At 46.3% G+C, this 72,089-nt stretch overlaps 2 pseudogenes; both read left to right on the top strand.

The window, feature by feature from the left end:
• The window catches only part of LOC119279937, a 23,385-nt pseudogene extending 18,282 nt beyond the window's left edge, over positions 1 to 5,103 (top strand).
• A 50,377-nt stretch (positions 5,104 to 55,480) lies between these two features.
• On the top strand, positions 55,481 to 66,788 carry LOC119279936 (annotated as a pseudogene).
• The last annotated feature ends 5,301 nt before the right edge of the window (positions 66,789 to 72,089 follow it).

Below are 72,089 nucleotides of genomic sequence, written 5' to 3'. Positions count from 1 at the left end.
GAAGCGAGCGGCCCGCCTATCTGTGGCGAGTGTGGCGCCTAAGACCAAGGCGTAGGAGCCTAGACTCGGCATCACTTCTGGGTGATCAGCTCTGCTCCAACTGATAGGCTTCTCGGACCAATGCATGAACTCTGGAGTACTTGATGCAACTGCATTCACTTCTTGCTGATGTTGGCGCCTGCTGCGCCGGTCATCCGCTACACTGGTGAACACCACATAGGCTCCATGCTCATCTAGAAACTCATCTTGTATCGCACCGACTGGCCTGACGGCCGGCTGCTGGGGCGGTGGTGGAGGAGGCGGCCCAGCAGGAGCGGGAGGGAGCAGGCCGTCCCCCTTGGCGATTCTGGTCAGCCAGTGGCATTTCCTGGTGGTGTGGTTTGACGGCTTCGCACCGCTGTGAAACTTGCAGGGACCATCTAGAGTCTGCTCATAGGAGAAAGCCGGCAGCCAGTTGGACTTGCCGCCCTTCTGCCGCTTCGCCGGAGGCGGTCCCTCCAGCTGTTGGTCCTCTGCCGTTGCCACTTGCCGACTGCTGGAAGTCGGCTGCGGGGCTTTGCGCTTCTGGTCATTCTGCTGTTGCTGCCGACTGGTGTCTCCAGCCGGAGTTCTTGGAGCCTGAGGGGCAACTTTGCCAGTTGTGCTGACCCGAATCTCCGCCTTCATGGAGGAGTCGGCCGTGGTGTACTTTTCCGCTGTGATCAGCAGCTCATCGAGGGTCTCCGGCTCGTCGCAGAGGAGCTTGTGCTTGAGGAGGGTGCCTTCTCTGCACCCGGCAGTAAAGTACTCGATGGCCTGCACCTCGTGCACGCCCTCGCAGGAGTTCCGGAGTTCACCCCATCGCGTGAGGTAGTCGCGAGTAGACTCGTCAGGGCCTTGCACGCACAAGGAGAGCTGGCGTGGTTTGGGAGGTCGCTTGTACGTGCTCGTGAAGTTGCGGACGAAAGCCTCGGTGAAGTCGACCCAGCTATTGATGCTGCGAGGCTTCAGACGTTTTAACCACGTCCGGGCCGAGCCCTGGAGCATGAGCGGGACGTATCTTACGGCAACACGCTTGTTGCCGTTCGCTATGTTGACGGCTGTGGAGTAGTTGATCAGCCAATCTTCCGGCTTCACGGTGCCGGTATATTTGGGCGTGTCTCGGGGGAGCGTGAACCCTTTGGGAAAGGGCTCGTCCCGGATGCGGGGTCCAAAGCAGGGGGGACCCAACTCGTCTTCTTCTTCCAGCGCCAGGGATCGGTGGAGTCGGTCGATCCTGTGGCGGGCGTCGTTCTCTCCAACTCCCTCTCGGCGGCCAAGGCGGTCGCAGAGAGTCGGATGTTCCACGGGCGGCGGGGAGACTTGTCTTTCTCTGCGAGGAGGGGAGGCAAGTAGTCGTCCCGCCGTTCCACCGCTCTAGGGCGGCCGTCTTGGTCGCGCTCGATGGTGATGTGAGTCCAACTGCGGCTGGCAGCCGGCTCCTTGTCCTTCTTCCCACGGGCCCCGCCAGTCGGCGTTCGAGACGTCGCACCTTGGTCTCAGCGAGGCGGTGGGTCGTCGTTTTGGCGCTGCGGCACCTCGGTGCGGCAGCCGACATCATTCTACGCGGCAGCCGCGTCGAGGAGCTGTTGAACTCGCTCCGTCATTATGCGGCGCTCTTCGCCTTCGAAGTTGTCGAGCTCATCTGCTGCCGCCTGGGCGGCACGGATATTCTCTGCGGGCATGGCATACACAGGGCGATCAGCCCCGAACAGGTTGGCGATTGCCGCGCCGCGCTGTCAGACCGAGCCTAGGCGGCTAGGCCCAGTTGGAGCCGACGAGCCGCCTACGGCGTGGTCCATCTCTCGTTGGTAAGCTTCTGACAAGCGCCTCATGCTTGCCAGCTTCTTCGCGCCCTCGATGAGCTGAAGGCAGAGCGCCTCCAGCGCCCCGGTGTCGGCGTCTTCCGGAATCGGTGCTGCAAGGTCTCGCAGGGCCGCGTCAAACGGGTCATGCGCTCCTTCGCCGGAGCGCTCGCTGTGCTCGAGGACAAGGACCTCAGTGACGGTGCTTCCGCCGCTCCCCGCGTACGAGAGCGGCTCGTCGTAGACCACCACATTGGTGGGGAACGCGTCGAGCGACGCAGTGTCGGAGTCGACCAGCATCGGGTCGATGGATCCTATGGACTCTAGGTCCGTGGCAGGCTCGCCGGCGATGTGGAGTTGGTCGAGGAGGCCCGCGAGGAGGCTCTTGGTGCCACTCGTGCCTGCGTCGGGCGCAGGCTCGTCGAAGAGGCAAACCTCGTCGACAAGATCGGCGAGGTAGCTGGCTGTACAGGCGATCTCAGCGCCGCGTAGCGCGTCGGCACAGACGCCGTCCGGCGTGCCGGGCTGGCTGTGCTCGCCGGGGAGGAACAGGGTTCCCGTCCAGAGCAGATCTCCGGACGACGGTGCACCTCGCCCCACGGTGGGCGCCAAATGTCGGGGGTTGGATACGACATATGCCAAAGGATGGCTTATCATGGTGGGAACGAGTAGAACGTCGCCGGTGGCTAGAAGCAGGATGAGGCGAAGACATGCACGCCGGCGGAACTTACCCAGCTTCAGGGCTCTCCTAGGAGATAACACCCCTACTGCTGCTCTGCGGGGTCTCCACATGATCACTAAAGCAAAGTGACTACAATGGTGCTCCTGGAGCTGTTTCGGGAGGTAGGAGAGGGCAAGGCTAGCTCTCTCCTTCCTGGGCTATCTGGTCTATCTCTCTCTCTAGGTCCGAACCCTTTGCATGGGTGCCCCGGGGTACAATAGTAATCCGGCTGGACGCGGGTCCCAGCCGTCTGTCTCTCAGGCCGCCGTCCTTCCCGCCGGCTTCTGGGGCCCGCCGACTGGCGGGTCCCGCTGACAGGCTTGATACTGTAGCGGCACTCCTGATGACGCAGGCTCGGTCATCGGATCATGGCAACAGTGCCGCCGTCTATCGGGCGATCACTGTCGCCATTCCCCATCTTATCTGATTAATGGCTCGTGGGGCCCCAGGAGGAGTCGGCCGACTCTAGGGAGGCCGACTCCCATAGGTCCGTCTTCGGGTTGCCCAGGCCGCCTTCGGCCCACCCACTGACAGGCGGGCCCACCGCCTTCGGGTCGTACAGGCCGGCGTCGTGGGCACAGTGTACTGCGTACTATGGCTGAGATCAGGGCAGGCATGGCAACAGTGCCGCATCTCGCTGGAGATCTTCCAGCGATACGGCTCACTGTAGCCATGCCGACCCTTCGTAAGCAGGGGGGAAACGGCCATGCCGTGACCGTACCCCGCGTCGTACTTCGGGATAAGGGAGGAGTCTTGGGCCGACTCTCCATAGTCGGCCTATCTGGAAGTCGCCAGCTTGGAGTCGGCTTATCTGGGAGTCGCCGTCTGGGACTCAGCATATTTTGGAGTCGCTCTTGGGACTCGGCCTTGGGGGCACGGCCTGCCCCGATGTCTTGAAATGTCCTGGGGCTCGGGTTAGCCTACCCGTGGCCCATCACTCCGACATTTTTCTTGCTTGTGCATAAGGAGACAACATAATAATATTACCAAAGTTGCTTTGCATAGATTGAACTGTTCATATAATGTGCCAAAGAAAACTGTGCTGATCCTTCTGTTTGAACCATGTCATCCAGATTAAACACTTGCCTGTTGGAGATGCTCTTTGGATTGCTCGCCATAAAGAACTTGACACGGAGTATTTTCTTGATTTCATTGTTGAAAGGAAAAATGTGGATGATTTTCTTGGCTCAATTAAAGACAACAGATACAAAGATCAAAAACTAAGACTGAAGGTACCATCTGAAAATAGCTTTGATTTTTGTCATTAATATTATAAACCCTCCATCTTAACTTTCCCAGTTCTTTATGCTTTCAATTTCTCACTGATGGTAAAAAGGGCAGCCCACATGCTATCCCCTGTGATTTGATGTTGCTTGAGTCTAATCTTAGCCGAGGAGATTTTTTTCCTTATTCTTTGTTATCATTAGTTGAAAAGCATAGCCCATATTTGGGTATGAGATGATGAAGGACGATGTTATTAGCAGACATAAGCTTGAGCCTGTAGATTGTCCATCTCTTCCCAACGAAACTGTATTTCTTGTCCATATATATGGGTTTGTTGTGGTTATTTTAGCAACAATACGACGTGATACCTCCATTTGTTGTATCCTTTGCAGAAATGTGGGCTAACGAAGCTAATATATCTAGTTGAAGGGGATGTAAACACTGTAGATGGATCAGAGAGCGTTAAAACAGCATATGTACTCTTCTCATGAAGCCTGGACGATCATGTTGACCCCTGAATGGCAGTAATTCTTTCTTGTTGTTTAACATTATTAAATATTGTTCCCAATGCTTTGACTGTCAGCCGTATGCCCTATTAACTCTCCTCCACATGCCTTTTATTTCAGCTGCTTCACTACTGAGGTTCTTGAAGGATTTGATGTCCAGAGAACCACTGGGTATGCTGACACTGAAAAGAAATACGGCCACGTCACGGGCTCTATAGTGATTACTACAACACAAACTTCTCTGCTGGTGCTGATACCTCTCGACTTTGCCTGGCCTACGAAGAGTTTGTGAAGAGGTGTTCTGACCTTGAGAAAGGTCACTATGAGCGATATATTCGCCCTTCAGCTTATGTAGGTAACTAGGAGAATACGGCCACCTCCACCAAAGTTTGCGTGGTAGTCCATTTCATGCAGTAGTTTTCTCATTTATTGTGCATGTAAATCAGGTGCCACAAGTGACAGAAGAAGCTGCTCTTGCTGTCACGAGTCTCTACCCCACTCTTCTCCCGCTTCCTAAGGCGTACACCATGCTTGTGAGTCTTCTTTTCCTTTCAACTTATACAATGCTCTTTACACATACAACTTATACAATCTTACTTACTCATTGGAACAGTTGTGACCAGTGTATGTACACACACATCCTTAGCTGGCTCCTCACGCTATTGATGTACAGAACAAATCAACATGTCTATAGAACTAAAAGTTTATCCTTGTAACTTTGAAGGATGGCGATAGGCGTGCCCAGGAGGAGATGCTGAAGAACAAGAGCGACATGGTCAATGCGGGGGCTAGCAAGAACATCTTCAAGCTCATCTGGGCGGGAGGATGAACACCCCATACTTAGCCGTGTTGATTTCGGACCGCCTACGCAAGTTCCCAAGGTGAAGACAGGAGGGACCCTTTTTGTGTTGTGCCTGGTGCCTTGGAGAACTGAAAGTCACTGAACATGTAACAACCACCTAAAAGAACACCTTAGTGTAGCCTCACTCCCCGTATAAATTACTACTCGTATGTCGTAGAATTGCATGCCGCACATTATGGAGTCGTCGTGTTAATGTAGTGCATTAGCACTTTGTGTGTGTATATATGTATATACTATTAGCTCTTGACTCGGTTGCTTTGATCCATGTGCAAGAACGACATGTTGAGCAGATTCTGTTCTGTGAAGATTGTGGTGTTGAGGAGATAACTGAACATGCACTTTTCTCTTGCACCTGGGCCAAGCTGTTCTGGTCTAAACTTCGTTGCTTCCTTCCCGTCAAAATCCTTTCTCTTGATCCGGATTCGGCTGTAGATATTGTTGATGGCAAAAAGTTTTAGAACTGCATGCTGCTATCATTTTGTGTGGGTGCTGGACGATTTGGACTGAAAGAAGCTATAGGAGACATGGAGAACTTCAGTTGGGCCATTGATACCATCCACAATCTAGCTGCGCTAGTGGGCTCGGCATGAGAGCCAAGAGAGAAATCGGTCTGGATACCCCCTGAGATCACTTACATCAAGGTGAATGTTCAAGCGAGCTATTACGAGCAAGATGGCTATGGTAGTACAGGAGTTGTTCTTCGGGACCATATCGAAAAGCTGGTTCAGCTGGCACAAGCAATTTGGTATTGATTTTCACAAAATGCAAGCACTATTGTCGGCGTTCTGGATACGGGGGTATCTAGACTTGCCTGATACGGCCCACTGCGTGGCTCCATTGATGGCCTGGTACGGCCCAGCTTCAGCATCAACAGCTCAAGACCCTCGCGAGGGGCCAAGCCTCGCGAGGCGGACGACGCCAAGACCCCCGAGGGATCGGCCTCCTCAGGTGGCTCCCGAGGGGCGGAGAGTTCTATGCAAGGTGCACCTCACGAGGCTCAGCTGACGTGAGCCATGACGACCAAGGCCAGGCGGGCGCCAGCGGGCGCAGAGCGCCAGTTTCCCCTTTGGTGCAAAGGAGGCAAGCGACAGGTGCGGAGTCCCGAGGAATCAGCCAAAGGTTTCCATTCTGGTGCAACAAGACCAAGATCGCCAGGGCGGCAGGACGGAGGTCATCACTGAGCCCACCGCAACGTCACGACAAGAGGCTTTTCACAGGCAAAAACCACTTTAGTCACGATAGGATGTATTACTTGTCCCCCTTGAAATCTGGTCGTTGTGGGATTCCTTCCCGCCAACATTTGGGAAGACGACCAAGGCCACTATAAATAGGACTTATCCACCACCAAAGGAGAGGGACAGATCGGATCCCTTCTCATCCAACCACCTCACCAGCTCTCTCGAGCTCAAGAACACCTGACCTCCTGAGGCAAGTTCATCCAATGTACTAGTTTATCCTCGGCCCTTCGAGACAATCCACCAAAACGCTGGAGTAGGGTACTACACTGCAAGGTCGCCCGAACCAGGATAAATTGTTGTGTCTCTCTGTCCCTTTGAGCTCGACGCGCCAGGCTTAGGAAGATCGCGAGTAGGCAGGCTAGGTAGGTTGAGATCTCCGCAAGAACCCCAGAGTTCGAACCTATCAAGGGTTTGTGGAACCCGAAATCCGACATTTGACGCGCCAGGTAGGGGTTCGTCGGATCCCATCTTCCGTCGATCAATCCACCGCTACTCTGACACTTCCATGGCTAAGGCACGTCGGGCATGCGCTGAGCGCCGGGCCGCGCTTGCCGCCCGCGTCGCTAAGACAGCTCCGGCGGGCGACGGCTGTCCTCGTCGTCCCCCGTCACCGGCAGCCAACGATGCCATGGGCCCTGCTGGACACGAGCAGCAAGCTTCATCGCTGCACCCCTCGATGCGCCGTGACGGTCGTACCGCCACTCCATCACTGACCCCGGCTGCTTCATCCTCTCACATGCGTCGTGGCCCAATGAACGCGCAAGCTACTCTGCTCATGGCGCGGGAGATCCTTCGCTACCGCCCAGTCGGCGACCTCTACGAGGAAAGGCTCGAGCGCATCGCCGAGCTCGTCAGTGCCGCCGGAGACTCCACTGCACCGGCCCGCTTGCTGCATCAGTAACCGCCTGCAGCGGGCGACGTGGCTCATGGGGCACCTCCACCACCTCCAACCCAAGGCACCATCGTCGACCCAAGGCGGGTGGCACCACGGTGCGACCCGCCGCACCAGGCGCCTGCGCGTGAAGAGGCGAGCTGCCAAGTGGTGGAGCGGACCCAAGAAGATGCACACGTGCTTCCAGCGCCCCCATGCCAAGACCGTGTGCCGCCAGTGATGATGGTGGTGTGTGGGCTCCAAGACCAGGCTCCACCTCCTCGACAGGCTCCCGTGACCACAAAAGGGTGCCGCGCGTTCACCCCGGAGCTTCACAACGTCATCTGGCCGGGCAAGTTCAAGCCTGACCTACCCCCACGCTACGACGGCACCGCCGATCCCGCCAAGTTCCTGCAGCTCTACAAGCTGAGCATCGAGGCGCCCAGTGGTCACGAGAAGACCATGGCGAACTGGTTTCCCATGGCCCTCAAGGATGGCGTGCACTCCTCGCTCCCGAATCTCCCTGTGGGATCTGTCTCCTCCTAGGATGAGATGTGCGACCACTTCATCGATAACTTCCAGGGCACTCAGGACGGCCCGCCGGCTGCGGGTGACCTACGATGCATCAAGCAACAGTCATGGGAGACCCTACAGAAGTACATCCAGCGCTTCAACAACGTTCGCCTCAAGATCCCCAAGGTGTCGGACGAGGCCATCATCTCGGCGTTCAGTGATGGCGTCCGCGACGTCAAGATGAAGGAGGAGCTCGCCATTCACGAGGACCTCTACACAGCCCTGGAGATGTTCAACATGGCGAGCAAGTGCGCGAGGGCTGAGGAGGGACGCCTCTCCCTCCTCGAGCTCCCCGATACTGACCCACAAGACAAGAAAGCCAAGGCCAAGGACGTGAAGCACAAGGGACCAATTGTGCTTGCGGCCGAGCCAGAGATGAAGCGCGGCTGCGACCACCCCGAGTCATCCAAGAGCACCGACCATTCTGCATCTTCCACAACGTCCACAACCACAACACCAGTGACTGCCAAGAGCTCAGGGCCCTCCGTGACGGGCGCTTCGGTCGACGCCCCGAGCGCGATCGAGGCTACGGTCGCGGAGGGGGCCGAGGTGGAGTATGCTGGGACGGTCGCGACCATTGCCAGGAGTGGTGCGACCAGCCTCGGGAGGACCGCTGGCAGGGCCAGCCCCGCGAGGGTGCCTGGAGGGACTAGCATCGCGAGGACCGGCCTCAGGGCAACGCTGCCCTTCCTCCACTGCCTCCACCACCAAGAAGGAACGAAGATCATCACCAGGACGAGGGGGCTGGGGGCTTCCAGGATCCTCGGGCCTTCGCCTGCATCCTGGGTGGCTCACATGCCCTGGCCTCTCACCGCATCTTCAAGCAGTTCGCGCGCGAGGTGAACACAGTGCTCCCCAAGCCCGAGGCAACTCACCCGCTCAGGTGGTCCAAATACGCCATCACCTTCAACTCCTCTAATCAGCTCAAGTGTGCGGCCACTATTGGGGCGCTCCCAATGCTCTGCTCGCCTGTCATCGGCAACATGGTCATCACCAAGACCCTCATCGATGGTGGAGCAGGGCTCAATGTTCTCTCTATCCAGACATTCAACAGACTCTAAGTGCCATATCACCAGCTTCAGCCTACCAAGCCGTTCTCAGGAGTGACCGACGGCCCCACGCATCCGATAGGGCAGATCCGCCTCCCTGTCATCTTCGGCGAACGCGATAACTACCACACTGAGCTCATCGACTTCGACGTTGCCTACATTCGTCTGCCATACAACGCCATCCTCGGGTACCAAGCACTGGTCAAGTTCATGGCAGCAACACAGCATGGCTACAACGTCCTCAAGATGCCAGGGAGCGGCGGCATCATCACGATCGCCTGCAAGGAGAAGGATGTGGTGTGCTCCCTCGAGCGCGCCTACCAGGCTGCGGCGGTCGAGAACCCTGAAGACGAGGGCAGTGTCCTCCCTCTTGAGGTCGCCCCCAAGATGAAAAAGCTGCATCTGGGTCACAGATCTCATAATAAGGCATCACCCAATAGCTCCGCGCTGAGCCTTGCGTCCCTGGATGGAGCGCCTTCACCTATCGCATAGGAAGGCACGCCTGGCGCCCCTCTCAGGCTAGGCTCAAGGGCTCTCCTTTGGAGGGCCTCAGACCTAGCCAACATCGCGAGGGAGGCGCTCGGGCACCACGTGGAGGCATGCTTCAGCGCATGCTTCCCAGGAGAAGGCGCATGGCATAAGGCGTCGGGCACATAGGAGTTCATCAGCAAGGCAGTCGAGGAGATTCAAGAGGCAAGGGTTCTGCAGGGCGATCGCTGCCCACCACATGGCGCGGCTCATTGCCCTAGAGAGGGTAAGGAGTTCCATGTCTGTATCGACATCCCAGGGCTCAGCAGGGCCGCATCTCAGTAGCTCTTTTGGCCGTCCCGTGTCGGCCGATGCGAGGGTCCACCTCATAGCTACGTTCGCATGCCCTTCGACCTGCCGAGCGTGGCTGTGGCGTTCCAGCACTGCATGTGGGACGTCCTGGCGGCTCGGGAGGCTAGGCACCAAGCAATCCTGGCGGATATGGAGACGCACCTTCAGGAGCCCCCAGGCCCCCGAAGCCTCCCGAGGCTCAGGGCCAAGGCGGCTCATGAGGTACGACCTCAGCGGGCGCGTCTTTTGCTACCCCAACATCTCTTCAGCAATGGTGCCACGTGACATCTTTTTGGTTCGTTCAGTTTGGGGGCGCCCCTCGGGCTGCATTATCCCCAAGTCGCGTGGGTCCGTCCCTGTGGCATGTATCCTTTTGCATTTTGTCGGAGTTGCCTAACCATCTCTCATGAACTTATCTATGATCGTCACTTGCTCGCTTTGAATCTTAACCGCCTCGCGGTCTCCTTACGTTTGCTGGCTTGTCCTTTGTGTTGGGGAACGTAGTAATTTCAAAAAAATTCCTATGCACACGCAAGATCATGGTGATGCATAGCAACGAGAGGGGAGAGTGTGTCCACGTACCCTCGTAGACCGAAAGCGGAAGCGTTAGCACAACGCGGTTGATGTAGTCGTACGTCTTCACGGCCCGACCGATCAAGCACCGAAAACACGACAGCTCTGAGTTCTTGCACACATACAGCTCGATGACGTCCCTCGAACTCCGATCCAGCCGAGTGCCGAGGGAGGGTTCGGTCAGCACGATGGCGTGGTGACGATGATGATGTTCTACTGACGCAGGGCTTCGCCTAAGCACCGCTACAATATTATCGAGGTGGATTATGGTGGAGGGGGGCACCGCACACGGCTAAGAGATCAACGATCAATTGTTGTGTCTACAGGTGCCCCCTTCCCCCGTATATAAAGGTTCAAGGGGGAGGGGGCGGCCGGCCAGGAGGAGGGCGCGCCAAGGGGAGTCCTACTCCAACCGGGAGTAGGACTCCCTCCTTTCCTAGTCCAAGTAGGAGAGGGGGAGGAAGGGAGAGAGGGGAAGAAGGAAAGGGGGCGCCACCCCCTCCTTGTCCAATTCGGACTAGAGGGGGAGGGGGCGCGTGGCCTGCCCTGGCCTCCCCTCCTCTTTTCCACTTTGGGCCCAAGTGGCCCATTAACCCCCCGGGGGGTTCCGGTAACCTCCCGGTACTCCGGTATATATCCGATAACCCCCGAAACTATTCCGGTGTCCGAATATAGTCGTCCAATATACCAATCTTCATGTCTCGACCATTTCAAGACTCCTCGTTATGTCCGTGATCACATCCGGGACTCCGAACTACCTTCGGTACATCAAAATACATAAACTCATAATATAACTATCATCTAACTTTAAGTGTGCGGACCCTACGGGTTCGGGAACAATGTAGACATGACCGAAACACGTTTCCGGTTAATAACCAATAGCGGAACCTGGATGCTCATATTGGCTCCCACATATTCTATGAAGATCTTTATCGGTCAAACCGCATAACAACATACGTTGTTCCCTTTGTCATCGGTATGTTACTTGCCCGAGATTCAATCGTCGGTATCTCAATACCTAGTTCAATCTCGTTACCGGCAAGTCTCTTTACTCGTTATGCAATGCATCATCTCGTAATGAACTCATTAGTCACATTGCTTGCAAGGCTTATAGTGATGTGCATTACCGAGAGGGCCCAGAGATACCTCTCTGAAAATCGGAGTGACAAATCCTAATCTTGAAATACGCTAACCCAACTAGTACCTTCTGAGACACCTGTAGAGCACCTTTATAATCACCCAGTTACGTTGTGACATTTGGTAGCACACAAAGTGTTCCTCCGGTAAATGGGAGTTGCATAATCTCATAGTCATAGGAACATGTATAAGTCATGAAGAAAGTAGAAGCAACATACTAAACGATCAAGTGCTAAGCTAACGGAATGGGTCAAGTCAATCACATCATTGTCTCAATGATGTCATCCCGTTAATCAAATGACATCTCTTTTGTCCATGGTTAGGAAACCTAACCATCTTTGATAAACGAGCTAGTCAAGTAGAGGCATACTAGTGACACTCAGTTTGTCTATGTATTCACACATGTATCATGTTTCCGGTTAATACAATTCTAGCATGAATAATAAACATTTATCATGATATGAGGAAATAAATAATAACTTTATTATTGCCTCTAGGGAATATTTCCTTCAGTCTCCCACTTGCACTAGAGTCAATAATCTAGATTACACAGTAATGATTCTAACACCCATGGAGCCTTGGTGCTGATCATGTTTTGCTCGTGGAAGAGGCTTAGTCAATGGGTCTGCAACATTCAGATCCGTATGTATCTTGCAAATCTCTATGTCTCCCACCTGGACTTGGTCCTTGATGGAATTGAAGCGTCTCTTTATGTGCTTGGTCTTCTTGTGATATTTGGATTCCTTTGCCATGGCAATTGCACTAGTATTGTCACAAAAGATTTTCATTGGACCCGATGCACTAGGTATGACACCTAGATCGGATATGAACTCCTTCATCCAGACTCCTTCATTTGCTGCTTCTGAAGCAGCTATGTACTCCGCTTCACATGTAGATCCCGCCACGACGCTTGGTTTAGAAGTGCACCAACTGACAGCTCCGCCGTTCAATATAAGTACGTATCCGGTTTGCGATTTAGAATCGTCCGGATCAGTGTCAAAGCTTGCATCGATGTAACCATTTACGGCTAGCTCCTTGTCACCTCCATAAACGAGAAACATGTCCTTAGTCCTTTTCAGGTATTTCAGGATATTCTTGTCCGTTGTCCAGTGATCCACTCCTGGATTACTTTGGTACCTCCCTGCTAAACTTATTGCTAAGCATACATTAGGTCTGGTACACAACATTGCATACATGATAGAGCCTATGGCTGAAGCATATGGAACTTCTTTCATTTTTTCTCTATCTTCTGCTATGGTCGGGCATTGAGTCTGACTCAATTTCACACCTTGTATTACAGGCAAGAACCCTTTCTTTGCTTGATCCATTTTGAACTTTTTCAAAACTTTATCAAGGTATGTACTCTATGAAAGTCCAATTAAGCGTCTTGATCTATCTCTATAGATCTTGATGCCCAATATGTAAGCAGCTTCACCGAGGTCTTTCATTGAAAAACTTTTATTCAAGTATCCTTTTATGCTATCCAGAAATTCTATATCATTTCCAATTAATAATATGTCGTCCACATATAATATTAGAAATGCTACAGAGCTCCCACTCACTTTCTTGTAAATACAGGCTTCTCCAAAAGTCAGTATAAAACCATATGCTTTGATTAAACTATCAAAGCGTTTATTCCAACTCCGAGAGGCTTGCACCATTCCATAAATGGATCGATTGAGCTTGCACACTTTGTTAGTATCCTTTGGATCGACAAAACCTTCTGGTTGCATCATATACAACTCTTCTTCCAGAAATCCAGTCAGGAATGCAGTTTTGACATCCATTTGCCAAATTTCATAATCATAAAATGTGGCAACTGCTAACATGATTCGGACAGACTTAAGCATCGCTATGGGTGAGAAAGTCTCATCGTAGTCAACCCCTTGAACTTGTCGAAAACCTTTCGCAACAAGTCGAGCTTTGTAGACAGTAACATTACCATCAGCGTCAATCTTCTTCTTGAAGATCCATTTATTCTCAATGGCCTGCTGATCATCGGGCAGGTCAACCAAAGTCCACACTTTGTTCTCATACATGGATCCCATCTCAGATTTCATGGCCTCAAGCCATTTTGCGGAATCTGGGCTCATCATCGCTTCTTCATAGTTCGTAGGCTCGCCATGGTCAAGTAACATGACTTCCAGAATAGGATTGCCGTACCACTCTGGTGCAGATCTTACTCTAGTTGACCTACGAGGTTTGGTAGTAAATTGATCTAAAGTTTCATGATCAATATCATTAGCTTCCTCACTAATTGGTGTAGTCGTCACGGGAACTGGTTTCTTTGATGAACTATTTTCCAATAAGGGAGCAGGTACAGTTACCTCATCAAGTTCTACTTTCCTCCCACTCACTTCTTTTGAGAGAAACTCTTTCTCTAGAAAGGATCCATTCTTAGCAACGAATGTCTTGCCTTCGGATCTGTGATAGAAGGTGTACCCAACAGTCTCCTTTGGGTATCCTATGAAGACACATTTCTCCAATTTGGGTTTGAGCTTATCAGGTTGAAGTTTTTTTCACATAAGCATCGCAGCCCCAAACTTTAAGAAACGACAACTTTGGTTTCTTGCCAAACCATAGTTCATAAGGCGTCGTCTCAGCGGATTTTCATGGTGCCCTATTTAATGTGAATGCGGCCGTCTCTAAAGCGTAACCCCAAAAGGATAGCGGTAAATCAGTAAGAGACATCATAGATCGCACCATATCTAGTAAAGTGCGATTACGACATTCGGACACACCATTACGTTGTGGTGTTCCGGGTGGCGTGAGTTGCGAAACTATTCCGCACTGTTTCAAATGTAAACCAAACTCGTAACTCAAATATTCTCCTCCACGATCGGATCGTAGAAACTTTATTTTCTTGCTACGATGATTTTCAACTTCACTCTAAAATTCTTTGAACTTTTCAAATCTTTCAGACTTATGTTTCATTAAGTAGATATACCCATATCTGCTTAAATCATTTGTGAAGGTGAGAAAATAACGATACCTGCCGCGAGCTTCAATATTCATTGGACCACATACATCAGTATGTATGATTTCCAACAAATCAGTTGCTCGCTCCATAGTTCTGGAGAACGGCGTTTTAGTCATCTTGCCCATGAGGCATGGTCCGCAAGTACCAAGTGATTCATAATCAAGTGATTCCAAAAGTCCATCAGTATGGAGTTTCTTCATGCGCTTTATACCAATATGACCTAAACGGCAGTGCCACAAATAAGTTGCACTATAATTATCAACTCTGCATCTTTTGGTTTCAAAATTATGAATATGTGTATCACTACTATCGAGATTCATCAAAAATAGACCACTCTTTAAGGGTGCATGACCATAAAAGACATTACTCATATAAATAGAACAACCATTATTCTCAGATTTAAATGAATAACCGTCTCGCATCAAACAAGATCCAGATATAATGTTCATGCTCAACGCTGGCACCAAATAACAATTATTTAGGTCTAAAACTAATCCCGAAGGTAGATGTAGAGGTAGCATGCCGACGGTGATCACATCGACTTTGGAACCATTTCCCACGCGCATCGTCACCTCGTCCTTAGCCAGTGTCCGCTTAATCCGTAGTACCTGTTTTGAGATGCAAATATTAGCAACAGAACCAGTATCAAATACCCAGGTGCTACTGCGAGCTCTGGTAAGGTACACATCAATAACATGTATATCACGTATACCTTTTTTCACCTTGCCATCCTTCTTATCCGCCAAATACTTGGGGCAGTTCCGCTTCTAGTGACCAGTCTGTTTGTAGTAGAAGCACTCAGTCTCAGGCTTAGGTCCAGACTTGGGTTTCTTCTCTTGAGAAGCAACTTGTTTGCCGTTCTTCTTGAAGTTCCCCTTCTTCTTCCCTTTACCCTTTTTCTTGAAACTGGTGTCTTGTTGACCATCAACACTTGATGCTCCTTTTTGATTTCTACCTCCGTAGCCTTTAGCATAGCGAAGAGCTCGGGAATAGTCTTGTTCATCCCTTGCATATTATAGTTCATCACAAAGCTCTTGTAGCTTGGTGGCAGTGATTGGAGAATTCTGTCAATGACGCAATCATCCGGAAGATTAACTCCCAGCTGAATCAAGTGATTGTTATACCCAGACATTCTGAGTATATGCTCACTGACAGAACTATTCTCCTCCATCTTGCAGTTGTAGAACTTATTGGAGACTTCATATCTCTCAATCCGGGCATTTGCTTGAAATATTAACTTCAACTCCTGGAACATCTCATATGCTCCATGATGTTCAAAACGTCGTTGAAGTCCCGGTTCTAAGCCCTAAAGCATGGCACACTGAACTATCGAGTAGTCATCAGCTTTGCTCTGCCAAACGTTCACAATGTCTGTAGTTGCATATGCAGCAGGCCTGGCACCCAGCGGTGCTTCCAGGACGTAATTCTTCTGTGCAGCAATGAGGATAATCCTCAAGTTACGGACCCAGTCCATGTAATTGCTACCATCATCTTTCAACTTTGCTTTCTCTAGAAACGCATTAAAATTCAACGGAACAACAACACGAGCCATCTATCTACAATCAACATAGACATGCAAAATACTATCAGGTACTAAGTTCATGATAAATTTAAGTTCAATTAATCATATTACTTAAGAACTCCCACTTAGATAGATATCCCTCTAATTATCACGTGAAATGGAGTAGTTTTCAATGGTGAACATCATTATGTTGATCATATCTACTATATGATTCACGCTCGACCTTTCGGTCTCAGTGTTCCGAGGCCATATCTGCATATGCTAGGCTCGTCAAGTTTAACCTGAGTATTCTGCGTGTGCAAAATTGGCTTGCACCCGTTGTAGATGGACGTAGAGCTTATCACACCCGATCATCACGTGGTGTCTGGGCACGACGAACTTTGGCAACGGTGCATACTCAGGGAGAACACTTTTATCTTGAAATTTAGTGAGAGATCATCTTATAATGCTACCATCAATCAAAGCAAGATAAGATGCATAAAGGATAAACATCACATGCAATCAATATAAGCGATATGATATGGCCATCATCATCTTGTGCTCGTGATCTCCATCTTCGAAGCATCATCATGATCACCATCGTCACCAGCGCAACGCCTTGATCTCCATCGTAGCATCGTTGTCGTCTCGCCAACTATTGCTTCTACGACTATCACTACCGCTTAGTGATAACGTAAAGCAATAAAGCGACAACCATATGTCTCCTGCGAGTTGCCGATAACTCGGTTAAAAAACATGATCATCTCATACAATAAAATATAGCATCACGTCTTGACCATATCACATCACAACATGCCCTGCAAAAACAAGTTAGACATCCTCTACTTTGTTGTTGCAAGTTTTACGTGGCTGCTACAGCTGAGCAAGAACCGTTCTTACCTATGCATCAAAACCACAACGATTGTTTGTCAAGTTAGTGATGTTTTAACCTTCTCAAGGACCGGGCGTAGCCACACTCGGTTCAACTAAAGTTGGAGAAACTGACACCCGCCAGCCACCTATGTGCAAAGCACGTCGGTAGAACTAGTCTCGCATAAGCGTACGCGTACTGTCGGTCCGGGCCCCTTCATCCAACAATACCGACGAACCAAAGTATGACATGCTGGTAAGTAGTATGGCTTGTATCGCCCACAACTCACTTGTGTTCTACTCGTGCATATAACATCAACGCATAAAACCTAGGCTCGGATGCCACTGTTGGGGAACGTAGTAATTTCAAAAAATTTCCTACGCACACGCAAGGCGAGAGTGTGTCCATGTACCCTCGTAAACTAAAAGCGGAAGCGTTAACACAACGCGGTTGATGTAGTCGTATGTCTTCACGGCCCGACCGATAAAGCACCGAAAACACGGCACCTCCAAGTTCTTGCACATGTACAACTCGATGACGTCCCTCGAACTCCGATCTAGCCGATTGTCGAGGGAGAGTTCCATCAGCACGACGGCATGGTGATGATGATGATGTTCCACTAACACAGGGCTTCACCTAAGCACCGCTACGATATTATCAAGGTGGATTATGGTTGAGGGGGGCACCGCACACGTCTAAGAGATCAATTATCAATTGTTGTGTCTAGAGGTGCCCCCCTGCCCCCGTATATAAAGGTTCAAGGGGGAGGGGGCGGCCGGCCAGGAGGAGGGCGCGCCAAGGGGAGTCCTACTCCAACCGGGAGTAGGACTCCCTCCTTTCCTTGTCCAAGTAGGAGATGGGGAAGGAAGGAAGAGAGGGGAAGAAGGAAAGGGGGGCGCGGCCCCCCCTCCTTGTCTAATTCGGACTAGAGGGGGAGGGGGCGCGCGGCCTACCCTGGCCGCCCCTCCTCTTCTCCACTTTGGGCCCAAGTGGCCCATTAACCCCCCAGGGGGTTCCGGTAACCTTCCGGTACTCCGGTATATATCCGATAACCCCTAAAACTATTCCGGTGTCCGAATATAGTCGTCCAATATACCAATCTTCATGTCTCAACCATTTCGAGACTCCTCGTTATGTCCGTGATCACATCCGGACTCCGAACTACCTTCGGTACATCAAAATACATAAACTCATAATATAACTGTCATCTAACCTTCGAGAACAATGTAGACATGACCGAAACACATTTCTGGTTAATAACCAATAGCGGAACCTGGATGCTCATATTGGCTCCCACATATTCTACAAAGATCTTTGTCGGTCAAACCACATAAAACATACCTTGTTCCCTTTGTCATCGGTATGTTACTTGCCCGAGATTCGATCGTCGGTATCTCAATACCTAGTTCAATCTCGTTACCGGCAAGTCCCTTTACTCGTTATGCAATGCATCATCTCGTAACTAACTCATTAGTCACATTGCTTGCAAGGCTTATAGTGATGTGCATTACCGAGAGGGCCCAGAGATACCTCTCTGACAATCGGAGTGACAAATCCTAATCTCGAAATACGCCAACCGAACAAGTACCTTCGGAGACACCTATAGAGCACCTTTATAATCATCCAGTTACGTTGTGACGTTTGGTAGCACACAAAGTGTTCCTCCGGTAAACGGGAGTTGCATAATCTCATAGTCATAGGAACATGTATAAGTCATGAAGAAAGCAGTAGCAACATACTAAACGATCAAGTGCTAAGCTAACGGAATGAGTCAAGTCAATCACATCATTCTCTCAATGATGTGATCCCGTTAATCAAATGACAACTCTTTTGTCCATGGTTAGGAAACATAACCATCTTTGATAAATGAGCTAGTCAAGTAGAGGCATACTAGTGACACTCAGTTTGTCTATGTATTCACACATGTATCATGTTTCCAGTTAATACAATTCTAGCATGAATAATAAACATTTATCATGATATGAGGAAATAAATAATAACTTTATTATTGCCTCTAGGGCATATTTCCTTCACTTTGCCCGTCCCGCAACGGGGGCTACCCACGTCGGCACGACGCTTGTGCTCGGGTCCGTCCCTGCAACGCTGACAAATCCAAGGACCAAGCTCTGGCTCGCGGCCCGCCTCACGCACACCACCTCACCAGGTCATCGGTGCCTTCGTCCTCCTACGAAGGGTCTAGGGACGAGCAGTATGCTCCATAAGGAATTGCAATCTCTCCTGCCAGCTAACCTGCGGGTTCACCCGAGGCTAATCTACGGGCACACCCCGGCGATCACCACCTTACCCGCGAGTCATTTGTGCGTTAAAGGGGGGCTCTTGAGCATCGTGCCTTAGGAGCTCCTACTGGCTCTCCAGCCCTCACCCCCTGGCCTTAACCACGGCATCGCGACCTGGCATACCAGCGGGGCTGAGCCTACTCGAGGGTCGGGTGTAGGATCAAAAGTATGTCTAGAGGAAGGGTGATTACACTACTTGACCAAATAAAAATCTAGCCTTTTCCTAATTTTAGTTCTTGGCAGATTTTAACAACTTAACACAAGTCAAGCAATCTTAACACAATTCAAGCAAGCATGCAATGAGTATATATATAAGCAGCGGAAATTAGAGCATGCAACTTGCAAGAATGTAAAGGGAGGGGTTTGGAGAGTACAAAAGCAATTGGAGACACGGATGTTTTTGTCGTGGTTCCGAGAGGTGGTGCTATCGTACATCCACATTGATGGAGACTTCAACCCACGAAGGGTAACGGCTGTGCGAGTCCACGGAGGGCTCCACCCACGAAGGGTCCAGAAAGAAGCAACCTTGTCTATCCCACCATGGCCGTCGCCCATGAAGGACTTGCCTCACTAGGGTAGATCTTCACGAAGTAGGCGATCTCCTTGCCCTTACAAACTCCTTGGTTCAACTCCACAATCTTGACGGAGGCTCCCAAGTGACCTAACCAATCTAGGAGACACCACTCTCCAAAAGGTAATAGATGGTGTGTTGATGATGAACCCTTGCTCTTGTGCTTCAAATGATAGTCTCCCCAACACTCAACTCTCTCTCACAGGATATGGATTTGGTGGAAATAAGATTTGAGTGGAAAGCAACTTAGGGAAGGCTAGAGATTAAGATTTATGTGGTAGGAATGGAATATCTTGATCTCAACACAAGTGTAGGTGGTTCTCTCTTAGAAAATGTATGTTGGAAGTGTAGGCATGTTCTGATGGCTCTCTCCACGAATGAAGAGTGGGTGGAGGGGTATATATAGCCTCCACACAAAATCTAACTATTACACACAACTTACCAAACTCGATGGGACCGAATCGTGAAACTCGGTCAGACCGATTTAGTTCATAATGTGACCGTTAGGTATTTCGGTGGGACCGACATGTCAACTTGGTGGGACCGATATCATTATGGTTAGGGCACCGATATCATTAGGGTTAGGGCATAATGTAATCTCGGTGAGACCGATTACACAAACTCGGTGAGACCGATTTTGGTAATAAGCTAACCAGAGAGTTGGTCAGGAAAACTTGGTGGGACCGATTCGCTCATCTCGGTTGGACCAAAACATTACGAAAGGGAAACAAAGAGTTTGCATTGCAATCTCAGTGGGACCGATCGCTCATCTCGGTTGGACCGAAACGTTACAAAGGGAAACAGAGAGATTACAATCCCATCTCGGTGTGACCGAGATCCCTATCGGTCAGACCGAAAAGACTAGGGTTTCTGGCAGTGGCTATGTCAACTGAACTCGGTGGCGCCGGATAGAAAGTTTCGGTGGGGCTGAGTTTGCATTTTGGTTTGGGACATATGTGGATGTGATAAAGTAGTTGAGGGCTTTGGAGCATATCACTAAGCACTTTGAGCAAGTAAGCCATTAAGCAACACCTCATCCCCTCTTAATAGTATTGGCTTTCCTATGGACTCAATGTGATCTTGGATCACTAAAAGTAAAATGTAGAGTCTTGTGCTTTGAGCTTGAGCCAATCCTTTTGTCCTTAGCATTTTGAGGAGTCCACGTTTCTCATCCATGCCATGCCAAACATTGAGCTTTCCTGAAATATTTATATTGAAATAGCATTAGCTCAATGAGATATATGTTGTTAGGAATTACCAAAACCACCCAGGGATAGTTGCACTTTCAATCTCCCCCTTTTTGGTAATTGATGACAACATATAGATCAAAGCTTTGACAAATGATAATAAGATTGAAAAACATTGTCGCTTTGAGAAGTATGTGATAAGCAAGAGCTCCCCCTAAATTTGTGCATTATTTAAAATTTGCTTTGGACTGCAAATGCACAATGTGTTAGGATCATGGCTTACTCTTTCATGTCACATACATCTTGGTGGAGCTCTCAAAATGATAGAATGGTAAAAGCATGCACTCTTCACCAAGCAAGTGAATGATCATATAAGGATATAAGAGATAATGTCATCCAACAAACATTAAGTGTAGCATATGATCAAACACATGATCAAACAAGTAAACAAGTAGCTCACAAGCACACAAACAAGAAGTTCAACCAAAAGCAAGACAGATAAAAAGCAACACTCTCTCTCGAAGCCTATGATCTATACATTTTCTCCCCCTTTGGCAATAAGTTACCAAAAAGTTCATAAAAATGCATAGTGCTAAACGACTCTCAGGCTTGGTCTTTACGTGGTGGCGTAGAGATGACTCCAAGGACAAAAAGCTTCTGTAGATGTAGCTGGAGCTGGTGGAGTAGCTGCTGGAGCTGGAGGAACTGATGCTATGGCTGCTGGTGCAGATGTAGTAGCTCTTGTCTCTGGAAAAGGCACTACAGCAGATCTCTGGCTCCTGGGCACTCTATGGAAAGCATCTGTAGTATACTTGCCCTTCTTCTCATCCACTTCCTCCTGAAGTTGCTCAACTACTGACTAGATCTCAGTTACCTTGACATCAAGATTATAGTATTTCTGCTCAATGATCCTCTCCAAACTCTCCTGGTTTTGAGTCAGGGTGGCCAAGCCCTTCTCAATCCTCAAGGCGGAGGCAATCAGATATCCAAGCTGGTCTTGCTTGCTCTTCAAAAATATCTGAGATGCTTCTTCAGCTGTTGGCATCTTTGCAGCTTTCTCTGCCCTTGCCTTCTCTCTCTTCTCATGTGCTTGAGCAGATGATGGATCATTCTCATTCATGACAACTGTGTTGTCCTCAAAGTCAGGGTAGATAGGCAGGTGCTCCTTATCCAATAGATATTTGCCTTTGCCCATCTTGGAGTTAATGGGCTCCTGAATTTGTGGGGCATACCCACAAGATCTTTTCTGATCAGCTGCAGTCCTCTTGATTGTTTCCACAATCCGACTCATGACTTTAAAATTTTGAGGCACATCTGAAAGGATCGAGATGGACCTAGAGGGGGGGGGTGAATAGGTACAATTACAAATTTTAGTTATTACTTAGCAATTTTAGGCAATAATGCGGAATATGAAGGTGAGCCTAACAATTGCAAGTGAGTACTAAGTACTAAGCAAGTAACACAAGCACATAAGTAAGCAAGCACAATATGATGTACGTAAGTGCAAAGAGACAAGTAACCACAAGTAGAGAGTTAGGGTTAGGAATAACCGCAACTCCGGGAGACGAGGATGTATGCCGATGTTCACTTCCTTGGAGGGAAGCTAGTCACCGTTAGAGAGGTGGATGTTACCACGAAGGCACACCAACGCCACGAAGGCTCACCCTGTTCTCCCTTTGAGACAACACCACGGAGGCGTTTCTCAACCACTAGTGGTAGACCTTGGGGTGATCTCCAAACCCTCACAAACTTTCCGGGGGTAATCACAAAGGTTGATTCCTCTCCGAAAGACTCCTACCGTCTAGGAGTCTCCAACCTCCAAGAGTAATAAGAACGTTGGGGAAAAGCTCAAGACTTTTTCAAATCACAATTTCCTTTGGTGCAAAGAAGGGGAAGGAGTGGATCTATCACTTGATCGGAGAACTTCTCTCAAATGCTCCTAGATCACTTGGGGATCTAGGATTTGATGTAGGTGATTGAGAGAGAGAGAGTGAAGAGTGTTCTTGGCAAGATCAAAATGAATGGTCAACCTTATCCCATGGAAGTGAAAGGTATATATATATAGTGGGCGGGGAAAAGTGACCGTTTGGGACACTTAAGTGCACATGATTGGTCGGACGTCCGGACAACACCGGATGTCCGGTGGCACAAATAAGTCCGGACGTCCGACAATCATCGGTCGTCCGGCCACTTGCAATATATGAGCCACGAATTAATACACATGATACGGACGTCCGAGACGTGTCGGACATCCGGAGCCCGGACAACCGGAGAAGCCCGGAAATCCGTAAATATGGTTCTGTGATGAAAGTACCGGACGTCCGAGACCTATCGGTCGTCCAGAGGTCGGACGTTCGGAGAGTTCCGGAAATCCGTAAATATCATTCTGTAAAGGGAACACCGGACAACTGGAGGGAGCCGGACGTCCGGACAGCTAAGAGGGACCGGACGTCCGTAGAGTGCCGGACGACCGGAGAGAAAAAGCAGGAGTTGTGGGTTTTGAGCAAGTCTTTCACTAGATCCAATGATCCCTGATACGTCTCCAACGTATCTATAATTTATGAAGCATTCATGCTATTTTGTTATCTGTTTTGGACAATTACGAGCTTTATTATGCACTTTTATATTACTTTTGGGACTAACCTATTAACCGGAGGCCCAGCCCATATTGTTGTTTTCTTGCCTATTTCAGTGTTTCGAAGAAAAGGAATATCAAACGGAGTCCAAATGGAATGAAACCTTTGGGAGTGTGATTTTTGGGAAGAATATGATCCGGGAGACTTGGAGTTCACGTCAGAAGAGCCTCGAGGAGGCCAGGAGATAGGAGGGCGCCCCCCCCTACTGGGCGCGCCCCTCTGTCTCCTGGGCCCCTCGAGCACCCCCCGACCGACTTCTTCCACCTATATAATCCCATATACCCTAAAAACATCGACAACGAAGATAGATCGGGAGTTCCGCCGCCGCAAGCCTCTGTAGCCACTAAAAGTCAATGGCGACCCTGTTCCGACACCCTGCCAGAGGGGGGATCCCTCACCGGTGGCCATCTTCATCATCATCCCGGCGATCTCCATGACGAGGAGGGAGTAGTTCACCCTTGGGACTGAGGGTATGTACCAGTAGCTATGTGTTTGATCTCTCTCTCTCTCTCTCTCTCTCTCTCTCTCTCTCTCTCTCGTGTTCTCTCTATGGCAAGATCTTGATGTATCGCGAGCTTTGCTATTATAGTTGGATCTTATGATGTTTCTCCCCCTCTACTCTATTGTAATGGATTGAGTTTTACCTTTGAAGTTATCTTATTGGATTGAGTCTTTAATGATTTGAGAACACTTGATGTATGTCTTGCCTGGGATACCCGTGGTGACAATGGGGTATTCTATTGATCCACTTGATGTATGTTTTGGTGATCAACTTGTGTGTTCCGCCCATGAACCTATGCATAGGGGTTGGCACACGTTTTCGTCTTGACTCTCTGGTAGAAACTTTGGGGCACTCTTTGAAGTACTTTGTGTTGGTTGAATAGATGAATCTGAGATTGTGTGATGCATATCGTATAATCATGCCCACGGATACTTGAGGTGACAATGGAGTATCTAGGTGACATTAGGGTTTTGGTTGATTTGTGTCTTAAGGTGTTATTCTAGCTAGTACGGACTCTTGAATAGATTGATCCGAAAGAATAACTTTGAGGTGGTTTCGTACCCTACCATAATCTCTTCGTTTGTTCTCCGCTATTAGTGGCTTTCGAGTGACTCTTTGTTGCATGTTGATGGATTGTTATATGATCTATCTATGTTATTATTGTTGAGAGAACTTGCACTTGTGAAAGTATGAACCTTAGGCCTTGTTTCCTACCATTGCAATACCGTTTACGCTCACTTTTATCATTAGTTACCTTGCTGTTTTTATAATTTCAGATTACAAAAACCTTTATCTACCATCCATATTGCACTTGTATCACCATCTCTTCGCCGAACTAGTGCACATATACAATTTACCATTGTATTGGGTGTGTTGGGGACACAAGAGACTCTTTGTTATTTGGTTGCAGGGTTGTTTGAGAGAGACCATCTTCATCCTACGCCTCCCACGGATTGATAAACCTTAGGTCATCCACTTGAGGGAAATTTGCTACTGTCCTACAAACCTGTGCACTTGCAGGCCCAACAATGTCTACAAGAAGAAGGTTGTGTAGTAGACATCAAGCTCTTTTCTGGCGCTGTTGCCGGGGAGGTCTTCGCTCAAGTCAAGACATACCAAGTACCCATCACAAACTCATCTCCCTCGCATTTACATTATTTGCCATTTGCCTCTCGTTTTCCTCTCCCCCACTTCACCCTTGCCATTTTATTCACCCTCTCTTTCCCAATCTCCTCTCTTTTCCGCTTGCCCTCTTCTTCTTCCTCGCTTTTGTTTGCCATTATGTCTGAAATTGGGGAGATTCTCGTCAATATGGACAATAATGATATGGAGAATTCTGATGTTCCTTTTGAAGAACCCCCTATCTTGCATATTAAAAAGTTTTTAATCAGTAGTGGTGATATTATTGGAAAAGGGGTTATTCAAGACTTCTTTACTTGTGCCAGTGCTTTACCTTCTATGGGCGGTTCTGTTCTTCATCAAACTAGTAGTCTTGCGGATGATATTGCCATGCTTGTAGTTGAGCTTGAAAGACAATTTATGCATATGCATCCTTGCATACAAAGAATTTTCCTTGAATTTTCTAATATTGAGCATTCTTCTGTTAAGCGCGCCACTACTATCTTTTTGGCACATGAGTTTAGATTTATAATAAAAGAGGCCAATGAAATCTTTGCGCACTATAGGGTGGACGCCTGTCGTCCTCCCATAGAAGCGGTCCTCTTTGATCAAGAGGAAATTAGGCGTTTTCAATCTTTGGACTATGTGGCTTTTAACGAAAACCTTAGAAAAAAGGTTCCTACAAATGTCCTAGTTGATAGAATTTCCGAACTTAATAATGATTTTGCTCTTTGAAACAATGGGCTAGGTTACTCCCTTGAGTATAGGCTCACAAAGTTTTGCCAAAAGAATGCTTATAATGATGAATTAGTTGTGCAATATGAAGGGCCAAAGGAGGAACCCATACCTCCTGAGATTGATCTTGGGGACTTTTGTCCCATTAAATTTAGCCCTTTTGATTACTTTTGCTTGCCTCAAAGAAAACTTTCTGCTGAATGTAGAGAATATGAGATGAGTTTTCGTGATCTATCTTATTATTATGGCACTACTTAGATCTATCTTCGCTTTTGTGCCTAGCTAGGGGCGTTAAACGATAGCGGTAGTTGGGAGGCAACCCAATTTTCTTTGTGTTTTTTGTTTTTGTTCCTGTTTAGTAATAAATTATGCATATACCTTCTGTTTAGATGTGTTTTCATGTTTTAATTAGTGTTTGTGCCAAGTAGAACCTATAGGATAACCTATGATGATAGTTGATTTGATTCTGCTGAAAAACAGAAACTTTAGTGCTCGCGAGAATAGCTGCCATTGTTTACAGGAGAGTGCTTTTAGGTTGATTCTTTTTGAAGATGATTAATAGACAAATTCCTCAGGTCCAATAATTTATTTTAGAATTTTTTGAGTTCCATAAGTATACGTTTGATACAGATTACTACAGACTGTTCTGTTTTTGACAGATTCTGTTTTCTATGTGTTGTTTGCTTATTTTGATGAATCTATGAGTAGTATCGGAGGGTATGAACCATAGAGATGTTGGAATAAAGTAGATATTACACCATTATGAATTAATAATGAGTCCATTACAGTACCAAAAGTGGTGATTTATTTTCTTATACTAACGGAGCTAACGAGTTTTGTTTTGAGTTTCGTGTTGTGAAGTTTTCAAGTTTTGGGTAAAGATTTGATGGACTGTGGAATAAGGAGTGGTAAGAGCCTAAGATTGGGGATTCCCAAGGCACCCCAAGGTAATATCCAAGGACAACCAAGAGCCTAAGCTTGGGGATGCCCCGGATGGCATCCCCTCTTTCGTCTTCGTTCATCAGTAACTTTACTTGGAGCAATATTTTTATTCACCACATGATATGTGTTTTCTTGGAGCGTCATTTTTCTTTTGCTAGTATTTGCTTGCTGTTATTTAGAATAATATTTTGCATCTATATTTTCAATAAAAATGTCAAGGATAGCCTTTACCATGCTTATTTTGCTAGTATACATGTTGCTGTTTGAAAACAGAAAGTTTACCGCTGTTGCAAAAATTCCCTAGAAAAGTCAGAGAGTGATATAATGTTGAATCTTTTGGCATAATGAGCTATGATAAATATTCTACAGCTTAGTATTTTTCTTATAATTTTTGGAGTTAGGGAAGTATCATGAATCTTGCATTCTTTACATACTATACTGTTTTGGCAGATTGCTGTTATGTTTGCATTGTTTGCATATGCTTGCTTGTTTAATGATTATATTTGAGGATAGGAGTATTAAATATGCAGAGACATTTAGTATTCAATGTTCAATAATAATGTTGGTAATTTGTTACAGTAGAAAATGATAAGGTTTTGCATTGTTTTATACTAACTTATCTCACGAGTTCTTGTTGAGTTTGGTGTGGATGAAGCTTTTGAGAAATAGAGAAACCATGATATGAGAGGAATTAAGGAGACACAAAAGCTCGAGCTTGGGGATACCCAAGGCACCCCAAGATAATATTTCAAGAAGTCTCAAGCATCCAAGCTTGGGGATGCCCCGGTAGGCATCCCACCTTTCTTCTTCAACAACTATCGGTTAGTATCGGTTGAACCTAAGTTTTTGCTTCTTCACATGAGTTGTGCTATCCTTGTAATGTCATTTTGTTTTGTTTTGCTTGCTGTTTGAATAAAATACCAAGATCTAAAATTCTTAAATGAGAGATATTCCTCACATAGCTACATAATTATTTAACTACTCATTGATCTTCACTTATATCTTGTTGGAGTAGTTTGTCATTTACTCGTGTGCTTCACTTATATCCTATGAGTAAATGGTTTGATGAGTTGAATGTCACAAATCTGAAATTATATATGTCTCATTTGCTTATCCCATGGGGAGTAATGACTTCACATCTAAGAAGTAGAGGTTGTAAATTTATTGAAGGTTAGCAAGCATTGTATTGGTCATTTGAACAATTCATGAAAGAATATTGAAGGAAGAGAGATTTCACATATAAATATACTATCTTAGACATCTTTTATTATTGTGAGCACTCATTAAGTATGACATGCTGAAGAGTTGATGTTGGACAAGGAAGGCAACGTAATGGGTTATGTTTTCTCACATCTCAGTTAAAGTATATTGTCATGGATCATTCAAACATGTTGATTTTTCCTTTTCCCCCTCATGCTAGCCAAAATTCCTTGCACCAAGTAGAGATACTACCTGTGCTTCCAAATATCCTTAAACCCAGTTTTGCCATGAGAGTCCACCATATCTACCTATGGATTGAGTAAGATCCTTCAAGTAAGTTGTCATTGGTGCAAGCAATAAAAATTGCTCTCTAAATATGCATGACTTATTAGTGCGGAGAAAATAAGCTTTGTACGATATTGTTATGGAAGCAATAAAAGCGACGGACTGCATAATGAAGGTCCATATACAAGGGGCAATATAAAGTGACGTTCTTTCGCATTAAGATTTTGTGTATCCAACCCTAAAAGCGCATGACAACCTCTGCTTCCCTCTGCAAAGGGCCTATCTTTTTTTATGTCTTTTACTTTATGCAAGAGTCAAGGTGATCTTCACCTTTCCCTTTTTCATTTTATCCTTTGGCAAGCACTTTGTGTTGGGGTGATCCTGATATATATACATATATATATATATATATCCAATTGAATGTAAGTTAGCATGAACTATTATTGTTGACATCACCCAAAGGTGAATACGTTTGGAGGCAACACTATAAGCCCCTATCTTTCTCAGTGTCCGATTAAAACTCCATAACCACAAGTATTGCGTGAGTGTTAGCAATTGTAGAAGACTATATGATAGTTGAGTATGTGAAGTTTGCTAAATTAAAGCTCTGACATAGACCCTTCCTGAAAATAAGAGGAATTGTAATTGTTTGATGACTAAGGATGAAGTTTGCTAGTTTTTAAGAAAGTTTATGGTCTATGCTTTAACATGTGAATGGCTTGTTACTTGAATGTAGAGAAGTTTTATGAGATGAACTACTATTATGACATATAATCATGCTAGAAAAGGTGATTGAAACTATCATTGATCAAAATTGTGCACCTGCTAGCATTCACACTTCATAAATTCTTTCTTTTATCATTTACCTACTCGAGGACGAGAAGGAATTAAGCTTGGGGATGCTGATACGTCTCCAACGTATCTATAATTTATGAAGCATTCATGCTATTTTATTATCTGTTTTGGACGATTACGGGCTTTATTATACACTTTTATATTACTTTTGGGACTAACCTATTAACCGGAGGCCCAGACAATATTGCTGTTTTCTTGCCTATTTCAGTGTTTTGAAGAAAAGGAATATCAAACGGAGTCCAAACGGAATGAAACCTTCGGGAGCGTGATTTTTGGGAAGAATATGATCCGGGAGACTTGGAGTTCACGTCAGAAGAGCCTCGAGGAGGCCAGGAGATAGGAGGGTGCCCCCCTACTGGGCGCGCCCCCTATCTCCTGGGCCCCTCGAGCACCCCCTGACCGACTTCTTTCACCTATATAATCCCATATACCCTAAAAACATTGACAACGAAGATAGATCGGGAGTTCCGCCGCCGCAAGCCTCTGTAGCCACCAAAAGTCAATCGCGACCCTGTTTCGGCACCCTGCCGGAGGGGGGATCCCTCACCGGTGGCCATTTTCATCATCATCCCGGCGATCTCCATGACGAGGAGGGAGTAGTTCACCCTCGAGGCTGAGGGTATGTACCAGTAGTTATGTGTTTGATCTCTCTCTCTCTCTCGTGTTCTCTCTATGGCACGATCTTGATGTATGAGCTTTGCTATTATAGTTGGATCTTATGATGTTTCTCCCCCTCTACTCTCTTGTAATGGATTGAGTTTTCCCTTTGAAGTTATCTTATCGGATTGAGTCTTTAATGATTTGAGAACACTTGATGTATGTCTTGCGTTGGATACCCGTGGTGACAATGGAGTATTCTATTGATCCACTTGATGTATGTTTTGGTGATCAACTTGCGGGTTCCGCCCATGAACCTATGCATAGGGGTTGGCACAGGTTTTCGTCTTGACTCTCCGGTAGACACTTTGGGGCAATCTTTGAAGTACTTTGTGTTGGTTGATAGATGAATCTGAGATTGTGTGATGCATATTGTATAATCATGCCCATGGATACTTGAGGTGACAATGGAGTATCTAGGTGACATTAGGGTTTTGGTTGATTTGTGTCTTGAGGTGTTATTCTAGTATGAACTCTTGAATAGATTGATCCGAAAGAATAACTTTGGGGTGGTTTCGTACCCTACCATAATCTCTTCGTTTGTTCTCCGCTATTAGTGGCTTTGGAGTGACTCTTTGTTGCATGTTGAGGGATTGTTATATGATCTATCTATGTTATTATTGTTGAGAGAACTTGCACTAGTGAAAGTATGAACCTTAGGCCTTGTTTCCTACCAATGCAATACCGTTTACGCTCACTTTAATCATTAGTTACCTTGCTGTTTTTATAATTTCAGATCATAAAAACCTTTATCTACCATCCATATTGCACTTGTATCACCATCTCTTCACCGAACTAGTGCACCTATACAATTTACCATTGTATTGGGTGTGTTGGGGACACAAGAGACTCTTTATTATTTGGTTGAAGGGTTATTTGAGAGAGACCAATCCCCTCTTAATAGTGCGGGATCCCTATACTCAAGAACAAACAGTAAACAAAGCCAATGTCTTGTATCTCCATTCTTGAGTTATACGCATTTTGTCCCTAGTCATGATCCACACACACGGTCTTTGAGACATAATCCTGAGATATACTTGATAAACATGATTAGTCCCTAGCATACATGTTGTCATCAACATCAAAATATGATTAAGGGCATGATTGCACTTTCAATCTGCCCCTTTTTGGTAGTTGACTAGAACATATATGCACACACATAAAAAAATAGTAATCGAAAGGATTTCTTGTGGAGCTCAATAATCAAGAATAAGCGAGGAGTGAGCTCCCCCTCAATATGTTACCATAGAGACTAAACATGAAGAGGGCTCCCCCTCAAAATGATACCAATGCAACCAAATCTCATACACAAGATAATCAAGAAGTAAGCTCCATATAGATTCATCACTCATAGCATAGAACATAAGTTTCGACAATCTCATAACATAAGTTCGATACAAGCTAATCCACAATCATAGCAATGAGTTCGATTACAAGTTAAACAAGCTAATATCATAATGAGCTCAAAAGCATGCATAGTGCCTACTCCCCCTTGGCATCAAATATACAAAAAAGAAACAGGGGGAATCATAACAGCATCAGAGATCATCCTCATCATCATGAGCACCACTGCCACCAGCTTCGTCGAAGAAATCAGCCCACTCAGGACCCGAGGTGAAACCAAAATCAGAAGGTGGCTCGTCAGGAAGACGCTCATCATCACTCACATCATACACTCCGGAGTCTCTCAGACGAGCCTTCAGAGCATTCTTGGAATTGACCATGCGAGTGACAACATCGTGATGTGGGGAGCAATGAAAGGTGAACATCTTCATCATTGTAGAGTGAGCCTTCCCAAGAAAACGAGCAGTGCGCCCAAAGGGTGCAGAACTGGAAGAAGTATAGCGGGCAGTGTGAGAAGTAACACTAGCTGCAGTGCGACGAGCAGGAGCAGTAGGAGGAGGAACATAATCATCCGCCATGTGAGCTGGAATGACCCATCGCTCATGCACGTGAGTGCGGGCAATGGGAAAGGGAGCGACACTCTCGATAAAAGCCTGAATGAAGGGGGCATGAGGAAAGTTGGAGAAACGCACGGACGTCCGGTAAGCCACGGACGACCGACACCAGAATTGGTTAGAGGACTACGTGCAATTGTATGAGCTACTGATGATGATGAGGATCAATGCAATAGCTACTGCAAGAGCCTTTGTCACCCATCTTGGGATAGATGGTGCGGATGACGCACTGATAGATGATGTAGAAAGGGGAGTGCAAAATGGAGACTTGGTTCAGACCCTTTTGTTTTTCTATGTCATTCAAAGTTGATATTGGTTTAAGAAGATCCGCACAGACCTCAATGCCCTTGGGCGTATGGTTGGGGTCATCCTTGTGGATTTTGAACCCAGTGTCAGGAAACCCAAGGGCATTAACAAATTGAGCATAAGATGATGTGAGCACAGCGTCGGAGATCATCCAAGTGACAGTGTTATTTGGACCAAAATAGCATGTGGCATAGAATTGATGAATGTCAGCTTGGTTAAAGTCATGTTGAAATGCAAATGGAGCAGCAAGATTAGATGACTCAATGAGCTCAATAGCCCCCGGATATTTGTCCGGATGAGTGTGAATATGCTCTAGGTCAATGCAGACATGGAGAGACAAGCCTTTAGGAATGAAAATAGTGGTAAAGATGTCGGCTTGGACATTAGTGCGAAAACGACTATCCTGAGAATCCCTAACAATAGTAAACTGATCAACATCGTGACACAACTTAAGATAAGATGCAATGGGAACCTTGTTAAACTGCTTAATATGGCGGCCGAGTGGTAAAGGAGGCTCAAGGGAGATATGAAGAGCATCACCGTGGGGTTGCACCGGAGGAGGAGGCTGGAAGGTGGGTCGACGAGTTCCCGGCTTGGGTGCAGAAGTGCGAACACCCACAAACGGGGCCGGTTCCAAATCCTCCAGTTCATCCTCATAGTAGGATCCCTCCGAGGAGGAGTTGCTAGACGAGCTATGAGGACGGGCGACACACTTCCGAGGACGAGCCCGCTCCTGTGAGTCATCGGAGCCACCACGATGATACGAGCAAGCCAGACCACCGGTGACTTGCTTGCGTGCGGAGTGCTTGGTCTTGGGCATCACGACCTAGGGGAGAAGGAAGACCCAAATCAACACCCCACCATAGATCGAGGAATCGATGCATGAGGGAGAAAAGATAAGGGCTACCTTGGAGTGAGGAACACGGAGGAAGCCGGCGACCGGAGCGAATCAGGCAATAGGCCGAGTATTCGACGATGGCCACCGGAGCTTGAGCGGGGACATAGGCGGACAGAGGAACCGCGGCAAGGGGCGTGGACATGTCATGGATCCCAAGTAGAGAGCGGCCCCGACGAGGGGCACGACGGCGTGTGTCCGCGGCAAGGAGCCACGGGACAGGAGCGGCGGCGGTGGGCAACAGAGGAGAGGGAGCAAGTGGATGAGGGTAACTGACCCGAAACCCTACCCTGCGCTATATATAGGAGCCTGGAAAATCAACCGGACGACCAGAGCCTACGGACGACCGGAGTCGAAGAAACGTCCGGACAACCGGGAATCTACAGACGACCGGCGGCTGGGCCAGGAAGAAGAAATATAACAGAGAGGTTTTTACGGACGATGGTGAAACCACGGACGTCCGGCGCGTGGGCCAGGGAAGGATACCGGAGAGGATTTTACGGATGTCCGGATAGGCCGGACGACCGGGCTGAGTTCAACAGAGAAGATTTTACGGATGTCCGGAGGTGTACGGACATCCGGTGTTGGAGAAACGCACGGACGTCCGGTAAGCCACGGACGACCGGCGCCAGAATTGGTTAGAGGACTACGTGCAATTGTATGAGCTACTGATCATGATGAGGAGATGATGATTACTGTTCATAGTAAGAATTTCTTATTAAGCAACTAGTATCCTATCCCAATCAATAATAAACATATACCACTCCAATATTGTTCTAATGATACGAGTGGTGGCTACCGCCACCATGTACGAGTATACGTGACATGGCACGGAAAGATTTGAACTTTGAGTGCATAATCACTACTCCATCATGAAAAGCACCATAGTTAGATGTCATGGTAGCTTTGAGAGTGTTTGTTCTTTTTATGCATTTCATAGGGTGAGGATAGTCATGAGTTGAGTGTCTCCCCGTACATATATGCCTACATCGAGACAAGACATTAATTTCATGCATGAATGGGTACTAGATTTCACATAATATTGTCAAGCTCCAAGATACCAAGTTCATGCCTAAGTCGACAAAACCTTGCTTCATCCAATGGTTTGGTGAAAATATCTGCCAGTTGCAAAATCTGTACAAATCTGATCAATGTGAATATCACCCTTTTCAACATGATCTCTCAAGAAGTGATACCTAATATCAATGTGCTTGGTGCGGAGATGATCCTTGGGGTTCTCAGCAATATTGAGGGCACTTTCATTATCACATAGAAGAGGCACATGTCTATAGGTGATATTGTAATCCTTCAAAGTTTGCCTCATCCATAATAACCGAGTTGCACAACTGGCGGCAGCAATGTATTCAGCTTCTGTGGTAGAGAGGGCAATACAATTTTGTTTCTTCGAGGACCAACTTACGAAGGAGCGTCCAAGAAACTGATAGGCACCGGATGTGAACTTACGATCCACTTTGTCCCCAGCCCAATTCGCATCCGTGTACCCAATGAGATCAAACTTAGCATCCTTGGGGTACCAGAGACCCAACTTTGGGGTGTGAACAAGGTATCTAAGAATATGCTTAACCGCCTTATGATGACTTTCCATAGGGAAAGATTGAAATCTAGCACACATGCATACACTGAACATGATGTCTGGTCTAGATGCACAAAGGTAAAGTAATGAACCAATCATAGAGCGGTAAATAGATGGGCCGAAAGGAGTACCATTTGTGTCTTCAGTGAGAGCAATTTTGGTTGGCATGGGTGTCTTGCATGGACTAGCATCAGACATGCCAAATTTCTCTAGTATATCCTTGAGGTACTTTGCTTGAGATAAGAAAATTCCTTCTTGAAATTGTTGAATTTGAAATCCGAGAAAGAACTTCAAATCCGCATTGAGTGACATTTCAAAATTCTTGGTCATTGAAGCCGCAAACTTCTTGCACAAATGAATGTTAGGAGAACCAAAAATGATATCATCTACATAGATTTGGCATAGGATCAAATCACCCTTGTCCCTCTTAGTAAAAAGAGTGGGATCGATCACCCCTCTCACAAAACCATCATCGAGTAAAAACTTCTTCAAATGATCATACCAAGCACGGGGTGCTTGTTTGAGGCCATACAAAGCCTTATGAAGTTTATACACATAGTCTTTGTGAATGGGATCAACGAACCCGGGTGGTTGTGACACATATACTTCTTCTTGTAAAGGACCATTAAGAAAATCACTTTTCACATCCATTTGATGTAATGTAAAACCATTGAAAGCGGCATAAGCAAGTAAGATGTGAATGGATTCAAGATGGGCAACGGGGACAAAGGTCTCACCAAAGTCCAAACCTTCAACTTGTGAGTACCCTTGTGCCACTAACCTTGCCTTGTTACGGATGATTACACCATTTTCATCTTGCTTGTTCTTGAAAATCCATTTTGTTCCAATGACGTTGTGCTCGGTAGGTGGCCTCTTGACTAATGACCACACTTGGTTGCATTCAAAACTGTCAACTCTTCTTGCATAGCAATTAACCAATCGTTTTCCATCAATGCATCTTGTACCTTGAGGGGCTCAACACTAGACACAAAAGAGAAGTGAGCACAAAAGTTTGTCAAATGTTTACGAGTGACTCTACCTTCCGATATGCCGGTGAGAATTTTGTCAACATCAACACGACCGGCCACTCGGGGCATGAAGGAGGTTAGAGTTTCTCGAGGTTCAACTTCATGTCCATCATCCACGTCCTCAACATATGGATCATTAATGTGTGGAGGAAGATCTTCTTGTTCATATTGCATTTGTTGAGGTTCATCATCAATGATTGGACTTTCTTGTTCTTGCCCTTGATGATGATCTTGTTCTTGAAGATTATCATGAAGAGGAACTTGATCATCTTCTTCTACTTGGGCTAAGGGCATCGGTTGAGCAATAGGAACTTGTGATGGTATGGGTGTTGAGGTAGTTTGATGATGTGCGAAGCTCCCATCTTCTTCTTCGTCGTCATGAGGTTCTTGTTCCATAGGAAGAAGTGCACCAACACCCATGGTCAAAATGTCTTGAGAGGAGACTTCTTCACCTACATCACTTAGACCAACTTGCTCTCCATGGGAGCCATTAAATTCAGCAAACACCACGTCACAAGTTTCTACAACACATCCATTGGATTTGTTGTAGACTCTATAGGCGTGAGAGTTTGATCTATAGTGTGACACCCCAAAAATTTGGCCTTGTTTTATTAAATTAAAATTTTGCTAGGAATTAAAACTTTGGATTTCTGAGCTCCATTTTGATTTTTAAATCATTTCCTTCCCTGTTATGATGAGTTTTTCCCAAAGAGAAAACTTTTCAAATATGTTTTTGGACTTGTTTAACCTCTCAAGAAAAACTTTCCTTTTATCAGTATAACTAATTAACTAAGTTAATTGCTTGATCTTTACCTTCTTGAAAATAGTTTTTCAAGGTTATATGGCCATATTTGAACTACAACCATTTGATAGATTCACTTAAAATTTCCACAAAAATTTGGAGATGTCATGTGCTGTTTTTAAATCACTTTTATGCAAAAATATATTTCATTCATGAAATATTTTGAGCCCTACACTCAGTTTTTCTTCTCTGGTCCAGAGTGCATTTTGCACTACAACCCTTTTATATATTTCTTTAAAACTTCTACCAAAATTAGGGGAGGTCAGTAGGAGCATATTATTCCATTTTGTGCAAAAATCCAGGGTTGTTCTTTGAAAATATTGAGTGAATCAACCTCATTTCCATTCTGGACCAACTTGATGATTTGTACAGCAACCACCATTTTAATTGCTCCTATATCCATGATTACTTTTTCTACTGGTAGTCCCCCTTGCCAAACCCTTAAGTCCAGGAGCATGCACCCATTGGATTAATTTTGGTTCATGAAATAATGCCATTTATTTCCTGTCCAGAATTGAAATTCTGCTAGACTTGCACTAACAAGTTTGTGCATTTCACCAACTAACATCACCACCCTCTCTTTCATCCACAGAGACACTGATTTGGAGATTTTGGCCACTCCAAGAAATGCCTAAGTGCCCTTAGCATTTTGTAAAACACCATATGGGCATGATCTGTTTTGGCATGAATTTTTGGTTTGCACTGTGAACCTGATCTCCTGACCAAACCAGCTTGTCTACTGATCCCCTTGCAAGCCATAGCCTAGAACTGCTAATCCTCAGCTCCAACCAAGCCATCTAGCAGGCCAGGGCATTTCGCCGAACAGATGGTCGGCGTGCTCTGGGCACGCCCAGAGCGCGCATATTGCAGCCGCGCACACGAGCCGACACGCTGGCCCCCACGGTTTTGGCTCGCTCTGCAGCACCTCGCCACGCGCTACCCTTCTCACCGCAACACGCCAAGCAGCCCCCGCCACGCCCGGCAGGCCAAGAGCTAGCCGCCGCCGCCGCCGACAGCCCCTGCTCCATTCAGCACCGCCCAAGCCACCACGGCTTGCCACCTGGCCCCGGCACAGCCCGAGCTCATCCACACGGGTGTCCGCTAGCATTCGTCGCCGCCATGTCGCCCTAGCTACAGAGAGATGGTTCGCCGGAGAGCTTATCCCCACCGCCGCGGAACCGACCTTGGCGCGCTATAAATGGACCCCCCGAGCTTTCCCGAGCACGCAGGCGACCTTATGCTACCCCCATGGCGCTCCCCTGCCTCGCATTCGACCCGGGGAGGCCTCCTTCCTCATCTCCGGCAACTCCGGCCGCCGCCACCGCCCCGGCCAATCCGGCACCTCCAGTACCTCCCCCTCTCCGTTCTCTTCGCCAGGAACTTCCTCATCCTCCCATGAACCTTTCCCACTACTTGATTTTGATCGGGAAACATCGCCGCCACAATGTCACTTCTCCACCGAAGGTTTCCTCTGCCGCGGAGCTCGCCGCCGGCAGCTCCCTCCACCTCCAGCTACCCTGTGACCATCGGGAGGACCGCACTAGAGTGGCGGATCCATCCCCTCCCTCAGGGCTCCGCGAGGAGCCGCCAGTCGCCGGCGACAATCGCCGGAGCTCCGCCTCCGCTCGGGACAGAGGAAGGAGAGGGAAAGAGACTAGTCAAACCTGACTAGTGGGCCCCCTGGACCCACTGTCAGCGACCCCGTGCCTGTCCACGTGGGATTAAGTGAAGACGTAATCCGCCTAGTACGTTTTCCCCGCTCCGAAAGCGTATTCCCCTCCGAAACGTTTTCTTTTCTGTTTTAATTTAAATAACAGATTTGACCAGAACTTTGACTGGCTATAACTTTTTAAATATAACTCCAAATGAATTAATTCTTTTTCCTACATCTCTCAAATATTGTCTAGTTTATTTTAAGATTTATTTGAATATTTTCCAAACAACTTTTTTGTACTGTTTTTGAAATAGGTGTTATTTGCATATTCTTGAAAATAGGATTTTTGGGAGAGAAAGAAGCTTTCAAAAATTTTGGAGAGCACCCCCCACCTCTCCACACCATGAAGGCAAGCATTCTGAACCCTGGCATAATGTTTTTGGTGTGTTATTTGAAACGTATATAACACCACCTTACTTCGGAGGACTTGTTATTTCATGTGACATGATCATTTGCATGGAAGCAAATCAGTGATTTCCTTGCTGTTGGAAATGAATATTATTGTGATGGTAATCCTCCTCATGTGCCTTGCATGCATGCCGGAAAGGAATCCGGGAAAGCCTCGGCCTTGGGTAGGCGTGAGCTTGTCGCCGGTCCCCGTCGGGACGGTTATGTCCGGTATGGCATGGTAAGGTACATTGAGTGGTGATTTCTTCGGTTGAAATATATTTGTTATACATGTCATGCAGGGAACTCATAAGCCTCCTGAGTCGGCCATAGATCGAGTCTTGTTCCGGTAACCCCCATACTTGTTTTCGTACTGCCACTGGTCCCTACCGTAGGTGGGGTATGGTTCAGTAAGTTGTTAACCCTTGTCTTGGCACACACCGTATAGAGAGGCCATGGTGGAAGATACCGGTTGTAGCCAGTAGGCATGCCACCTGGTCCGGGGGCATGGGTGTATCCGGTTGGGACCGAGAGGGGGGCACCCCTTAGAGCGCGCGATAGAAATTTGATCCCATGCTACGCGAGGTTGTAGCCTCCCAACTTAGAGTTTTGCTTAACAGGTGTCATGGGTGATTCCAGACACGAGTGAAAGCTGGTGTGTGCAAGTCAGGTGTGTTTCAATTAAAAGACCGTAGACGGAATTAGTCCGATGGACTAAAGGAATCCGTTACTCGTGGGTAAAGAGTACACTCTCTGCAGAGATATTAAACCTATTCGAATAGCCGTGTCCATGGTTAAGGATTACAGTCTGGGATGGGTCAGGTATCGGTCTTAGTGTCGGTCTTCGGAGGTGAAACGGTTAACCAGAAATGGAATTACTACTCGTGACTTGTGATATCTATGATTATTATTATTGTTGACTAACCCGTGATATTATTGTTATTACCGAGTATCTCTGGAATGGTTCTACCTCCGGGATATTCATTATGATTATTTCTTTTAAAGCCCTTTATGTGGTGTCGCTCAGATGCCCGACTGTGGCATTTCTTTTAAAGCCCTTTATGTGGTGTCGCTCAGACGCCCGACTGTGGCATTTCTTTTAAAGCCCTTTATGTGGTGTCGCTCAGACGCCCAACTGTGGCATTTCTTTTAAAGCCCTTTATGTGGTGTCGCTCAGACGCCCGACTATGGCATTTCTTTTAAAGCCCTTTATGTGGTGTCTCTCAGACGCCCAACTGTGGCATTTATTTTAAAGCCCTTTATGTGGTGTCGCTAAGACGCCCGACTGTGGCATTGCTTGCTATTTGTTTCATAAATTTTTATACTACCATGTTATTGCATTTTGATAAATAACTTGCTTGCACGCATCTGAGCTTCATTGTGCCTGACGTCATGAGCTTATAATATTTTTTTTTTGCACATCATGGTTATATTATACCTGTGTTCATAATGTTTGCGAGTACATTCAAAGTACTCACTGGCTTGTCCCTGGCTATTGTCTTGGCCAGAATTTTCTTGCACGGAGAGGAGCGACGCTATGCCAGCCCCGGAAATCACTCAATGGAGATAGCAGCCTCGCGAAGATAGGAATTAACCTGGTCAGCTGTTCCCGTGGGAAATGGAGTCCCATAGACACAGATGTTTCACAACCCGCTTCCGCCATCAACCACTAGAAACCATTTGTTATGCTCACAGGCCAGAATGGTCTTGTACTACATATTTTTGTATTTTGCTTGGAATTTCTGTATCAAGTTGGAGCCTCATCAGCTAACAGTAATCCTGGGGCTGATGAGCACGACGGTCTTTTCTGGAAATTTATTACCCGGAAAACCCGGTCGTGACAGACTTGGTATCAGAGCCACGCTGACCATTGGCTAATCCTATCTTAGCCAGGTCAATAAACTTAGGCAAACCAACCCACTAGACCTTAGCCAAACCCCAGCCAAGCTTCTCGTGCAAGATAGCCACAAAGTGACCCAACACCTTTTTGGCAGTCGGTGCCCAACCTATCAACCTAACCTGTCACTCATGCGCCAGTGACTGGCCCCTAAATAGTCCTTTCTCGCAAGCGTGCGAAGGAAGACTCCGTCCCCTTTTTCTTATAAAAAGGGCGCGCTAGCCCCAAACCAGCACACACAGTCGCTACCCCAAACCGAGCCACAATGCCTGGACCTATAGTGCACAACGAAACCACAGCAACCAACCTTGGAGGTTTTGTGACCATCCTCGCAAACCTCACCCGTCGTGCCTACGCGTTAGAGGAGCCACCAGAATATGTTGTGTATCAAGGACCCATGAGCGGTGAAGACCGTCAATTCTGGGCCACTGTGCACATCTACGGTAGGGGTCTAGCACCCGAGCGCCCCTACAGGTTCACTGGAAGGACAACTTCCTTTGAGCCACAAGCCATCCAGCTAGCCGCTCGAGAGGCTATAGTTCATCTCAGGCACTTGTCGCCCAGAGTTAACTGTCGCTCGTTCCACTACTACCCCAGACGTGAAGGGTATGGTAGACCACCCCAAGTTGCCAATGGAGATCACGAGACGGACCCCGCATTGTTGCACCTAGTGCGCTATGTAAGTGCACTAGAGGCACTGTTCGACCAGATCACCATTGATCTAATCGCAGCTCGTGGAGAGTTGGTTCGTCGAGCCCCGGCGAGAGGAGAAAACGAGCCCAACGCCAACAACCCAGTCGTGCTGTTTGGACAACCGATCGAGACCCCAAGATCTGCCCCAGCCATCGGCCAAGGTGCTGCGATAACCCCAGAGGTGCTTCGTCGCATTTTGGGAGCACACTCCAACGGAGTTGTGGACAACAATCCCCGCGATGGTCATCATCACTACCCCGACCCTGCAGTTCCCCCGCCATCTCCGACTAATCCCGGCAGTGAGACACGTGGAGAAGCCTCGACATCCACCAGGCACGCCCGTTTAGACATGAACGAGGTAGACTAAGCCGTATGATGTAGCACCAAGTTTCAATGTATCCTCGCTTTGTAATCATGCGACCGCGTATTTTAACGCAGCCTGTCTTTGTGCCTCTGCTTTAATAGTAGCCTTGCATTTTTGGTCAGCGCATAGCTGCATATTTTCCGGGCACGACTACCAAAACCAACCCGATGACAACCATAGTAACACGTCTCTTTATGAGATATGTGTATCTCCGACACCGACCTGACCTTTGGAGCTAAGCTGGCAAATTTATTACCTTTCACCACGGTAAAACGACCCGGCTCCATTGCTATATAAAGACCACCTTGTGACCTTACCCAACAACCCTCACTTTGTACACAACACTCACGCTTTTTCCTGTCATGCCGAGCCCCAGCATTCATCTGAGAACCCCAGATGCAACCCCAGGTAGCTTTGTCAAAATATTGTGGGATTTTACCCGCAGTACCATGGGTTCTACCCAGCCACCTCAGTACGAGCTGTTCAAATCGAGGATCACCCCATCCACCTCGGAATATTGGGCAGCAGTACACATTCCTCCTGTAGACCCCAACCAAGATCCAATAGAAGTTTCCTTCGTGGGGAAATCTATGCCAACCCCACACCTGGCCATAGAAGTTGCTGCGAAAGAAGCGATTGCTCGTCTTCGATCCGCAGTACCCTATGCCCGCGAACGAGGATATTATTACTTTCCGAGTCGTGCAGCACCCGGAGAAGTAACATCTTTTCCCGGTGGACGTATTGAGAGAGACCCAGTTCTGGCCAACCTGATCCAGTACATCATTGCTCAAGAGCATTTGAACCAGCGAGTGATGGATTATCTCCAGAGCCTCGCAGATTTAAATCCTCAGATTGCCATCGGCAGACCACTGAGACCCGACCCGGAGAGACGCATACATCGACTGGTCAATCCACTTCCTCCGATAGAAGAGGAGTGTATCCCTTTACCAGAGACATTTTATCAGGACCCCACCCAGTTACCATTTTCATTTTAGACGTCGCTATTGTATTTGTTCCTTGCAACATTTATTTATGTGTGTGACTTATGCGTGATACCCTGAGTTTGTACGACGAGTCAATTATTTGGCTTCTACTAATGTGTGTAGTTTTTGTTGTGGATTATGCTCCTAAAAATTAACTGTTTTTTCCCTCGCAAAATCCTGGAGTGAGACTTCTTTTTCCTGAATTGCTACACCTGCCACTTCACGACGCGGATTAATTAATTTCACACAGCACCACGGCAGCAGTCTCACAACCGCTCGAATGCATATGGAACTTTTGTTTTTCACAACGGCTCTTAGCAAATCTCGAGGACGAGATTTTTCTTAAGGGGGATAGTATTGTGACACCCCAAAAATTTGGCCTTGTTTTATTAAATTAAAATTTTGCTAGGAATTAAAACTTTGGATTTCTGAGCTCCATTTTGATTTTTAAATCATTTCCTTCCCTGTTATGATGAGTTTTTCCCAAAGGGAAGACTTTTCAAATATGTTTTTGGACTTGTTTAACCTCTCAAGAAAAACTTTCCTTTTATCAGTATAACTAATTAACTAAGTTAATTGCTTGATCTTTACCTTCTTGAAAATAGTTTTTCAAGGTTATATGGCCATATTTGAACTACAACCATTTGATAGATTCACTTAAAATTTCCACAAAAATTTGGAGATGTCATGTGATGTTTTTAAATCACTTTTATGCAAAAATATATTTCATTCATGAAATATTTTGAGCCCTACACTCAGTTTTTCTTCTCTGGTCCAGAGTGCATTTTGCACTACAACCCTTTTATATATTTCTTTAAAACTTCTACCAAAATTAGGGGAGGTCAGTAGGAGCATATTATTCCATTTTGTGCAAAAATCCAGGGTTGTTCTTTGAAAATATTGAGTGAATCAACCTCATTTCCATTCTGGACCAACTTGATGATTTGTACAGCAACCACCATTTTAATTGCTCCTATATCCATGATTACTTTTTCTACTGGTAGTCCCCCTTGCCAAACCCTTAAGTCCAGGAGCATGCACCCATTGGATTAATTTTGGTTCATGAAATAATGCCATTTATTTCCTGTCCAGAATTGAAATTCTGCTAGACTTGCACTAACAAGTTTGTGCATTTCACCAACTAACATCACCACCCTCTCTTTCATCCACAGAGACACTGATTTGGAGATTTTGGCCACTCCAAGAAATGCCTAAGTGCCCTTAGCATTTTGTCAAACACCATATGGGCATGATCTGTTTTGGCATGAATTTTTGGTTTGCACTGTGAACCTGATCTCCTGACCAAACCAGCTTGTCTACTGATCCCCTTGCAAGCCATAGCCTAGAACTGCTAATCCTCAGCTCCAACCAAGCCATCTAGCAGGCCAGGGCATTTCGCCGGACAGATGGTCGGCGTGCTCTGGGCATGCCCAGAGCCCGCATATTGCAGCCGCGCACACGAGCCGACACGCTGGCCCCCACGGTTTTGGCTCGCTCTGCAGCACCTCGCCACGCGCTACCCTTCTCACCGCAACGCGCCAAGCAGCCCCCGCCACGCCCGGCAGGCCAAGAGCTAGCCGCCGCTGCCGCCGACAGCCCCTGCTCCATTCAGCACCGCCCAAGCCACCCCGGCTCGCCACCTGGCCCCGGCACAGCCCGAGCTCATACACACGGGTGTCCGCTAGCATTCGTCGCCGCCACGTCGCCCTAGCTACAGAGAGACGGTTCGCCGGAGAGCTTATCCCCACCGCCGCGGAACCGACCTTGGCGCGCTATAAATGGACCCCCCGAGCTTCCCCGAGCACGCAGGCGACCTTATGCTACCCCCATGGCGCTCCCCTGCCTCGCATTCGACCCGGGGAGGCCTCCTTCCTCATCTCCGGCAACTCCGGCCGCCGCCACCGCCCCGGCCAATCCGGCACCTCCAGTACCTCCCCCTCTCCGTTCTCTTCGCCAGGAACTTCCTCATCCTCCCATGAACCTTTCCCACTACTTGATTTTGATCGGGAAACATCGCCGCCACAATGTCACTTCTCCACCGAAGCTTTCCTCCGCCACGGAGCTCGCCGCCGGCAGCTCCCTCCACCTCCAGCTACCCTGCGACCATCGGGAGGACCGCACTAGAGTGGCGGATCCATCCCCTCCCTCAGGGCCCCGCGAGGAGCCGCCAGTCGCCGGCGACAATCGCCGGAGCTCCGCCTCCGCTCGGGTCAGAGGAAGGAGAGGGAAAGAGACTAGTCAAACCTGACTAGTGGGCCCCCTGGACCCACTGTCAGCGACCCTGTGCCTGTCCACGTGGGATTAAGTGAAGACGTAATCCGCCTAGTACGTTTTCCCCACTCCGAAAGCGTATTCCCCTCCGAAACGTTTTCTTTTCTGTTTTAATTTAAATAACAGATTTGACCAGAACTTTGACTGGCTATAACTTTTTAAATATAACTCCAAATGAATTAATTCTTTTTCCTACATCTCTCAAATATTGTCTAGTTTATTTTAAGATTTATTTGAATATTTTCCAAACAACTTTTTTGTACTGTTTTTGAAATAGGTGTTATTTGCATATTCTTGAAAATAGGATTTTTGGGAGAGAAAGAAGCTTTCAAAAATTTTGGAGAGCACCCCCCACCTCTCCACACCATGAAGGCAAGCATTCTGAACCCTGGCATAATGTTTTTGGTGTGTTATTTGAAACGTTTATAACACCACCTTACTTCGGAGGACTTGTTATTTCATGTGACATGATCATTTGCATGGAAGCAAATCAGTGATTTCCTTGCTGTTGGAAATGAATATTATTGTGATGGTAATGCTCCTCATGTGCCTTGCATGCATGCCGGAAAGGAATCCGGGAAAGCCTCGGCCTTGGGTAGGCGTGAGCTTGTCGCCGGTCCCCGTCGGGACGGTTATGTCCGGTATGGCATGGTAAGGTACATTGAGTGGTGATTTCTTCGGTTGAAATATATTTGTTATACATGTCATGCAGGGAACTCATAAGCCTCCTGAGTCGGCCATAGATCGAGTCTTGTTCCGGTAACCCCCATACTTGTTTTCGTACTGCCACTGGTCCCTACCATAGGTGGGGTATGGTTCAGTAAGTTGTTAACCCTTGTCTTGGCACACACCGTACAGAGAGGCCATGGTGGAAGATACCGGTTGTAGCCGGTAGGCATGCCACCTGGTCCGGGGGCATGGGTGTATCCGGTTGGGACCGAGAGGGGGGCACCCCTTAGAGCGCGCGATAGAAATTTGATCCCATGCTACGCGAGGTTGTAGCCTCCCCACTTAGAGTTTTGCTTAACAGGTGTCATGGGTGATTCCAGACACGAGTGAAAGCTGGTGTGTGCAAGTCAGGTGTGTTTCAATTAAAAGACCGTAGACGGAATTAGTCCGATGGACTAAAGGAATCCGTTACTCGTGGGTAAAGAGTACACTCTCTGCAGAGATATTAAACCTATTCGAATAGCCGTGTCCATGGTTAAGAATTACAGTCTGGGATGGGTCAGGTATCGGTCTTAGTGTCGGTCTTCGGAGGTGAAACGGTTAACCAGAAATGGAATTACTACTCGTGACTTGTGATATCTATGATTATTATTATTGTTGACTAACCCGTGATATTATTGTTATTACCGAGTATCTCTGGAATGGTTCTACCTCCGGGATATTCATTATGATTATTTCTTTTAAAGCCCTTTATGTGGTGTCGCTCAGACGCCCGACTGTGGCATTTCTTTTAAAGCCCTTTATGTGGTGTCGCTCAGACGCCCGACTGTGGCATTTCTTTTAAAGCCCTTTATGTGGTGTCGCTCAGACGCCCGACTGTGGCATTTCTTTTAAAGCCCTTTATGTGGTGTCGCTCAGACGCCCGACTGTGGCATTTCTTTTAAAGCCCTTTATGTGGTGTCTCTCAGACGCCCAACTGTGGCATTTCTTTTAAAGCCCTTTATGTGGTGTCGCTAAGACGCCCGACTGTGGCATTGCTTGCTATTTGTTTCATAAATTTTTATACTACCATGTTATTGCATTTTGATAAATAACTTGCTTGCACGCATCTGAGCTTCATTGTGACTGACGTCATGAGCTTATAATATTTTTTTTTTGCACATCATGGTTATATTATACCTGTGTTCATAATGTTTGCGAGTACATTCAAAGTACTCACTGGCTTGTCCCTGGCTATTGTCTTGGCCAGAATTTTCTTGCACGGAGAGGAGCGACGCTATGCCAGCCCCGGAAATCACTCAATGGAGATAGCAGCCTCGCGAAGATAGGAATTAACCTGGTCAGCTGTTCCCGTGGGAAATGGAGTCCCATAGACACAGATGTTTCACAACCCGCTTCCGCCATCAACCACTAGAAACCATTTGTTATGCTCACAGGCCAGAATGGTCTTGTACTACATATTTTTGTATTTTGCTCGGAATTTCTGTATCAAGTTGGAGCCTCATCAGCTAACAGTAATCCTGGGGCTGATGAGCACGACGGTCTTTTCTGGAAATTTATTACCCGGAAAACCCGGTCGTGACATATAGCCAACAAATATGCCCTCAATTGTTTTGGATTGAAATTTTCCTAACCGTTCTCTTTTGTTGAGGATGAAACATTTGCACCCAAATACACGAAAGTACTTGACATTTGGCTTGTTCTCAGTTAGAGCTCATATGGAGTCTTTTCCAATATAGTGCGGAGGAAGAGCCGGTTTGATGCATGGCATGCGGTATTGACAGCTTCGGCCCAAAAACTATGTGGTGACTTGTATTCATCCAACATGGACCTTGCCATCTCTACAAGTGTACGTTTATTCCTTTCGGCTACACCATTTTGCTGAGGAGTGTATGGAGCTGAATATTGATGCTCAATCCCTTCATCACTAAGGAATTCTTCCAAGGTATAGTTCTTGAACTCAGAGCCATTGTCACTTCTTATTGCCAAGATTTCTTTGTCAAATTTGCGTTGTGCGTGCTTGGCAAAATCAATGAAGGTGATCCTCGTCTCGTCCTTGGACTTGAGGAAAAACACCCATGTATATCTTGAGTAATCATCAACAATGACAAGTCCATAATTTTTCCCACCAAGACTATCCCATGAAGGAGGCCCAAAAAGATCCACATGAAGGAGCTCCAGGGGCCTTGAAGTAGACACAATGTTCTTGGGTGGGTGCTTTGATTGATGTTGCTTCCCGGCTATGCATGCCCTACACACACGATCTTTCTCAAAAGAGACATTGGTTAGTCCAAGGATGTGATTCCCTTTTAAGAGATCTTGAAGGTTTCTCATGCCGACATGGGCTAGCCGGCGATGCCATAGCCACCCCTTGTCGGCCTTGGCCATTAGACAAGTTGCATAGAATGTGCTCTCTTTTTAGAAATCAACCGTGTAAAGGTTGCCATACAACTCTCCAACAAAGGCCACTTCAAGAGTATCCCTCTTAAAGACTTTCACATCCGTTAGTCCAAAGAGTGTATCATAACCAACAGAAGCCAATTGGCGAACAGAAAGCAAATGGTATTTAAGGGATTGGACAAGCATGACATTTGCAAGAGACATGTCATTTGTGATAGCCACCTTGACCAAACTGAGTACCTGACCTTTTGAACCTCCACCAAACATAATGCTCATGAATGGTTGAATAGCTTCCATGAAATCATAGAGCAATCTGCTATCTCCGGTCATATGATTTGTACATCCACTATCAATCACCCATTTCACTCCACCAGAGAAGTCAACCTACACACAATTAAGACTTGGTTAGAGGCACCCATTTTGCAATGGGACCTCTCAAGTTAGTCACAAGGGTCTTAGGGACCCAAATAGCATAGAACTAGAATGCATTTCGTGGACCAACAAATTTTGCATAAACTTCTCCATCCTTAGTCTTACGAAGTACATAGGATGGAGGCATGAACTCTTTTGGCTTGTTGAGAGTGGGCATGCCCCTTGTGGCCTTCCCACTGACAACCTTACCTTTCTCCTTGTGCCCTTCTCGTACAAATGTTTCCTTTAGAGGGGTTGTGCACTTTTGAGAGGACGTCTTCTTCTTGCTTGTGCTTGGGTCAAACCCAAGTCCCTCTTTGGCAAACACCTCATTGTGTTGGCTCAATATCTCATCAAGGTTCTTTTGCCCTTGAGCACATGTCATGAGACCTTTCTTGATTTGAGCCTTGAGAAAGCGAGTTTCCTCAAGAATAGATGCTAGATCACTACTAGAGTTAGTAGTACAAGCATCAACATTGATAATAGGAGAAGAGTAAGCCTTGGCTAGAGTTTCAAGATAAGTAAGTTTGAGCGTCTCAAAACTCTTTGTAAGAACGGTGAGCTCTCCTTCCTTAGTCTTGAGAGACATGGATATAAGCTCACAATCCTTAGAGAGAGAAGCATGAGACTTCACAAGCTTACTTTTATCATTCATCAACTCTTCGCAAGAGTTAATACACTTTTTCATGGAGGCAAGATCATTAGTATGAACATCAATATTTGCACCAATTTTAAAGCATAGTTCATCATTTCGTGCTTCCTCATATTGGACTTTCCGCTCAAGGATTTCACAGTTTTCCTTTTCCTCGGTGACGAGGGTTTCAAGTTCCTTAATGGTGATGGTGTGCTTACTCACCATCTCCATAAGCATACGAAACATAGTGAGCTTCTTTCCTTTGAGGGAGCACATGAACTTATTAAGTTTAGCAATCATAGGATCATCTAGATCAGCATCCTCATAACTATCCTCCGCATCAAGATACTCATCACTAGGAGTAGAAGGAGTGAAAAGAGGAGGATTTGATTGTGGAGTTACCTTGACCTTGTCAGGAGAGCTTTGGTCCTCTCCATCTTCTACCACGGCCTTTGCCATTAGGCACTTGTGAGTGTTGCCCTTGTAGTCTTTCATGTAGTTGTAGGTGACCACATCACCACTCTTGTTTACTAACCTCAAAGTGTTTTGAAAGTCTTGAGAAACTCCGACAACACCACTAACATCATCCGGATCGGATTCTTCTTGAGCAAGCATTGCTTTCCCATCTCTCTTCTTGAGCTTGGAGTTCAAAGGATTTGGCAACTTCTTCTTGGGAAAGGTCTTGGGAAACCTTGGTTTATCTTCTCTCTTCTCGTAAGGGCACTCGTTGGAGAAGTGGTTGGTTTCTTCACAGTTGTAGCATTTTCTTACTTTCTTCTTTTGAAATTTTCCCTTGAATTTTCCTACGCTAAAGTTCTTGACAAAGAGAGCCATGTCTTCATATGAAGGGCCCTCATCGGATTCAATCTCATCACCATCTTCATCATCATCATCATCATGTTCTTCTTCTTCACTTTGCTCATCTTCACATACATGCTTGGCCTTCAATGCAAGATTGATCTTTGATGATGGAGTACCATGCATGGCAAGATGTTTTGTGGCATTAGCCTTTGACTCTTCAAATAGTTGGAAGGTGGATATGATGTCATCTGTAGTCATTTCCTTGAAGGCATGGTGTTGTCTTATGTCCCACACCATTTGATGGTGGTATGGGGCAAGAGCATGAAGCAACTTATCCACAAGGAATCGCTTAGTCATGTTGAATCCATCTTGTGTCTTGTCACACTCACACGACTCAATGTCGGCAGTGAGAGTCATGAGACGCTCAAGGAGTTGATTGGGGGTTTCACCTTTCTCCATACAAAAGTTTTGCAATTGCCCCTTGGCAATTTCAAATTGAGCACTCCGGAGGGTAGAGGTGCCAGTCTTGGATCTTATAATACTTTCCCATAGTTCCTTGGCACTTGTGATGTGTATGAACGGTCTCTTTTGCTTGTCATCCATACCTCTCCTTATACACATGATTGAAGTGTCATTGAGATTCTTGTCATAAATTTCTGTTGGTGTAGGGTTCTTTGGATCAACCACATGATAACCATACTCCATGATCTCCAGCATCTCATCGTTTCCATGTCAAAGATGATCTTGCATAGCAACTCTCGACAAGGCAAAATCGGAAGTGGCACTATGTAAAGGAGGTTTGCCTTGAGGATTATATCTTGGTTTCTCAACCTGAGGTCTTGCATAAAGCCAAGGAACACTGGCATGTTCATTGCTAGGAGGTTGTTGACCAAGTGACGGAGTAGGCACAGTTGGCCTCGAAGTCGGACCACCCGAGAGTGATGCAACACCGTGGAAAACGTGGCTAATCTCATTTGGACCAAGGCCTCAGGAGAAGCATCATGCTCCTCTTTTTTCTTAGAAAGGGCCCGTTCCAGATCCTCAGACGTAAAAGGACTTGACTTCAGAAGAAGCCTCGCCTTTATCCATCGGATCTGCAACTAGGGGAGTCCCATCCGGGTTCATCTCGCTCTAGGGCGGTTAATCCACAAGAATAGAGCACGAGGCTCTGATACCAATTGAATGGATCGAGATGGACCTAGAGGGGGGGGGGTGAATAGGTACAATTACAAATTTTAGTTATTACTTAGCAATTTTAGGCAATAATGCAGAATATGAAGGTGAGCCTAACAATTGCAAGTGAGTACTAAGTACTAAGCAAGTAACACAAGCGCATAAGTAAGTAAGCACAATATGATGTACATAAGTGCAAAGAGACAAGTAACCACAAGTAGAGAGTTAGGGTTAGGAATAACCGCAACTCCGGGAGACGAGGATGTACACTGATGTTCACTTCCTTGGAGGGAGGCTAGTCACTGTTAGAGAGGTGGATGTTACCACGAAGGCACACCAACGCCACGAAGGCTCACCCTATTCTGCCTTTGAGACAACACCACGGAGGCGTTTCTCAACCACTAGTGGTAGACCTTGGGGTGATCTCCAAACCCTCACAAACTTTTCGGGGGTAATCACAAAGGTTGATTCCTCTCCGAAAGACTCCTACCGCCTAGGAGTCTCCAACCTCCAAGAGTAATAAGAACGTTGGGGGAAAGCTCAAGACTAGCTCAAATCACAATTTCCTTTGGTGCAAAGAAGGGGAAGGAGTGGATCTATCACTTGATCGGAGAACTTCTCTCAAATGATCCTAGATCACTTGGGGACCTAGGATTTGATGTAGGTGATTGAGAGAGAGAGAGAGAGAGTGAAGAGTGTTCTTGGCAAGCTCAAAGTGAATGGTCAACCTTATCCCATGGAAGGGAAAGGTATATATATAGTGGGTGTGGAAAAGTGACCGTTTGGGACACTTAAGTGCACAGGATAGGTCAGACGTCTGGACAACACCGGACGTCCGGTGGCACAAATAAGTCCGGACATCCGACAGTCATCGGTCGTCTGGCCACTGGGAATATATGAGCCACGAATCAGTACACAGGATACGGATGTCTGAGACGTGTCGGACGTCCGGAGCCCGGACGACCGGAGAAGCCCGGAAATCTGTAAATACCATTCTGTGGTGAAAGTACCGGACGTCCGAGACCTGCCAGTTGTCCGGAGGTCAGATGTCTGGAGAGTTCCGGAAATCCATAAATATCATTCTATAAAGGGAACACCGGACGACTGGAGGGAGCCGGACGTCCGGACAGCTGAGAGGGACCGAACGTCCGTAGAGTACCGGACAACCGGAGAGAAAAAGCAGGAGTTGTGGGTTTTGAGCAAGTCTTTCACTAGATCCAACGATCCCCTCTTAATAGTGCGGGATCCCTATACTCAAGAACAAACCGTAAACAAAGCCGATGTCTTGTATATCCATTCTTGAGTTATATGCATTTTGTCCCTAGTCATGATCCACACACACGGTCTTTGAGACATAATCCTAAGATATACTTGATAAACATGATTAGTCCCTAGCATACATGTAGTCATCAACATCAAAATACGATTAAGGGCATGATTGCACTTTCAACATCAAGCAAATGCAGCAAGTTGATAGCATGTCCTTTGATCATCTTATGATCACCTGACTTGGGCAGCAATGTGTGCCTTAGGATCCAGTTGATTGTAGGCAAACCAGACAACAAGTAGTGTACATATCCAAGCTTATGAGTCTCCAAAGTAGCATCTGGGATCTCTCTGTACATGCTAGCCACTGATTTTCGATCCTTCTTTTTCTTGGCATAGACATCCAAGTCATCTTCATTCTCTTCAGGGGCATTGATCAACTGTGCCCATTCTTCTACAGAGGATTGGTACCTTGTACCTTATGACATCTAGATGATCTTCCCATCTGGGTAGAAGTGGGTAGTGGAGTAACACTGCATGATCAGCTCATCATTCCACTTGGTGAGCTTCTGGGCAACAAATGTATCTACTCCACATGCTTTGAAGATGTCGTATACACCTGGATAGTGATCTTCATTCTTCTTGATGTACTCCCAGTCAACCCATCTCATGTCACAGACAATAGGCTTCTTGTCAAGCAGGATTGTCTCATAGAAGTCTTGCTATTCCTTAGTGTGAAACCTGCAGTCCACAGCAGTTCTCCTCCTGACAGCATAGGGATCAAACTTCTCCACTGTCTCAGTCCTGCATCCTTCCCGAGCTTCATGTTCTCTGCAACTGGATGTGCATCATTGTGATCTGGAATCTTGGGCTTCAACTTTCTCAAAACAAGTGTATCATCTTGTTCTTCAGTAGCAGCTTCAGGCACTGGGGCCTTGTTCTTCTCCTCAGCTGGAATACTTCTGGTGTTCCTCTTGGGTGCAGACTTGGGCTTAGGAGCAGCCCCTGATCTGATTGCATCTCCCATGAGATTTTGAGCTTTAGGTGCTGGTGCAGCATCCTCTTCCTCTTCTTCTACCTCACTCATCATGGAGGGATTCCCAATAACTCTGGCCATGGTCTTCTTGACCCTTTCTTTCCTCTTCTTCTGAGCCACAACTGGTTCGTTGGGTTCAGATCCCAAAGTTTCTTGAGTGGATGCTCTGACCTTTAACATAGGAACTCTCTTGGCTGGAGCTTTTCTGTTCATCACTGGCTTTGTTGAAGCAGCTGTGCCAAATTCTTTCTTCACCACCTTCTTCTTGGAAGTGGCCTCATCCTCAGCTACAATGTAGTCCTCATCCTCTGAATCAGATGTTCTCTTCTTCCTTGTTCTAGTAGCTGCCTTGGGCAAGTTACTAGGTGTGCTCCTGCTACCCTCATCATAGCTACTGGAGGGACTAGTGCCCTCACTCAACGGAACCTGTTCCTCTGACTTGTTCTGGCTGTCACTTTGATCAGACATCTTCAGGCAAACAACTGTCAACAGACCCTGTGAATAGGTTGTAGATGAGGTAGAGTAGATGAGCATCACAAAGTACAGAGGTTTTGCAAAACAACTGACTCAAAACTTAGTTTTAGTATTCCACAAAAAGCATTCCGGAGCTACCGATTTGTAAACTTGGTGATACCGAAGCAGCTTTTGTAACCTAAACTAGAGAACTTGGTCAGACCGAGTCACAGTTCGGTGGCACCGAGACTGCTAGGGTTTCACAAAGAATCAAACTCGATCACTCTGATTTGCAATTCTCGGTCAGACCGAAAATCACATGTGCAATGGCCTAAGCCAAATCAGTGAGACCGATTTCAACAACTTGGTCGGTCCGAGATGAGTTCGGCAGAAACCTAACCCTAAATTTTCAAATTGAATCTAATCTACTGGAGGTTTTAGCTAGACAGGATGATTTCATACTTGGCAAGAATCATGGCAAAGCAATGTGCTAGGAATCAGAGTTAAGGAATAGCACAAAGTGTCAAGTTCATACCCTATATCGGCGGTGAACTTGCTACAGCGGCAACGGCGGGGCAGATTGCCGTTGACGGTGGCGGAGACCAGTGGTGGGAGGTCGCTGGCGGCGAGAAGACGATCCAAAGACCCGAAGAGGCAGAGCAGGTTACGCGCGGGCGAAAGGTTTCAGAAATTTTTCCAAAATTTGACCCGTCAATATATATAACCTGACCCTGTTGGTGTGACCGAGTGGAACAACTCGGCGGTACCGAGATGCAAAACTGCGAGCAGTTACTGCAACTCAGTGTGACCAGAAGGTTCTAATTGGTTGCACCGAGATGAAAACCTAGATCAACTTAGTGAACTCGGTGTGACTGAAATGGATTTCTCGATCAGACCAAAATGCACAAAGAGGTTTTGGAAGTTTAAGTCTATGACAAATCGGGGACTCCGAGTGCTCCTCACACAGAGTGGTTTGAATCTGACTTGATCAAACTTTGTGATATAGCATGAATAGATTTTGAGATGAGAAAAGCATAGATAGCTAGAGAAGGTTCTTAGGCATTCTTGTTCATCCAGTTGGTCAAAAGAAAAAGAAAAAGAAGCCAAACATACAAAACAACAAGTGGATGTCCTTGAATGAGTAAAAATGCAAACGACATGCTCACACAATAAAATGGCAAATGAAATAAGTGACAAAGCATGCACAACCAATTCTAGCATCTATCAAACAATTGGCGATGACTAGGTCATCTATATATGAGTATATTGACTTAGGAGTCAAATGAGAACATTTGATCATAGGTCATACTCATCGTTTAAGCACAAGTGGGGTTACCACTTTTACATAAAACATTGTTGTGTTCACACCATTAGAGTTGCTTTAGCTCAATTCTTTAGAGTAAAGCTCCCCCTAGATGTGATATCCACCCTAAGAGGGTTGAACTAACCTTGGGTTTTGTCGATGATGACTTCATGTAGGTGTTGAAGATGTGGATGATCAATGTTGATGTAGATCATTCGGAGCAATCCATTGGAGTGAGGTGCACTTTAAATACCTACACGGGTTAGTCCCACAAGGAACAAGCAAGGATATCCATAGACATAGAGTGATGCACTTTCAATTCCGCGCAGGGAAGGAAAAGGAGGAAGGCTTCGGCTAGGTCAGCGCGCATCACCGACGACGCCGAGCGGCAGCCGCTGCCGCGCTTCAACCACATCGGGAGCTTGGCGGCATGTAGCTGTCCTCGCTGCACTCCGGAGAGTCGCTGGGTTCAGGAGAATCGCTGGATTCCCAAGAGTCGCCGCTGCTACCGAAGGAGGTGCTGGCAGGGACGGAAGTAGACCTGGAACCCTCGGCCGCGTTCCGCGGGCTGCTTCCCCCGAGGCAACACTCCAGCCGCCAGCCCTCCTTGTTGAAGACCTTGAAGTACAGAGTGGAGGCGCCGTCGTATTCAAAGTGGATCGTGAGGGCCCCCACTGCTCGGCAGGCTCGGGCAACCTCGCCCCACCAATGGGTCATGAAGACATCCCCAGGGGGCATCACCTCGACCTCAGCTCTTGTAGCCAGGCTACAACACCCGACGTGCTGCAGCCACAACTCAAGCGCCCCCTCGATGGCAGCTCGTCGGTGAAGAACCTGGGGAGCCAGATCCACGAGTCGGGCGGCATCGCCGCCCACACCACAAACTCACGCGAGCTACTCTCGGCGTGGGTCCACGGCTCGGCAGGCGGGACAACAGCGGCTCGTCCTTCGCCGCCTGGAATAGCTCGACGGCGCACATCGTCATCCTGGGCGTAGGCGTACAGAGGAAGGGGAAGCCAGGTAGAGGCCTCAATTGCCAAGGCATGGTCCCTTCCTGCCTCATGCCGGTGTCACGAGGAAGGCGGAACCGCTTCTTCGGCGGGAGAGGACCAGACCCCTCCTGAGGGGCCTTTCCTTTCCCAGCTGCGGAAAACCTTCTGATCGACACCATGGAAGCAAGATGGAGAAGGAGCAAGCAGCGGGAAGACGGAGGAAGAGATGAGCGAGGGTGGCTCTGCCCCTTCCCTAATTTATAGCCGGAGGGAGGCCAACCGCCGGCCTCCACGACCTCATGCAATGATGATCGTCTGCATGCAGCATCGACTCGTCAAGTCGAACGGTTGCCGAGGCAGCATGGGGAAGTGGAGACGCCCACGTCCCATCAATCGCCACACGTAGTTCAAGGCTGCAAGCGGTTAGGGCCCGTGGCGCTCTGCACTTGCCCATTTGGCTTCGCCTAGAAGCCAAGTCCGAGCGCGCCTTGGGCCCGGAGGCTACTGTCGGTGTTCTGGATACGGGGGCACCCAGACTTGCCTGCCTGCGGCCCACTGCGTGGCTCCATCGATGGCTTGGTATGGCCCAGCTTCAGCATCAACAGCTCAAGACCCTCACGAGGGGCCAAGCCTCACGAGGCGGACGACACCAAGACCCCCGAGGGATCGGCCTCCTCAGGCTGGCTCCGGAGGGGCGGAGAGTGATATGCAAGGTGCACCTCATGAGGCTCAGCTGACGTGAGCCATGACGACCAAGGCCAGGCGGGTGCCAACGGGTGCAGAGCGTCAGTTTCCCCTTTGGTGCAAGGGAGGCAAGCGGCAGGTGCGGAGTCCCGAGGAATCAACCAAAGGTTTCCGTTCTGGTGCAACAAGACCAAGACCGGCAGGACAGAGGTCATCATTGAGCCCACCGCAGTGTCACGGCCAGAGGCTTTTCGCAGGCGAAGACCACTTTAGTCAGGATAGGATATACTACTTGTGGGATCCCTTCCCGCCAACATTTGGGAAGAAGACCAAGGCCACTATAAATAGGACTTAGCCACCACCAAAGGAGAGGTACAGATTGGATCCCTTCTCATCCAACCACCTCACCAACTCTCTCGAGCTCAAGAACACCTCACCTCCTGAGGCCAGTTCATCCACTGTACTAGTTCATCCTTAGCCCTTCGAGGCAATCCACCAAAATGCTGGAGTAGGGTATTACACCGTAAGGTGGCCCGAACCAGGATAAACTGTTGTGTCTCTCTGTCCCTTGGAGCTCGACGCGCTAGGCTTAGGAAGATCGCGAGTAGGCATGCTGGGTAGGTTGAGATCTCCGCACGCACCCCAGAGTTTGAACCTATCAAGGGTTTGCAGAACCCGAAATCCCACAACTATGGAAGCCTTGGTGCTCCGTGATGGCATTCATCTCACTCTTGGACATCTCAAGGTGATCATCGAAAGTGATGCTCAAGATGTTGTGCGAATGCTAAATGAGGCAAAAAATTTAAGAGCAAACCTGGCTTCATTGTCTGTATCAACCGAAAAGCAAACGTGGACGCGAGCCCTAGTTTTCAATCTTGCTCCATTGTCCATACCAACCGAGAAGCAAATGAAGCTTGTGTGCCTGTTAGGATCGTAGAAGATGTATGTGGGTGAATAACACCCTAACTATTCTTTTAGGATGTATTCACACACTTCGTAATCCTCCTGAGTAATTCAATATAGCCTGTCATTCCAAAAAGGAAAAAAAATGTTCGACCTACTCAGAGCATCCCTTTGTTGTCATTCAGGTGGTGATCTTACAAAGAGGTGCCCTTGGAGTGCAAGGGCGCGAACACATGAAAAAACGGTAAAGAAAGAAGAAAGCAAAGTATCGCAAGCCATACCGCTTTGGCGCATGGCACCAAGCGGGAACAGACCGCGAGCTCCTATAGGGCGCCTTGTTGAGCTTCTTGCGCCCATGCACCCCCACTCATGGGCCAACGCAAGAAGAAAATAGTGCTCGACTGGTCTCCTAACTCCCTTGATCGCGTTAGACTGGTCACAGTCGACCAATCAACTTTTGAAAAAAAATACGTTTTTCTAAAAAAAGAAAAAAATAGTGAACTAAAAAAATGTTCATGGTTTTTGAAAAAAAGTTCACAAACTTCAAAAAAGATCATGAATTTGAAAAAAATCACATATTTTTTAAAAATTAAAAATTAATTGTTTTTGAAAGAAGCTCGTCGAATTGGAAAAAGTTCATCAATTTTAAGAAAAAGATTAAAAAAAGTTTATCGAATTTTGAAAATGACTTTATTGAATTTGGAAAAAAGTTTATCAAATTTGAAAAACACTGGAAAAAAATCATCGAATTTGAAAGAAAGTTTGTCAAGCGCCCCGAGCACGCAGCTTCGGAATCCGCACAGCCGCGCCCTGCCATCCGCCCACGCCAACGGCGCGCCCATCTGACTCGCTGCCGCCGCGCCCCCGGCACGATGCCGCATCCCGCGTTGCGCACACCATCAGGAGGGGAGAAACGCCCCGCCGCCGCCTACACGAACGGCAGGAGGGGAGGAGAGGCGATGAAGGGGAGGGAAGCGGCGGAAGCTAGAGCGGGCGAAACGAGCTTTTTGTATCCTAAGCTATTTCTAGCCGGGCAAAAAAGAAAATTACACTCAAGTTGGTCTATCAATGAACGTGGCGTTTTTATATTTTCTTTTTGGCAGTGTAGCATGTTTCTAACACGAACACATTTACTGTCAGCACTAAAAAATGAACGCATTTGTTTTCACCATGCAACCAATCTGATCTGAAACAAAAAAAAAAGGAAAGAGACACGGCAACGGTACGCACGGGCGTGGAAAACTCCCGTTCCGCCGCCGCCCCCGCTCCACTTGCCTTTCATATCCGCACCCACGCCACGCGCACCTCGGCAAGGACAAGCCTCCGCCCGCCGCCCGCCGCCCGGCTATAAAGCTCCGCCCTTTGGCCCGCCCGCCCCTCCTCTCTTCGTCCGGGCCGCGCCTCTCGCCCCTTCCTTCGCCCTCGGCCCGTCCTGGCCGCGTGGTGGTCTCCGTTCCGGCCGCCGATTCCAAGTCCAACCGCCCGCTCGCGCCCTGCTCCCTCTCCTCTCCGCCTGCGGGCCGCGCCGCTCCCCGAGGGCGCGGGCGGGGGCTCGGCCAAGTGGCGGGCGACCGGCGGCGGGGGCACCGGCGTCGTGCGCCAGCTGCGCCCGCTCGTCCTCGACTCGTACCTCTCCTCCTCTCGCGTCTGTCCGGTGAGGCGACTCGTCCCCGATTCTTGCCTAGCCTCTCCTCGTCTCGCGTCCGGTGAGGCAGTTCGTCCTGGATCCGTGCCTCGCTCGATTCGTCCGTCGTTTAGAGTAGAAAGAATCGCGTCTGATTTGTTTCATTTTGCGTGTCCTCGGTTCGTCTGCTCTGAAGCGCGTCTGCTTTGGTTGGTTTTGCTCGTCCTCGCCGTCGGCCTTTAGATAGAAATCACGTCTGGTTTGACTTGCTGGTCGTTGTCAGTTCAGATTCTTCTTCGTCCTCGCCGTTGCCCCGCGTGTTCTTGGGGCCGTCTCGTCGGGTCCCTGCGACTCTGGGAGGAAGCGAGCGAGCGAGCGGTATGCCGGTTTGGGTCACCGTCTTGTTTGCGAGCTAACAAGTCTGTTTGAGAAACTTGTGCGTGCTCTGCTGTTATCTGACGATGCTACGTTTCATGTCCGCGGACCGCGGTGGAGGGATGGTTCCTGCGTTTCTGGTTGACAAACTTGTGCGTGCGCTATCTGTTTGACGATCCTGCGTTTCTGGTTGACAAAATCGTTCCCTCTGTTCCATCACCTGCGTTGTCCGTCCGTTATTTTCAGATTTCAAACTCATGCGCCCTTGTGATACTCTCGTTGCCCTCTATCGACTCTTGTTCTACCGGCAGGCGTGTGTGCTCCCATCCTAGATGCAGAGAGTCCTGTTCTTGTCTGTTACCGTTGTTCTGATGCTGTTCTTATCAATTGTTTATTGTTATCATGCTTTGCTTATCTTCCCATATGGCACGATTGGTTGAGTGTTGTTTTTTGTTTGATTGATTGCCCTGAGATGGATTGCTGTTTGTTGTTTGACTGATTGCCTTGAGATGGATTGTGGTTTGTTGCTTGATTGATTGCCTTATGATTGTTGATTGTTGTTTGAGTGATTGCCTTGAGATGGATTGTTGATTGTTGTTTGTTGCTGGTTGTTGCCTTGAGATGGTAGATGTTTATATGGCACGATTGATTCCTGTTTGTTCATGGTTATTACAATTGATTGATTGATTGATGGCTGTTTGTCGATTGGTATCTAACTTTGGTATTGCCAGTTCCTGATCTTAGGTAACAGACCTAGCACTATTCTTTTTTCTGAACTTTTTTGTGATTATATGTCTTATGTGGATATCATATTCTTTTTTGGTATATTACTGTTGTCCAGTCCTTGGAATAATGCTTTTCTAAGTATTTATGGTACACACATGTTGATATGGACATATCACAATTGCTCTTTATTGTGTTGCTAAGGACACTGATGGGTTGAGTTGGCATATAGTGCAGGTATATTTACATTCTCTATATTTTGTGATGCTGATGCCTGTAGTTCCAAAGCATTTATTTACCCAAATTTTGCTACTGGAACTTTTGGTTTTAGATATTGGCACCTGATATTTGCATGGATGTTTTCATGATGCCTAATTCGATTCAATATCGTTGTTCTGATGGTGTGCTTTCTGGTGTTTTAACTGAAGCTGTGGATCGCTCATCAACCTGGTATGTGTTTCGATGATAATCCCTCTCGAATTTTACTCGTTCCTATATTTTACACAAATATTTATCTCATGGCTGGTAATGGTAACCTTATGAATGCGTATCCCACATTTTAGCTAGTTATATAGTAATGCCATACTTCCTTGGATGATGTTTTGTATATGCATTGTCAAAAGTGACCTCTGTTTTAGTAGGTTGCAATGATCACCTGCTTTCCTTGGTCTATCAATGCATATTGGAAGAAATATAATTACTGAAGCAACTTTAGCATTGTTAATGTTGTGTAAATCTGATTTGAGAAACATGAACGGTACCACCCTAACCAATAGAGAGAATCATCAAGAGTGGCCTATGTTTTAGTAGGTGAGGTTGTAACGGGCACCTGTTTTCCTTGGTCTATCAATGCATACAGGAAGAAATATAATTACTGAAGCAACTTTAGCATTCATAATGTGTGTAAACCTCATGTTCTATGTTTTGTGGAGAATAAGTGGCTTCAGTGGATGTCCTGGCCTCCTGGGTGACTTGATGTTTTTTCATACAGCAGTTGGTTCCACTAACCTCTTGAAATTAAGATCAATGAACTTGGAATTATTCTAATCATTGTACTGGACGTGTATATGATGGATAACCCTGATAATATAATTTCATGCCTAATTCTGAACTTGTTCACACATAACTAAAGCTGGCTACTGTTTGATCTCGTAGCAAATATGACTTTTTTCTTGCTCATACTTGACTGGCTTCATACATATGCTTGTCTGACTGTTGTGTAATACTGTATCACTTTCCTTTTATTCGGGCAGGTCCTGTAGGTGATGACATGTTCCACGGGCAGGCTACTATCATGGGACCCTCAGACAGCCCGTTTACTGGTGGTCTATTTTTGGTGAAAATCCATTTCCCACTGGATTATTCCTTCAAGCCCCCGAAGGTAATTTCCAGTGTACCGAGCTAACCTTTGTAAAAAAAGAGTTCAGATTGATATTGGAATTGTTGTTACACAAATGTCTTGGGAGTCCTCAAACAATTAGTTTGCTGCTGCTTGCTATCTTATATATTTTTTCTGACATTCAGACATGAACATATTTCAGGTCTCTTTCATCAACAGCAACGACAGCATTTGCCCTGACATTCTTAAGGAATAGTGGAGCCCGGCTTTGACCATATCAAAGGTAATGATATGCATTCCTAGCTTGGTTGTTCCATTTTTGCTTAAAGCTTGTTGCTGATATAAGCTTGGTTCCTTCAGCAAGTTAATCTCACAAAAATTCTTCATTTATGTTTCTCTAACATTTACCCGTCTCTGTTAACAGGTCCTCCTATCAATCTGTTCGTTGCTGACGGAACCCAACCCCAATGATCCTCTGGTGCCTGAGATTGCTCACATGTACAAGACTGATTGGGCCAAGTATGAGTCCACGGCACGCTCTTGGACACAGAAGTACGCCATGGGTGGATGTATAGGCAGGCAATGTCGAGAGAGGTATTCTTTTGATTGTTCTATTTTTATGGTTTGCTGAAATGCATTTCCCCCCTGGGTGGGATGTTTGCTAACTTCGAAACACACTGGTTACTTCCATTTGTGTACTTCTATTTGTTCTTAGTTCTCACCTATAGCTAAAGTCAAAGACGACAAACTGGGTGAATTATTGGAGTTGCAGGACGATAAATCATCGGTAAGTTTCTATGCTTTCAAATGGTCAGAGTTTGAATTTTGATCAGTTTGTCTGACTTGTTTTATACTGAATACTTGATTCCTTGATAACTTTGATACACACACATGAATAATTACTTATGCTGTTATGATCATAAACTGATTTCTAAGTATCTTTGACTCATATGATGCTTATTACATAACAGGTCATCTGAATCTTCATTTGTAAATATGTCTGCTGGTGCTGTCGATGATGTAAGCTACTTTTCTTGCTTCAAGAATAATAGAAACATCATTTACATCACACTCACATTTTAAGTTGCTCATGTCATTTCAGGGTAGCCATCGGCTTGGAACTGATGAGAGACAACCGCTGTTGCCAACTTGAAACATATATTTTTTAGGTATGAATGGCTTACCTCTCCTCTCGCGTTTGGTGAGGCAATTCGTCCTCGGTTCATGCCTCTCCTCCTCTCGCGTCTGGTGAGGCATTCGTCCCTGACTCCCTCTCCTCTCGCCTCTGACTTTATGTTGCTCGTCCCTGCTGGATTCACTGTTTAGATTAGAAGAATTGTGTTCGATTTGTCATTTTGCTCGTTCTCGATTCGTTTGTCTTGAAGCGCGTCTGATTCGACTGATTTTGCTCGTCCTTGGTTCGTCCGTGTAGATAGAAAATCGCGTCTGGTTTGATTTACTCGTCCTCCTCGTCACTTTAGAGTCGCTTGTGATATGATTTTGCTTGTCCTCGTTGTCGCCCTGATGCTCTCGCGTGTTCTTGGGGCTGTTTCGTCGGGGGTCTCCGTCTCTGCGACTCTGGGAGGAAGCGGGCGAGTGAGCGAGCGGTCCGTCGGTCTGGTTTGCGAGCTAAAGTTTGTTTGAGAAACTTCTGTTCCTGCGTTTCGTGTTCACGGTGGAGCGATTGTTCCTGTGTTTACTTGTGCGTGCGCTTCTGTTATCTGACGATCCTGCGTTTCGTGTTCGTGTCGGGGCGACGGTTGCAGGAAAGATTGGTTCTTGGTTTGGAAATTGGAGCGCTGTCAAGTCGGTTCCTCTGTTCCATCACCTGCGTTGTTCGTCCGTTATTTTCAGATCTCAAACGCATGATCTTGATACTCTGGTTGCCCTCTGCCGATTCTTGTTCAACCGGCAGGCGTGTGTGCTCCCATTCTAGATGCAGAGAATCCTGTTCTTGTCTGTTACGATTATTCTGATGCTGTTCTTTTCAATTGTTTATTGTTATCATGCTTTGCTTATCTTCCCATATGGCATGATTGATTGATTGTTGTTTGCTGTTTGATTGATTGATTGCCTTGAGATGGATTGTTGTTTGTTGTTTGATTGATTGCCTTGAGATGGATTGTTGCTTGTTGTTTGATTGATTGCCTTGAGATGGATTGTTGTTTGTTGTTTGATTGATTGCCTTAAGATGCATTGTTTGTTGTTTGATTGATTGCCTTGAGAAGGTACAAACCATGTAGGCCGATTGTTTGCTGTTTGTTGCCTCGAGATATTACATGTTTATATGGCAAGATTGATTGCTGTTTGTTCATGGTTATTACAATTGATTGATTGTTGTTTGTTGATTGGTATCTAACTTTGGTATTGGTAGTTGCTGATCATAGGTAACAGACCTAGCGCTATTCTTTTTTTGAACTTTTTTGTGATTATTATGCCTTCACATTGCACTGCTCCCAGATCCATATCGACATGCCCACGCCGTCTGATGAGGATAAAGATGTAAGGAACTCCTCCCAAGAATCTCTCTTGCTCCTTGTATTAACTTGGCGACTTGATTTACATGTTAAATTATTATTTTCATGAAACTGGAGCTCCTTGTTGTAACCCAAACAAACTATAATTACACTTTACACCAATTGGGAGCAGCTTGTGTAATTATAGTTTGTTTGGGTGCAGTAATGACTTTATGAGCGTTCACCACTTTCAGGTTATGAAAAAAAATGGGGAAAACAAGATTGACTTCCTCTCTGTTTCTTATACAAGGCATGCAGAAGATGTGCGGTAAGTAAGTAACTCATTATGTCGATATTTAAAGTGTACTACTTCACAGTGCCATCTTTCCCAACAGATTAATGTTTTTTGTATTGATATTTTGTTGAATAATATCACATGTTTGTTTGCATTTCATACTTTGGAAAGATGTTCCTAAGTTGATAGTACTTTTCCTGCAATAGGCACAGGAGTTCCTCTCAAAGTTAGGTGATCTTAGCCAAACTCTGATTTTTGCCAAAATTGAGAATCTGGAGGTAATTAACATGTATTTTTCTCTATTGAGCTACTTTGTTTGTTCTTTAGGTGTTCTTATTTCAGAAACTGTTGTTACTCGTGCTGTGGATAGAATGATGGACAACCTAAGGCCTACTCGTCTGGAGGCAACTGATGTGGCAAACACGGTGCTGGACGGTTAGTTTTTGCCTCTTGCAGATATCTTATACTTTGGTGATCCTGTACAGCTGCTCATTACTGCACCCAAACAAACTATAATTACACAACTGTAACATGAAATCACAATTGTTTTGTTCAGGTGATGCCATTCTCCTTGTTGCTGAGACTATCCGTGGGTTGTATCTAGTTGAGACTATTTCAACGCTATGCAGAATTTGTGCTAAGGTGAACTTTCTTTTGGAGGTCTATGTTCTCTTGATACAGACCTGTTTGGGAGGGCATTTGTTGACAGGTTCCCTTTTGTAGTTCAAATCAGGCTTCAATACTAAAATGTTCCAAATAAATACTATTCTTCCGAATAGCCCCTAAATGTGTTCTCAACAAGTATATCTTTGGCACTCTAATGGAATCTAATGGAAATTCACTCCTTCCTGCCTTTTCTCTCTTCATATTTGGTGATATATTTTCATGAATTGTTTCACAGGCTGAGAATGTCTTCAACCAGGATTTGTACTTCAAGCGAACCATGAAATATGTGGGAGAACCCATGACCCACATGGAGTATACTGCTTCTCTGCAGTGCGTATTTTGTTTCTTTTAATTTTCCAACCTTTTGTTAGTGTTTACAGGTGAACAATTTCTGTCTTCCATTGATTGAATATCAGTCTGTGACACTTGGTTTTATAAGTCTGAAATAGTTCACTACCTATTTGCTAGGTGCGGGCTGCTATTAAAGTTAAGGCTTCGGTCATCATTTTCTTCACCTCATCCGGATAGTAGAAAAAGAGTATTTCTTCTTATAGGCGCTTCACCTCATCTTGTAGTTTAATAGAAATTGATTCATATATTATGTCGTATTGAGTATCTGCAGGCTAATTGCCAAGTACAGGCCCACCATGCCGTCCCTCGTCTGAAAACTAATCAATTGAAGTGGAGCTTCACAAGCGCATTTGAAGTATGTGAACAACCTGTTTCCTTGTGACCTTTTTAGTGTGGTGTTCAACTAGACTCACTAATTAACATGTATTACCACGTGTCTAATACATCCATATCTAGACAAGTCTAAGACAAGTAATTCGGGATGGAGGGAGTACTATAGAATCTTGCCTGATAAAAAACAATACTGCTTAATTTGGACCAAGACTTGTCTCTGGTGTTTGGCAGTGTGCCACTGTTATAACTCATATTTGTTGCATTATCTTCCTGCAGGCAAGAAAATCACTCATAGTTAGAGGCCTCTTTCCCATGCTTGCTGATCCACGTCACCCGGTGAGTTAACCTGCCTTCCATCTGTTGGCTACATCAACCATTCTTTGGTGGTTCTTTTCAATTTTAGAATACATGACCCAGTATGTATAATATGAAAAATAGGAACTACCTATAAATATCAACGTCTTTGTTCTGAACATAAAAGGAATAATGGCAGTTGGCGTTAGTGCATATTCCTAATATGTGAAAAGTGGATGCTTTACCAGGCCAGTGAATTAATTCTGCTTTTAGGGTTTTTGCTTGCATCATGTCCTACTTACAAATGGAATAAACACTAGACTGCAGTTCACTTTCGAACTGTTGGCAAGTCATCATAAGCTTGGTTAATCAGTACATTATTTCGAACTTGACTGGTGGTAGGCTGGTCTGTTTATTCTGTATAATATAAACACAATACTTAAGCTTATAAGCTGGTGTGCACTAGTGAGGCTGATGTTTGGAGGTTTCATCTTGCATCCACCTTGAATTATTTGGTAGCTAGAATTCCTTGATTTGGACCCAACAAGTAAGAAGCTTGGTTTGCCTGGTGATTTGTACTGACATTGTTTCTCTGCCCTGCAGGCTGAATCTACTAGCACTAGAAATGAAGCAGTGTTGAAGGTTGCTCTTGACCACGACAAAGCATCCGGTGTGATCAAGTCGCATGGCTTACCTTAGCCAGAATTTCTATAAGAATGTTGCTCATGTTACATGCCTTGCTTTCTCTAGTAAGTAGAACAAGAATACTGTGCCTACAAACTTGTGGGTATTGATGAAGATAATCACTTAATCAGCCTCTAACTAACTTCCTATTTTCAGGAATGAAGATCTGGATCACCCTCGCCCCTCTAGAGAAATCAGTTTACTCATTCAAGTTCTGGAAATTCTTTATAGCTTTTTGAGTTTACTTCGGTCTTGCATGTATTAGCTTTCTGTTTGTGCCCCTATTTATGTATGTTTCTTGTGTGCAAGTGCTCCATTCTGTGTGTGTGTGACTATGTGTGGCTTGACTCTGTGTGTGTGGCTTGACTGTGTGTGTGTGGCTTGACTTTGTGTGTGACTGTGTGTGGCTTGACTGTGTGTGTGCTTGACTCTCTGTTTGTGTGACTCTGTGTGTGCTTGACTGTGTGTGTGTGTGTGTGTGAATGTTGCATTTGCTTGATGGTGTGGCCTATATGCTTGAATGATGATTGGTGTGGTTTAACACTGCCTTTGCCGGTCCCAAGCCCGGATGTGAAAATGTGGAGGGAGCTGCATTTACCTCCTTTGTATTTTATATATATTCACCTTCTGAATTTTGTGGCTGATGGCATTCTAGTTTACCTAGTTGGTTAGCTTGTTAATTAGTTTTGTGCATGCAAGACTTGAAATCTAGCTGATGTAGTGTTTAGTTTCTGTGCATGATAAATGGTTTTGTTGCACCTTTTTAAAGACGTGTCCCGTTTTCCCCTCTATTTTCCTCTTTTGGATGTTAAATAGCATTTGCTGTGTTTCTGAATTGATTATCTGTTGTAAGATATGGTTAGCATATATAGTTCAGAGATAAACGTGTTTGTTTGCAGCAGTACATTTTATTCATTCCAATGGTGATTTTACTATGGTTTTTGTGTGTTAGAACTCTTGTGGAAGTTCTTTGTACCCCAGTACCAATGTATATCTATTTCAATGTCATTTTGTACTATAACATCACTGAAACCAGTGGTATATTTGAGATGAGTGATGTGATTAGATTGTACCAGACATGCGACTGCAGGAGCTCATTGCATGAGTATGTGCCCCGCGGCCGCAATTATCTAGTTACTTTAACAGGACTAGCTAGTTACTTTTGAATAATCAGGTAGTTTACAATATGCAGTTTTACTAGCTAGTTACTTCCTGGATGCAGCAGGTTGTCCATGTTGTGTGTTCAGTTTCTTTGATTCACCTTTATTTTCATTTCAGCAGGTTGTCCATGTTGTGTGTTCCATATGGATTAGACACCGTCTGACTACTTTGTCTTCGATGCCGCGGCCCCTCGTTGGGTATTTAGTACTTCTTCTGTGTGTTCAATTTTTAATCCCCATTACGTGTGATGCTCTTTGTTTCTGTGCAATTTGAACCTCTGGTTGTGACTTTCTGACTTTGTGAGCGGTGTCTTTGCTCGTGTGGACACACATGATTTGAACCACGATTTGAGTTGTGATTCTGCTAGTGAGGCAAGCATGATTTCAGCGGTGTTTCCATGCGATTTTGAACCATGTCTGTGTTATGATCCTGTGAAAACGTTGTGTGGATATTTATTGCCAATTGTGTGTCGTGCTAATGCTGCCTTTGGTTGATTGTGTGGCTTGTTGCTTAGCTGAATGATTGGTTGTGGTGTTTGCTATTTTTTTTTGTGTTTGGTAGTTTTATAGTTTAACACTGCCTTTGCCGGTCCCAAGCCCGGATGAGAAAATGTGGAGGGGACTGCAGTTAGCTCCTCTGTTTAGAACTTTCAAGGTCTCCAAATATTTTTCAATGAATAGTAGTGACTGAAATGAGTAGAAGTCACACAAAGTGGTGGCACGCTTTGGAATGCATCCTTTTTGATAAAAAAGATAAAAAAATAAAAAACTCAAAATTAAAATATTCTAAAAAATAAAATTCTCAAAAATATAAAAGATTAAGAAAAATGAATACTAAGAAAAATAACAGACTCAAAATTACAGAAGATTTGAAATAATAGAAAGACTTAAAACAATAAACAGTCTCGAAATAATAAATGACTGAAAATTATAAAAAAGACTCAAAAACAAGAAAAGACTCAAAAGTATAAAAGATTCGGAATAATAAAATACTTAAAAAATAAAAAAGAGGCAAAATAAAAAAACTCAAAAAACAATAAATAAACTCAAAATAATGGAAAGACTCAAAATTATAAAAGTTTCAGTAAAATAAAAGACTCAAAAACATTAAAAAGGAGTCAAAATATAAATACTTAAAAACAATAAACAAACATAAAGTAAAAACAATCAGAAAACAATAAAAATACTCTAGATTATAAAAGATTCAAAATTATTTATGGTGTACTAGGAATTACCATGCCAACACTAAATTAATTACCTACAACGTTGATAGAAATACAACACAAGCATTAGATTGTGCCTGATCAATACAAATCGGCCAATTTGTGGAGTGTTAGAAAAAAAGGCAATACCAACACTAACTAAATGGGCCAGTTTGTGGTGACGTGTCAAATATGCAAAATGCCACCACTATTTAAAAAAACAATATTGTGGTGGGGTTGGTTGGAAATGGTGTGCCACCAACTAAAGTTGTGGCTACCCATTTCTCTACTAGTGAGTGCATGTTCCTGTGGTAGCTCCAGGATTGCGAAATTTTCTTGGATAGTTTGTAATGAATTTGCCGGATCAACGCGTTCGTCCTCATGGGTCCATCTATTTCGGGAATGCCAAATAGACCACATGATCAACACCATCTCTGCTCTATCACCATCGGAGAACATTGGGGCGCTGGCGATGTCGCGTGACCAAGTAAGCGGGTGAAGTTGTGGTAGGCAAACCACTTCTGAGCTTCATCCCAAAAGCGTTTGGCGTGTGAACAGTGAATCAATGCATATATGCATCAGATGCTCGTCCATTGCCAAACAAAGCTTGCATTGACATCTATCACGAATATGGCGCTTCACAGTGAAGTGTGCTAAGAAGAGCTGCTAGCAACCGGAGGAATGTAGTCTTGAAAGGTGTGTATGCATTCATCCAATAGTAATTTGTAGAACATTGCATATGTATGATGGTTATCGTCAAATTGGGGTATCTAGTCATCCTCTTTGCTTCATTGATTGCTTTATGTTTGCAGTATGTCTTTGGATCCCTATTGTAGCCGCGAATGTGGAGAGTTGCATAGAATTGCAGCAGAAGCTCTTCATTCCAATTCTCCTTATCAGTGACAAATTGGAGAAGGCCTGCATCTCTGAAACAGTCAAGTGCTTCTTCTAAGCAGGGCAGGCCAGCAATGGCTTCGCAGTCCAGACACACATGGGAAAATATGCGCCCTTGATGGTATAGAATACAGGAGTAATAGCTGCACTGCTGATAACTCCAGAACCGATCAGATGATATTCTTGGCTTGGAATATGGGTTCTTGGATCTATCAAAGAAGGTGTTGTGTGCAATGAAGCCATTGACATTGAATGATCCTGGTGCAGATGCAGTACCTGGGAACATTGGCAACCTTGGCTTTGGCTTCTGAACCTAAGGCCTGTGCTCCATATGATAATCAAACTGAGGTCTGGGAGCAGGCGAAGGAACCAGAATTGGCCATTTGATAGTGACCAGCTCGCCTTGATAGAATGCTTGCTCAATGGTATGAGGCCCTGGAAGCAGTACAGGAGCAGAGGCATTTGCAATGGCATCAGGCTGCACATTGATTAGAGGTGCATCATTGACTTCATGCACTATGTTGACTATAGGCGCCACATTGGCTTCAGCCATGACAACGTCATTGGCGTCAGTGGTGTTATTGGTGGCCGCCTCAGGATCTTCAACCTCCACTTGAGTAGCTGGAGGGTCGGGAACAGACACGTTCTCCTCGAGAACAACTTCTTGGTTGGTAGGGGGTGTAGCAACACGTTCTTCTTCTTGTCTTTCATCGGCTGATGCAGCCAGAATGGCTTCAGCAGCATTGGCTTCTGACATAGGAACCATCACAAAAGGATTTTCTTCAGGGAACACTTGACGTGCCACTGAGCTGGATTGGTTTGAATCTTCTTCTGGGATGGTTGTCATGGAGAACGATGGCCCGAGGCCTTTGCGAAGCCATTGGAACACAAACGACGCTTTTGGTTATGGTGTGGTCTCCATGTAATTGTCGTCGTTCACCATGGGGCTGGTGACACGGCTGGTGGAGTACGGGTATACTTGGTGAGTCTTGACTTGGAGTTGCTGGTTGGGGGCGATCAGCCCATGAGGCATCCTGAGAGATTAGCGTCAAAGGACGACCAATACTGATGACTTCATTGTTCGTGAGAACAGGCGATGATACCGTTTGGCGCTCGATCTGAGGAAGGACTTCATCATCATGTACATTGTCTTGGGGACCAATGTCTTCAGTCGTGATGCGGTCAACGACTGGAACTTCTTCAGCTTCAGGAGCCTCTGTGGAAGCAGGCTCGTGAACTGTCAGTTCTTGGTTTTCAAATGCAGGATGAGCAAAAGAGAGGGGCTCAACAACGAGGGTCTCTTTGGAAGCAGCCTGATCTTTCTTCTTGATCTTTCTCTTCTTGGGCAATGGAGCATCGTTGGTGGTGTTCTTGAACTTGCGCTTTCTAGCTTCGCCTTTAGTTGCCCTGGTTTTCTTCAGTTCTGAAGCCACTGTGGGGACCTTAGGCTTCGAGTGTGTCATGCTGGCAGGGAAGACAATGCGAGGTTCTACCCGCCTTGATGCTTCAGATGGGGCCACAATAGACTTCTTCTTCTTGGCAGCCAGCTTGGGGTCAATGCCCGGACACCCAAGTGCCTTGTGCTTTTCAGCTTCATTGTAAGATTGAACACACTTGGCAGCGAGGTTTTTCATTCGCTCACGTAAACCTTTGGCTTCTTCATGTTTCTTGCGAAATGCCTCCTTGAGTTCATGCAACATCAGCTTGAATTTTTGAATATCAGCCACACTAAGCTTGACCATGTGCTTCTTGAACTGATACTTTTCATAGTCAATTTTGTTCTTCAGTTCTACTATCCGGTGAGCCAGAGCCAGCTCAGGAGCAATGGCGCCTTGGAAGGCGACGCTGATGCCAATTGGGAGCTGAAGATCATCAAAACTGAGATTTGGGTTGTCAAAACCACTCATCAATGAAATTTTCCAGAATGTTCACATCAAAGAGGGGCATATCATTGAAGATCTCCGCCTCTTGCTTGCTCTTAATAAGCCGCTCAAGAGCGTCATCACCAAACTCATCATCTGTTGACAGATCAATGGCTTCAGTCTCGTTCCTTAGAACGACAGCTGGTGTCAGTGCTTGACTAGAACTCTGAACATTTTTCTTCTGGGGCTTCTCTTTCCTCTTGGAGACACGAGATTGATCTTCAGAATAACTTGGTGCAGGAAGAGCAGTTGCTAGTGGCTTCACTCGTGAAGCTTTTGGTCCAGTAGTATGTTTTGAAGCCTTGGACTTCTTTTGCTTCTGCGGCTTAGGAGGAGCTGGAGCTTCATCAGAATCTACATCATCAGTAGAGTGATCCACATTTGCACCTTGGACGACAATGTGTGTGATGAGGCCTTCAA

Source organism: Triticum dicoccoides, chromosome 3B, assembly GCF_002162155.2.
Source record: "Triticum dicoccoides isolate Atlit2015 ecotype Zavitan chromosome 3B, WEW_v2.0, whole genome shotgun sequence".
In the NCBI taxonomy this organism is placed as follows: domain Eukaryota; kingdom Viridiplantae; phylum Streptophyta; class Magnoliopsida; order Poales; family Poaceae; genus Triticum; species Triticum dicoccoides.
This window is presented reverse-complemented; position numbering and strand designations above follow the sequence as displayed.